The 69841-nt window shown below is 42.3% G+C and overlaps 7 protein-coding genes across 7 annotated transcripts in view; 1 reads left to right on the top strand and 6 right to left on the bottom strand.

The window, feature by feature from the left end:
- The window catches only part of LRRC38 (leucine rich repeat containing 38), a 14663-nt gene extending 12071 nt beyond the window's left edge, over positions 1 to 2592 (top strand). The window contains exon 2 of the mRNA XM_054291999.1: positions 808 to 2592. Coding sequence (XP_054147974.1) covers positions 808 to 1061 — 254 coding nt within the window. The 3' untranslated portion in view covers positions 1062 to 2592. The remainder of the gene's footprint in view (positions 1 to 807) is intronic.
- A 25205-nt stretch (positions 2593 to 27797) lies between these two features.
- On the bottom strand, positions 27798 to 31783 carry LOC128947651 (arylacetamide deacetylase-like 4). Its single transcript, XM_054291998.1, has 4 exons — positions 31622 to 31783; positions 29887 to 30103; positions 29649 to 29712; positions 27798 to 28972 (listed from the first exon to the last, which is right to left on the bottom strand). The coding sequence occupies exons 1-4, from the start codon at positions 31781 to 31783 to the stop codon at positions 28198 to 28200; spliced, it is 1218 nt and encodes a 405-aa protein (XP_054147973.1). The 3' UTR covers positions 27798 to 28197.
- Positions 31784 to 33326: 1543 nt separating this feature from the next.
- On the bottom strand, positions 33327 to 39196 carry LOC128947551 (arylacetamide deacetylase-like 4). The gene is made up of 5 exons (XM_054291853.1): positions 39112 to 39196; positions 38093 to 38205; positions 36680 to 36896; positions 35481 to 35544; positions 33327 to 34101 (listed from the first exon to the last, which is right to left on the bottom strand). The coding sequence occupies exons 1-5, from the start codon at positions 39194 to 39196 to the stop codon at positions 33327 to 33329; spliced, it is 1254 nt and encodes a 417-aa protein (XP_054147828.1).
- A 383-nt stretch (positions 39197 to 39579) lies between these two features.
- Positions 39580 to 44041, bottom strand: LOC128947685 (arylacetamide deacetylase-like 3). Its single transcript, XM_054292070.1, has 4 exons — positions 43865 to 44041; positions 41516 to 41732; positions 41072 to 41135; positions 39580 to 40354 (listed from the first exon to the last, which is right to left on the bottom strand). The coding sequence occupies exons 1-4, from the start codon at positions 44039 to 44041 to the stop codon at positions 39580 to 39582; spliced, it is 1233 nt and encodes a 410-aa protein (XP_054148045.1).
- A 2275-nt stretch (positions 44042 to 46316) lies between these two features.
- Positions 46317 to 51144, bottom strand: LOC128947684 (arylacetamide deacetylase-like 4). Its single transcript, XM_054292069.1, has 4 exons — positions 50962 to 51144; positions 50384 to 50600; positions 47410 to 47473; positions 46317 to 47091 (listed from the first exon to the last, which is right to left on the bottom strand). The coding sequence occupies exons 1-4, from the start codon at positions 51142 to 51144 to the stop codon at positions 46317 to 46319; spliced, it is 1239 nt and encodes a 412-aa protein (XP_054148044.1).
- Positions 51145 to 58498: 7354 nt separating this feature from the next.
- On the bottom strand, positions 58499 to 63946 carry LOC128947721 (arylacetamide deacetylase-like 4). The gene is made up of 4 exons (XM_054292125.1): positions 63791 to 63946; positions 61338 to 61554; positions 60364 to 60427; positions 58499 to 59276 (listed from the first exon to the last, which is right to left on the bottom strand). The coding sequence occupies exons 1-4, from the start codon at positions 63944 to 63946 to the stop codon at positions 58499 to 58501; spliced, it is 1215 nt and encodes a 404-aa protein (XP_054148100.1).
- Positions 63947 to 68793: 4847 nt separating this feature from the next.
- Positions 68794 to 69841, bottom strand: part of LOC128947724 (arylacetamide deacetylase-like 4) — a 5295-nt gene continuing 4247 nt past the window's right edge. The window contains exon 4 of the mRNA XM_054292132.1: positions 68794 to 69565. Within this exon, the coding sequence (XP_054148107.1) occupies positions 68794 to 69565 (772 nt within the window). The remainder of the gene's footprint in view (positions 69566 to 69841) is intronic.

Below are 69841 nucleotides of genomic sequence, written 5' to 3'. Positions count from 1 at the left end.
ATTCGTGCATTTCCCTTCATGTTCATGTCCTTAACAGTGAGACAAAAGCTGTCTTGCCTTAATTCACTCCATTCCAGCCCTGGATTCCCTCTCCTGATGTTCTCCTTGAAGAGGGAGATGGGCACATGCAGTGACCTGTGTGCTTTTACCATCCAGGACCCAAATGTGTTCTCATCACTTCTTAAATCTGGGGGTTTTTGCTCTCACTACAAAGAGCCCAGCTCTTGGCACTCTCCAGTAATGCAGGGAGGAACAATATCTGTCACTCTGCACGGCCTCAGGGCAGCCAGAGAGAAAAGCAGGAGGCAGGTCACAGACAAACAAGCATCCATTAAACACAAACTCTTGTTTGACCAGGAAAACAACCCCAAAACTCTAGTTTGGAACTACATGGAAAAAAAGTAATGCAGAAGGGTGCGAAAGGAACTTCAGTTTCCTTCTTACCCTGTTTTGGAGGCAGAGTTTGTGTTCAGATGGAGTAGCTGGGAATTGCTATCACTCTCCAGGTTTAGATGCATCCAGGGTTCAACATTCACCTTTTAAATTCCTCCAAATCATGATCTTAAATCACACCTGATCCCTGGAAGGCTGCAGATGAAATAACTTAATTTCCAGGAGCTGCTCAAAGGGGCTGTGTAATGGCTTTTGGATAGTGACAGGTTTTGTTCCATTTTCCCCTGAACATTGTACAATTTCATAAACCTGGAATTAACCCTAAAACTTTTCTCCAGCCATTCAATCTCTGACCCAGAATAGAAGAATTAATCAATACTCTGCTGATTTGTTTCCCTTTCCTCCTCCTTGCAGGTCTCCATGAAATCCAGTGCTCCCTGCCCGTGGAGAACAGAAGGATCTTCCTGAATGAGTTATCTGAGGTCAGCTTCAGTGAATGCAAATTCAGTTTGTCCTTGACAGACCTTTTCATCATCATCTTCTCTGGGGTGGCTGTGTCCATTGCTGCCATCCTCTCCAGCTTCTTCCTGGCCACCCTGGTGCACTGCTTCCAAAGGTGTGCTCCCAGCAAGGATGATGATGAAGATGAAGACGACTCTGAGGACTGAACTCAATCAAAATCCTTAATTTTCCTTGGTTTATCAGTTACCAGATCATCAGCCAAAGTCTAGGAGGTTAAAAAAGCAGAGTGAAAGCTTTAAACATGATTTAAACTCACAATGTGTAAGGATCTCTTCTGCTGGTCACAGGCAGGAATGGCAGACCTGGGACTGTCACCTCCTCTTGCACATGTGCTGCAATCACACCAGGCTGGTTTCCATGGTCCTTAACCAAACACTGCATTTAAGCTTGAAGATTGAAGGAAAAGAGGGGGGAAAAGCCAAAAAAAAAAAAAAAAGTTCCAATATTTTAAAAGATGAGTTTCCAGATTGTCCTGTTGAAATGCAGATTTTCATCAGTGCTTGAAGCTTGTTCTAGATACACCTTGGAAATGACTGCATGAATGGACCTGGCTCAGGTTGAAAATACAGAAGCAATTCAAAATAGTATCCTTTCTAGATCTAATACTGGGAGATTCTATTAAACCTCCCACAAAATGCAATTAAAATGATTCCTAGAATTGTAGAAAGCACGACAGGAAGGTTGGCATTTTCCCCCTACAAAAGTTCTCCAGAAACATTCATCCTCCATTTAATGACAGCAATTGCAGGCACCATTCAGCAAAAAAAAGTAAATTATTTCTGTAAGTGAATATGATTGTGGATTTGAGTCATCCACTGCAGATGCCTGGCACTTCTTCGGTCATGGCACAAATCCTAAATTTAACATTCTCTTGCATTTTTAGATGCAGTGAAGTAAAGGATTTCCCTCCCCAGTAGCTGTTGCAGCATCCAGTCCATTTAGCTATTTTAAAGCACTAAGGGCTATATTCTGCTCCTGGTTATACTGGAATAACCCAAATGAGATGAACACCATGATCCAAATTGGCAACTCTATAAACAAAAGTGAAATCTGGCCCAACATATTTCTGACTGTATTATAGATTTGTCAAAACTTGAGCTCTTCTATATGATGGTAGATATTTTTGTTAACATTTAAAAAGACATTTATTACAAGAGATTTTTGGAATAGTGCTGGACAGCTTTTTAGGATAAGTATATTTTTAAAACATTTGAAATGGAAATATTTTTTTAAAGCTCTGTGTATTTAAATTGTTATCTAGAGTAGCTGTGAGGGCTTGAAGTAATGAACAATAGTGATAAGCAAGCTAAGGACTTTGTGCTATTATAAAATAATTAGAGCTGATAAAAAGTAGCATTTATTTAATGACTGCAAATGCTATTATTTCTTTTAAAAAGCACTCTTTGTTCAAAATACTGCCTTGCTCAGAAGGAGGGAGCCACCCTGCGTGCTCAGGGGTGCCAGGGTCCATCAGCACTCCTGGGGATCCCCCCAGCAGGGATCAGCTGGAAAACCTTCAGAGAACCACAGTCTGTCTGTCTGTCTGTCTGTCCGTCTCTCTGTCCGTGCCTCAGCTCCAGGACCTGACCAGCACAGCAACGCTGATCCCTCTGAGGAGACTGGGGGCTGCAGGGGGAGAGCTCTGCCCTGGGGGTGTGCTGGGGTCTGCCCTGTCTGTCTGTCCTGGGGGCTGTGCCTGGGATCAGCCCTGTCCATCTATCCTGGCATCTGCCCTGTCTGTCTGTCCTGGGATCTGCCCTGGTCCGTCTGCCCTGGGACTGTGCCCTGTCCGGTTGTCCTGGGGATCAGCCCTGTCTGTCTGTCCTGGGGGCTGTCCCAGGGATCAGCTTTGTCTGTCTGTCCTGGGATCTGCCCTGTTTGTCCTGTGGATCTACCCTATCTGTCCCTGGGATCAGCTCTGTCCATCTGTCCTGGGGATCTGCCCTGTCTGTCTGTCCTGGAGGCTGTCTCTGGGATCAGCCCAGTCTGTCTGTCCTGGGGATCAGCCCTGTCCAGCTGTCCTGGGAATCCGGCCTGTCCATCTGTCCTGGGATCTGCCCTGTCTGTCTGTCCTGGGGGCTGTGCCTGGGATCTGCCCTGTCCCTTTGTCCTGTGGATCTGCCCTGTCCAGCTGTCCTGGGATCTGCCCTGTCCATTTGTCCTGGAATCAGCCCTGTCCGTCTGTCCTGGCGATCAGCTGTGCCCGTTTGTCCTGGAGATCATCCCTGTCCAGCTGTCCTGGGAATCTGCCCTGTCCGTCTGTCCCGGGGGCTGTCCTGGGATCAGCCCGGTCTGTCTGTCCCTGGGATCAGCCCTGTCCATCTGTCCTGGCACGGTGGGGCTGCCCCAGAGCTCTGCAGTTGCCCCTTGGCTGCCAGGGCTGCTCTGGGTGTGCTCCACGCTGGGGTCACAGCCAGGAGAGAGTCTCAGTTCATTCAATGCTCTCCTCTTCCCCTGGTTTATAGGATTATTACTTCTGAAAAAAACACCGAGACAGAATTAAGCAGGACAGTGAGAGGCTATTCGGTATCAATGCTGTCTTATTCTAATACAATTCCTTCAAGAAAAAATGGAATTACATGATTTTCACTGTGTAGTGCCATGATTATTAACAACACAAATATATTTATAATTTCAACCTGGGATTTGATGTTCATTTGTACGTGGGAATGAAAAAGGACAAAAAATGAATGGAAAAGGACAAAAGGGAATGATAAAGGACAAAAACTGTGCCTGATTCACCTTTTCTAAGGGAGGTTTTGAGGGGTGGTTGGGAGCACAAGTTGCCCAGTGCAGCTCCTCAGCCTATCCCACAAACACAGATCTGTTACCGACAGTTTTATATTTAGAGCTGTGCAAATTGTTCAGTCATGGAAAAGGAAACTGGGTCACACTTTTTATGGACTCAAAACTCACAACCCCTCAGCAAAATGATTTGTCCTACCGAACTTGCCAGGGAGTCCCCAGTGGATGTTCCAGCAAACATCTGCCCTTGGTCATGAATTCCTGGCTTTGTGTCACCAGTAATTTACAGAGGTCATGGATCAAACTCAGCAATTTTGGCTGGGCTCTGCTCTCATTTGCAGGTTCACCTCACCCTGCTGTGGCGCCTCAGAAGGAAATGTAAATTTGTTTATGGTTTGTAGCTTTTTGTTGAATCCAACACAAAGCCCTGCAAGCTCTGGTTCTGTTTGGGATGCCAGCACACCAAGCTGACACCCACACAACTCAGCACAAGCTGGAGAGCAGGGCTTGGCAAAGCTTTATTTGGGAAGCTGCTATTCTGGATACTCCATCACACCAAAGGGATTTTGCAGTGTAGGGTTTTTTCTGGATCAGAAACTTTGATGGTATTTTTAAATTTTCCCGTAAGTAATCTACATTTCAGAGCTATTGAACACCTCCAGTTTGTAATATTGATTCGTTATAAGCACTAGTAGTTGCCAACTATTAATATTGATTTTGTTTAATTCTAATTGCTAATAAGTGAGACAGAACTTGGATTTAGTTCTAACTGGGATTTTTCTAATTTTATGGAATCTTGAGAGCAAAACCCTCTCCTGTTGGAATATTTCCAGAACTGGTGATCACCACGATGATCCCCTACAAAACCTTGAAATCCAGTTTGATCAACAGAGAGTGGCCTGAGGGCTGTACTGCACTTGCAGATTTAGCTCCACAAAGGTGTAACACAAATCCCTATTGTATTTGCAGGGTGCCTTGGAGAAGGAAGGAATGATGAATCTGACTCCATGTTGTTAGAAGGCTAATTTATTATTTTATGATACTATAAATGCTATACTATACTATACTTTAGTATAGTATAGTATAGCATTCTTCATATTATATTGAAGAATGCTATACTATACTATACTAAAGAATACAGAATGGGTACTTACAGTAGGCTAAAAAGAATAATGAAAAAAGAATACTAATAAAAACTTGTGACTCTTTCCAGAGCCCTGACACAGCTTGGCCCCAACTGGCCATTGAGTCAAAACAATTCACATGAAACCAATGGAACAATCACCTGTGGGTAAACAATCTCCAAACACATTCCACATGTGAGCACAACACAGGAGAAGCAAATGAGATAAGAATTGTTTTCCTTTTTTTTGAGGCTTCTCAGATTCCCAGGAGGAAATCTTGGGTGAAGGGATTTTTCCAGACAATGTGAATGCCACAGATCCCCACTCCAGGTTTTGGGGCATGGGGAGTTCCTGTGCAGAGATATTTCTGTGATGGGGATGTGGTGAGGCTGCACTCCCTGCCTGGGCTGCAGTGACCCACATTAGATCAGAGGAGTTTCACTGGTGCCAAGTGAGAGCTGAATTTAGCTTTCCCTCACTCCAGCAGCACTGCCTGTAGGTGATTAGAAATGTTCTGTGCAAAGCTCTTCATTTACAATTTCCCTTCTAAAATAGCTTCACCACTTTCCTGGTGCTCTCTCTCACTGTCAGATGCAAGCAGACATTTTACCTGCTTCAAGGGGAAGCAAAGATGCTCTGCATGACCCAAATAAAGCCTTGCAGCTCCAGGAGCCAGGGAGCAGCTGCCACATTGCCTGCAGACACGTCTCCTTGATGAAATGCTGGAGCTTGGTACGTGTGAGCATCCAAAACCTGGGCAAAAAAAGCAAATCTGCATGATGTCATTGAAACAGTCTGACTTTTAGAAGTGTGGACAGGGGTTTTAAAAAGCCCTAATCCACAAAACTTGTTAAAATTTTATTTAATTTTTTATTATTCCTACTTTATTATTATTTCTAATTAATATTAAATTATTATTAATTTAATTTTAATTAAATTAAAAATTTAAACATTTTATTAATTTTTTCTTATTTCTACTTTATTATTATTTTGTGATTAATATTAAATTATTATTTTTATTTTAATTATTATTTTATTATTCATGTTTTTATTATTTTATTTTCTAGTATTATATTTTTATATTTATTATATTATATTTTTAATATGTCTTATTATAAAACAGAATATATTATTATTTAATATATTTAGCAATATTTATATTATTATTTTTATATTATTATATTATTATTTATATTTTATTATTTTATTTTCTATTATTATATATCATATTTATTATATTATATTATATGTATTATTATAAAATAGCCTATATTATTATTTATTATATTCAATAATATCTACATTATTATATTTTATTATTATTATTATACATTATTATTTTATTATTTATTAATATTATTAAATATTAATATTTTATTATTTTATTATATAAATGTATTAGAATTCTATTATTATTTTATTAAATTATTATTATTTAATTATTATTTTTATTTTAATTATTTTACTTATTATTTTTATTTTTAAATTTTTAAATTAAAATAAAGATCACCTAAAGCAACTGTCCAAACCCAGCATTTCATCCTTGGTGAGCCACCATCTTTCTGAGGCAGCGCCTCTCAGATATGAACATGCATGGCTCAGGTTTTACAGCATAGAAATGCACTGGGATGTGTCAAAGGGTGGCTCTGGAAGGTTCTACATGGGACCACAGTGCTTCTCTTCCTCAGCCAAGGAGCAGAGAGTGACCCACTGCACTCTGACAGCTAAAATTCAGAGAAATACAAAATACAGGGAAATGGCAAAAACTGGGCTTGCCCTTCCGCTGTGGGAAGAAGAGTGTGTCTGTCTTCATAGGAAAAATTAATGTTCTGTTAATAGTTTCACTGATTTCTTCCTATGACAATTCCTAAATGTCATTATATTTACTCACCTCAGGAGTTTAGTAAAAGGTGACAGGAGAGTGTTAGAAATACATAGAAATATTTGAAATGCATAATGTATAGAAAATGTAGAAATAATATAGAAAAATATAGAAATGTATCATGTATAGAAATACATTATCAGGTATTTCTTTCCAACTTGAGGTAGGAAATCCTCAAAATCCCATTCTAAATCATGATTCTGAGAGTGGTATCATGTTGTGCGTGCAAATTGTTCCCATCTCCAAAAAAAACAAGTTCTCTTTAAAACAAAAATTGGAAGAAAAAGCTGCTTTAGGGATTTTCCAGTCCAGAATGGCTTTTTTAAACAATCAAATTAATATAAACCCCACAATGTAGGGTTATAAATGAAAGCAGAAAGTGTTTGAGCCATAAATTCAATAATATTACACTGCATGGCAGGGAAGTGACTACAGACTTAATATTTAATTTTTACTTTTCCTTGAGGGAACAGAAGTCATCAGGCTGAGAAGCAGGGTATTGTTTTTGAGGGAAGTGTCCCATGCAGGCTCAGATTTGGGGTCTGGGATGCAGATTATCCACCACAGAGCACCAGGGTGGGGTGGGACTGTGAGTGCGTCAGAGTCTGATCAAAAATGGATCAGATATTAATTGCAACTACTTTCTGTTTGACCTGAGTTTGTTGTGACAAAAGAAATTGCAGCTGGCTTCTATCCTGATTTCACTGTTAAATGATTTTGGATCCCATCTGGTAATGAGTGGTTGGTGCAGCTCCATCCCCTCCACTGCTGCTCCACCCTGGTTTACCTGATGAGGAAAATGGGAGCTCTGCAGTCTTGGGCTGGGGGTGTTTATTCTCCACATTCTCACACAAAAAGAAGGAAAATAACTCTGTTAAAAAGAGCCATCTCTTTTGTCCTGGTGATCTGAGTGCATGGGAGTTACCTGGGTTTGTGGAGTCTGCACTGGGGGGTGAATCCTAATTTTATTTAGATGGTAAGCAGTGTTTTTTAGAGACTGCAGGATCCATACAGCTTTTCCAGCTGTGGTCTGGATCCAGGGCTCTCTGTGAAAGAATCTGTGAAAGGATCCAGGGCTCTCTGCCCTGTGAAAGAGTCTGAACAACTCCCCAAAACTGCACTGCAGCCCTGCGAGGCACAGAAGGTGTCACTGGCTGTAATCGCTGTCCATCCCTGGCCTAGTTTGATGATGGATTTATAATGAACATCTTTAACCTCAGCCTAGCCCAGCCATCTGCTCTGGGAAGCAAGCTGGCACTCCAGAGCCATTTTCTGCTTCAAGGTGTCTCCTTGCAGCCTCACAGAACAAACAGTGACTCATCTCCTCCCACCAGGCTCCAGCAGCATTGTAGCCCAGCTCAGGGAGTGAGGGAAGCTCCTGGTGCTGCTGGCTCCAGAGCTGGGTGTGACGGAGCACAGGCACCAAACCCAAACATTTCTGCTTCCACTAAATCACAGAGGGGTGGCACAGTGATCAAAAACCAAACCCAAACATTTCTGCTTCCCATTGCATCACAGAGGGGCGGCACAGTGATCAAAAACCAAACCTAAACATTTCTGTGATCAAAAACCAAACCTAAATATTTCTGCTTCCCTCTGACTCACAGAGACGTGGCCCAGTGATCTCCTGAGGGATGTGGATGCAGGGAAGCCTGTGGCCCACACCTACAGACAACAGGGAAAACCCAGCACTTTCTCAACCTCCCCAATCTTTTCTTTGCAGTTCCTGGTGAAATTCTCTCCCTGCCTGCTCTGTTTCCATCATCTTTAACTCCTGAGACTTCATTCCTAAACTTACATGGCAATTGTCCATTTTTCTATTAACAGGATGGCTCAGAAAGGGAGAGTGTCAGTGAGGGCAGAGTGAGGAAGATTTTCCTGTTTCTCCTCCTCCCTTCCTCCCTAATTGAGGAACAGCTTTAATATTGGTTGAAAAACATCTGCTTGCTGTAAGTGTGGGTACAAAATCCAAAAGCCCCTGAAGTTCAGGCAGAAGCCCTTTGGTTTGTGCGAGGTTTTTGAACAGCAAAATTAAAAAAGCCCCCAAACACCTGCAATTTGCTCATCTTAGCACATTTTTAAGCTTTTCATTAGTGGAAATAATTTTTGGGTTATGAAATTGCTCTGCACCTGCCTTCTGTTAGCAAAAAGGAGCCTTTGTCAAGGCTCCAGGATTTTGGTCTGCCTTCCACTGCAGCACTAGAAAATTAGGGACATCCAATCTTAAATGGAAAAGTTTAAGAAGCTTTGTCTCCTAAAGTGACGTGTAAGACTTGTGTGTCTTTAATTCCATGTTCTTTCCCAGATGATCCCCCCTGCTGCACCCTCCGAACGAAGCGATTTCAAATGGATCAGATATTAAAGCTTGCAGATCGGATTTTGAAAGAAATGAAACGCTACCAGGGCTGTAATAGCAGCAGCTGCTGTGTCTGCCAGCTGCACTGCAGACTTAATCACTCCATCAAATCCCACCTCCCACAGCCCTGTGCTTGTGTTCCTGCCTCCCTGCCCTCTCTCCAAGCTCCCGGCACACAGCACAGAGGGATGCACACTGGACAGGGGGATGCTCACTGCACACAGAGGGGTGCTCCCTGCACAGAGGGATCCTCAGAGGGATGCACAGTGTCCAGAGGGGTGCACAGTGCACCCAGGGATGCACAGAAGGATGCACACCCCACACACAGTGCACACAGAGATGCACAGAGGGATGCTCCCTGCACAGAGGGATGCACAGAGGGATGCAAAGAAGGATGCACACTGGACAGGGGGATGCTCACTGAATAGAGAGGATGCACAGAGGGATGCACAGTGTCCAGAGGGATGCTCAGAGGGATGCTCCCTGTGCAGGGGGATGCTCCCCACACAGAGGGATGCACACTGGGATGCTCCCCACATGGAGGGATGCACACTGCACAGAGAGATGCTCAGAGGGATGCACACTGGACAGGGGGATGCTCCCCACACAGGAGGATGCTCCTTGCCCAGAGGGATGCACACTGCACTGAGGGATGCTCAGAGGGATGCACAGTGTCCAGAGGGATGAACACCCCACAGAGGGATGCACACTGCACAGGGGGATGCTCAGAAGAATGCACATTTCACACAGGGATGCTCCCCACACAAAGGGATGCTCCCCATGGAGAGAGGTGCTCCCCACACAGAGGGATGCACAGAGGGATGCTCTTCACATAGAGGGATGCTCCCTGCTCAAAGAGATGTTCCCCACACACAAGGATGCACAGAGCGATGCACAGTGTCCAGAGGGGTGCACACTGCACAGAGGGATGCACAGAGGGATGAAGACCACACAGAGGGATGCCCATTGCACAGAGAGATAGATGCTCACTGCACAGAGGGATGCTTCCCACACAGGGGGATGCACACCCCACAGAGGGATGCTCCCTGCACAGAAGGATGCTCCCTGCTCAGAGGGATTCACAGAGGGATGGACACTGTACAGAGGGATGCTCTCCACACAAAGGGGTGCTCCTTGTACAGAGGGATGCTCCCCACACAGAGGGATGCACAGAGGGATGCACACTGCACACAGGGATGCTCTCCACACAGAGCAATGCTCCCTGCACAGAGGGCTGAACACTGCACAGAGGGATGCTCAGAGGGATGCACACTGCACAGGGGGATGCTTCCACACAGAGCAATGCTCAGAAGGATGCACACTTTACACAGGGATGCTCCCCATGCAGAGGGATGCTCACAGCACAGAGGGGTGCACACTGCACAGAAGGATGTTCCCCACACAGAGCGATGCTCTTCACACAGAGGGATGCACACTGCACAAAGGCATGGACAGAGGGATGCACACTGCACACAGGGATGCACAGAGAGATGCACACTGCACAGGGGGATGTTCCCCACACACAGAGATACACAGGGGGATGCTCCCTGCACACAGGGATGCTCACAGGGTTGCACACTGCACACAGGGATGCTCCCCACACAGAGGGATGCACACTGTACAGAGAGATGCTCTCTACACAGAGGGATGGTCCTCACACAGAGGGATGCACACTGGGATGGTCACTGCACAGGGGGATGCTCCCCACAGAGAGGTATGGTCCCCACACAGACGGATGGACAGAGGGATGCACACTGCACAGAGGGATGCTCAGACGGATGCACAGTGTCCAGAGGGGTGCACACTGCACACAGGGATGCACACCACACAAAGGGATGCTCAAAGGGATGCACACCGCACAGAGGGGTGCACACGGGGATGCACAGTGTCCAGAGGGATGTTCCCCACACAGGGGTATGCTCCCCACACAATGGGATGCTCCCTGCACAGAGGGATGCACACAGGGATGATCCCCACACAGGGGGATGCTCCCCACACAGGGGGATGCTCCCTGCACAGAGGGATGCACACAGGGATGATCCCCACACAGGGGGATGCTCCCCACACAGGGGGATGCTCCCCACGGGTCACAGCCAGAGCTGGGCAGGGAGGGATCTCTCCCCCTGGGCTGTCAGCACAGCACAGACCCTGCACTGGGCCTGGAATGTGCCTCCTGAAGGCCCAAAAGCAGGAAGGAGCAGGAGCTCAGGCTTCAACCTCTCTCCTGCAGCAGCCCAAGGAGGAAGGAGCAGAGCTGCCCTGCCTAGTGCCCCAGCAGGGTTTGGGGAGTCTGGTGCTGCAGGAGCTGGAAAAGAACTCCACAGGCAGAGATCCTCTGCTCAGCTGCTGCTTGTCCTCCTGCATCCCTGTGGATTGAATATGAACCGTGTCAAATGCAGTTCATGGATGGCACCTTGGAGCAGAAGCTGTCCCTGCTCACCCTGAGCTCAGCACTGCAGGTCAGAGCACTGCAGGTACCAGCCAGGTCACCAGTGAAACCGATTATTTCCAGCTGAGCCACCTCAGAAAGCAACTTGTGGTTTCAAAATGTCACATTTCTCCCTGATCTTAGCTCTGCATAAAGTTTACCAGAAGAGTTCAATGTGATTTCCTTTTACATGAAATTGAATTTTTTGGCTGACCAAAGTTTATGTGTCTCTCATTTGCTAAAAGAAAACTGTTATTGGTGAAACTGCAAAGACCATTTCTCTGATTTGTGCATCAGCTGCCCAATGAAGAGCTGATGGTTTATTTAGGTCTGGGCTCTCACTGCCAGCAGAGCAGGTAACACAGTGAGCAGCCATAGCAGTTAACCTCTCTATTGTGTGTTTAACCATCTGTAAAATGGATATGATCCTACTTACCTGCCTGACACAGCTGGACAGAGGCTTAATTTTTAATTAAGCTCTGTTGAAACACTTGGAGCTCGTTGTATAAAAGATGCACCAAGAAGCAAAATACTTTTATTAGGTATTAATGCTTGTATAGCTTACATGATGCTCCAAGAGTGATAAACAATGAATTATACCAATTTAGAAATTACATAAAAAAGGAAAGAAAGTATCAAGAAGGAAAAGAGAAGTGCTGGGATGGAGAACAGACTTTGTGACAGTCTAGGGTTCCTTCATCCCTATTAATTATACATGTGGAGCAACTTGTTAATGCATTTCTAAAGAGATGCTGACACAGGCCCAGCCCTCTCTGCTGGCCACAGGCTTTGGATAAATTTAACCCCAGGAGCAGAAGAGCTGGACAATGCAGCTGAAGGCATTTCTATAACAACCAAAGTGGTGACACACCAGATTTCCTGGGCCTGAGAGAGGCAGTAATGGAACACCTGTGTGGGAGCTGGGTATGAATAATTTCTGTACAGGGCTCTGGAGTTACATTTCAGGCTGATTGTCCATGGAATATGACCAGGTATTATACTCCATGTTATTTTTCTATCCCTCTATGCCCTCTAACACTTCCAAAAATAGTGGTAAAAATATTAGTTTTTACTAATAAAGTCCTTCAGAAGTTATGTTAATGGTAAAATATAACTGTGTGTATTTAATAGCCAACAAAAATGGAAACAAACAATTCTATTTTAAATGTAACCCTGGAGTTACATTTCAGGCTGATTGTCCATGGAATATGACCAGGTATTATTCTCCATATTATTTCTCTATCCCTCTAAGCCCTCCAACACATCCAAAAATAGTGATAAAAATACAATTTTACTAATAAAGTCCTTCAGAAGTTATGTTAATGGTAAAATATAACTGTGTGTATTCAACAGCCAACAGAAATGGAAACAAACCATTAATTCTATTTCAACAGATTGCCTAATATAAGCTACAGTATTCAAATCTTCCCATCTTGCCATCTCAGAGCCTCAAACCATATCTGTGCCCTTTCCAAAACAAAAGGAAACAGCTTGGGACTTCCAGAGACCAAGCTGTGATGATTTTTCTGTCTGTAAATAAATAAGGTGATGATAATAATAAATTATAAAGTCTGTAAATAATAAGGCACACCTTGATGGTCTATGCAGCTGTTCCAGGAGATGCAATCATTAGCTGACACAATCTTTATTGTCTCTTTTTCAGAGTCACTTAGGAGATTAGAACTTTCCAGATGAAAGCCTGGAGAGGTTGAAATTAAACAAAAAGTGTTCCTCATTACTGAATGAGCCATCCCCACTGAGTGTCAGAGCCATGACATGAATTTGATCATTTCAAATTGCTGATTCAGTCACAGGCGAGTCCTCCCAAAGCATCAGTGCCTCAGACAATCTAAAAAAATCAATTTTTAAAGCAACCAAAAGACTTAAGCAAACACTTTCTAAAGTAATGACACATTCTGAGTGTGCAGACATGCTGAGGAACAGGAACTGAATGTGCTGAGCCCCTGATCCCTGGAAAATGCTAAAAACTGGAGGCACCCAAATCCCTTTGGTTTGTTTAAAGATCCTAAATCTTAAGTTTAACATTGCCTCTTGTTCTGAAGGCCAGATCTCACGCACAATATGAGTTCCTGTGGAGAAAAGTGGTTAAAAACATAACCAGAGACATGAGACCATTAGCAGTATAATGGATTTGTGTTGGTTTAGTGAGTCTTTTTTCCTCTTCCTTTCCCTCCCCATGCTCTGCAGAAATATCTTAAACTACTATGGGGATTAAATCTTTATCCACCAAGACAGATCCTCTTCAGGCCCCATCCATCCAATCCAGAGTCTGAGCAATCCTCCAGATTTAAACTGGAACTTTATGATTATTGCTAGAATTTATAGAATGATCAGACTAATATTTTTTATCTCTTAAATCCATAAAAACTGGCTTCTGGGCAATCTTTTAGATCCATCACTTGAATAAGGAACACATGTCACTGTAAAAATTCACTCATGTTTCTATCATACCAAAGTTGCTTTGGTCAATCTAAGCTGCAATAATAATTTTTTTCACTGATTCAGTGGCACAACCACAGAAATGACTGAAAGGTTTGCTGAGTGTGTGGCTTCACAGGAGAAAGTTTTGAGAAGAGCAGAGTTTCAGCTGTGTGAGTACAGGTGAGAACCCCTCACAAAGAATGTTACCTATTGCTTCATTAAATAAAGATCTGTTTGGGAATTCCAAATCTCCAACACTTTTAAGAGGAAAAGCTTAATAAATTACTTACAGGAACATCTGTGAAATGGCAAAAAAAGATGGAAATATATTTTAAAAAATCTGAATAATCAGCCAAGTCTGCTGAGAGCTTGGGGGCATTAGGAAAAATGTGCCTTGTGGTGCTGCAATCAGTAATTGCCACATTCTGTAGAATGAGAGAAAACAGGAGCAGAGATTTCAGGCAATGAGAGGAAACAGGAGCAGAGATTTCAGGCAAACTGGAAATTTTTTTTCAGAGATTTTCAGGCAAACTGGAAAAAATTTTTCAGAGATCTCAGGCAAACTGGAAAAAAAAAATACAACTACTCTACCCAGGTAATATTACTTAGGTTTAAGGAGGTACCCACAGCACAGACAGGATCTCTCTGCTCCCCTCCTCAGCCAGGAGTTAATATTGTGGACTTTAAGGAGTTATTTTTCCCTTCCTCTTGCCTTTTTCCCCCTTTTCCTGTGCCCTGGGTGTCTCAGGGCTGGCTCCCATCTGAAGGGCACAGACACTCAGCGAGGTTCACATGACACCACTGCCAGCAGCATGAGAAACCTATTTCTGACAGTGTGGCAAATTGCTATTATGAAATCCCAGCACATTTGATTGCAGAGTGACTTTCAGAGGGGATCACACTCAGCAAGGTTATGAAGGGCTCAGTGTTTACTGCAGTAATGCTGACTTACTGGAAAAGAATACCAACAGCTCTTTAAATAAAAATTTAAAAAAAAGTTGGGAGAATCCCAATTCAGAAAGCATTTGGCTGAGTAGATCCAACCAGGCATTATGTTTCTCTAAAATGAAAGGGAAAAAATGATCAGCAGGAATTCTTAGGTTGGTTTTTTTTCTCGCTGATGGATGATTCAGTGAAATGTTCACTCAAAAGGGATCATGAACTTGAGGTTGTCCTTCCCCTCCAGCATTTCTCCCTTCAGCAGGTTCCAGGTTTTCTGCCTCCCCATTCCAGCCAAAGGTCAGGATTTCTGCCCAGATTAAAAGGACAACAAAATTCAAACAAAAAATGAAGACAAAATGAGACGTGGGAGGAGAAACAGGCATTCTCTGGGCTCAGAAAGAGCGGAATTTGTCAATAAAATATCTGCAAAACACAAAATAGCACTGACCCACCTGCTGAATGACCATCAGCACCCAAGGGGGTGTTACAACATTGAGATGAACTGTCCCTGCCCTAAATACCTTCCTCCTTGTGGGGTGACTCAAGCAAGAAAATCAAAAAGAACAGGTATAAAGGGCCCCATTTATAGCAGGAATTTTATCACACCTGTGGACAGCTAGGTATTCTCACAGTGAAATAAGGCTTATTCCATTATCTGCTAAATAAATGTGATTATTACTTTGTTTTTCTAGACTTTGATAATAAAATTATTGGTTATGATAACACAGGTAAAGCTCTAATTGGTTTTCTTGGTTTTATTGATTGTAATATCAGAAGCTGCCTCTGCTCAGGCAAACACTGTTGCCCTGGCAGGTAAAATGAGGTGTGTGGCAAATTCAGATTTTCCTCTTTCTCCTCCTCCCTTCTTCCTCACTAACTAAGGAACAACTTCAATATTGGTTGAAAAACATCTGCTTGTTGTAAGTGTGGGTACAAAATCCAAAAGCCCCTGAAGTTCAGGCAGAAGCCTTTTGGTTTGTGTGAGGTTTTTGAACAGCAAAAGTAAAAAAGCTCCCAAACACCTGCAATTTGCTCATCTTAGCACATTTTTAAGCTAGGGCAGAACATATTAATCAATAGATCAATACAAAAAAGATTCCCCTTCCTAATTATCTCCATGTTCTTGGCCAGGTAGAGCATCCACATGATTTTATTTCGGGATGCACACACAATACAATCTGATCTGTGACTATTCCAGATTCCTTTGGGCACTTCTCCCAGATGAGTTTGGGGGCTGATCCCTTTGGTTATTAAGTGCAGACCTGCAGGTTTTTCTGTATTCTGCTCCCCTGTGATATGAATATATTTGGGTGATGATGAAAGCAGCTGCCACAAGTAGGTGGCTGGAGCTGTCACAGTTTAACCTCCCTGACCAATGTCTGGGGGTGGATGTGGAGCATCCACAGCTGCCTTTCCATAAAGGCTATTTTTTCCAAGGCATTTGTTTCTGGAATTGGTTTCCCAGGTGGCACAAGTGTTCAAATAACCCCTGCAAACATGGATTTTGCACTGTAAGGCCCAAAGGTGACTGTCTCTGAAATCCAACTCCTGGTGGCAAAAGCTTTGTTGTAACCCAAAATGGATAGATAGGTGTGCACCCTAAATGGATAGATAGGTGTGTACCTTAAATGGACAGTTACTGCCTTTCCCTGTCTGTGAAAGGGGAAGAAATTCCAAATTTCTTTCTTACAAATTACAAATTTCAGAGATCTTTTTGCATCTCTAGCAGATTTTGAGGGTACCACCTGTGAGCTTTGGAGGGCGAGGGGCTGATGCTGAGGTGGGAAATGCTGCTCTGCTGGCTGTGAGCTGGCAAGGAGGGCACTGCTCCTGCTTCCAGAGCCCAGGCATGAGGCTGTGGGAATTGTGAGCCAGCCTGGAGGCACAGAAACTCTCTAATTTCAGCTGCTGGGTTTGTGGCTCCTGCTGCAAAACCCACCAGAAGGGTTGAGCACCGTGCTCTGCAGCAGGGAATTGAACACTTGGTTTAGGAAGTGGAGACTTTCAGGGGTTTTTTTTGTAAAAAAACTCCTTAAAAGCCACTGTGTTCTTGATGCTGAGCTCATGTCAGTGATCTCTCTGGAGAGCCATCCCTTTTGGGGATACTTAAACACAGTTGGTAATTTTGGGTAAAACTTCTTGTGATGATTTAGAGGAAGGAGGAGAGGAGAGCACAGGGAGCATCCAGCTCTCAACCAAGGGCCTCTTCCTCTGAAACCAAAGGAAAAACTCCTTAAAAGTCACTGTTTTCATGATGCTGAGCTCATATCAGTGACCCCTCTGGAGAGCCATCCCTTTTGGGGATACTTAAACAGGGTTGGTAATTTTGGGTAAAACTTCTTGTGATGATTTACAAGAAGAGGGAGAGGAGGGCACAGGAAGCATCCAGCTTCTAACCAAGGGCCTCTTCCTCTGAAATAAAAGTAAAAACTCCTTAAAAGTCACTGTGTTCCTGGTGCTGAGCTCATATCTGTGACCTCTTTGGAGAGCCATCCCTTCTGGGGATACTTACACACAGTTGGTAACTTTGGGTAAAATTTCTTGTGATGATTTACAGGAAAGAGGAGGGCACAGGGAGCATCCAGCTCTCAACCAAGGGATTCTTCCTCTGAAATAAAAGGAGAAACACTGGATGGTGCTGCACAGAGATCTGCACCAAAATCTGCTGATGGCAGGTCTTGGTTTCAAGGTGGGGATGGCAGAATTGGGCAGAGTGGGATTTAATCTACATAGAAAAGTGGGGTGATGGCAAAATTCTGCTTCCCAGAATTTTGAAGCACAAATGGGGAATTGAATAGAAGAAAAGACTTCTTGGGAATCATCATGGTCTAAAAATAGAATTATTTTTATCTGCAGGAGTTGCAGTTCTAAGGTTCTAAGAACAGTGTGGTAATAGCCTGACCATAAGTTTTACAGTCAGTTGAAAGATTTCCACTGTTTTCCATTTACTTTGAACCATATTGTATGCAATTCATCCCACGATGTAGAATTTCTGATTTTCCCCTGGAAATGTCCCTGCTGTGTTATGTATTTTATGATGCCACTTCCAGCAGAGTACAAAGACAATGACAAATGCTGGTTTCAGAGGAAATCTTTCCTCAGGTATTTCAGCTTAGTCATAGCCTGGCTGATCCTACAGTAAATCTGCATGTCAATATTTATCTTTTATAGGCCATCTGCTGTGCTCCTGACACAGGAATTCCAAAGGATATGGGAAAAATAAAGACATAATTTCTACAGAATTCTAAAAAAAGACAGTAATTTTCAATAGTGGGTCTCCTTAAAATAAGTCTGGAAGTTTTGCTATGACTCAATGTGTTTTAAGGAAAGAAAAATGTTATTTTAACGACGAAGCCAGCAAATTCTACCCTCTAGATTCCACAGCAGTAATCTCTGTAAAACCCATGATTTAAAAGCTGCTATTTCTCACCATCTCAAGCTAAGTACACTTTTTTATTCTAACAAATCTGAATAAAATTAGAGCACTCTGCATAAATTCTCCCTGCCTCTGCGCCTGCTGTCTTAGCTCGAGGCAGAAGCAGATGCCTGTGATTTCTAAGACTGTCAAACCAGCACCATAAGCCAAAGTTACAGTCACCTCAAAAAACCACAAAAATTTATTCCAGCTTGGCAATAAGCTGGTCCATTATTTCAGCTTTTTGGTGCCAGTGTTCTGCTTTTTAAAGGCCATCTGAAACCTCACAGGCATTTTTGACATTTTCCCATTAACAGGGTTGATATTTGGGGAATTGAGACTGCTTTGTGCTCAGATTTAAACTTTTAATACCTTGGATCTGTCACTGGTTCAGTGGGAGATGCTATTTTTATTTTCTTTAAGATGGATCAATTCTTTAAAAAAATAAACAAACCCCCTCACCCAAAAAAAAAAAAAGAAAAAAAGATAATAAACCAAACCCCACATTGCTCATTTAATATTAACTGGAACATATTTTTCCCTGTAGCAGTTTGCTGATTATGAATTTCAATGCCACAGAGGTGGCATTGCAAATAGAGCCTATAAATAGAAAATAAATTTTTTCTGTGAAATGCCCAGCCAGAGCAAAGGCTCATTAATCAGGGAACAGGTAGAGCTGCAGAGCCCAGCCTGACTCTGCTCATGGAAACCCAGGCTGACAGAGCTGTCTGAATGATCAACCACAGCACTCTGCTCTGTGCACAGGGAGAAAGTTTAGTCAAGTGTTTAAAATATGGAAATAGGAGTGAAAATGCCTGTGCTGTTTCTCTCCTGCTGACTGGCTGCAGGCTCGTCCCCTCATCAGAACTGAGGGCAGCATTGCTTGGATTTAGCAAAAACAGTAAAAAATTACATTATGGTGTGTGGAAGGTGGAATGGGATGTGTGTGACAATCAAATATTTGATGTTAAAATGTAGCATTTAAAATGCTGGCTGCATCCTTGGGTTGTCTTCCATATATTCTGCAGTGAGGGCATTGAGTATAGCACATGAGGACTGAGGGCAGCATTGCTTGGATTTAGCAAAAACAGTAAAAAATTACATTATAGAGTGTGGAAAGTGGAAGTGGCCAGTGTGTAAACCACAGGGATGTGTGTGGCAATCAAAGTTGATTGTTAAAACATCAAGTTGATGTTAAAATGTAGCATTTTAAATGCTGGCTGCATCCTCGGATTGTCTTCCATATATTCTGCAGTGAGAACATTGCGTATAGCACATGAGGACTGAGGGCAACATTGCTTGGATTTAGCAAAACCAGTAAAAAATTACGTTATAGAGTGTGGAAGGTGGAAGTGGCCAGTGTGTAAATCACAGGTATTTGTGTGACAATTAAACATTTGATGTTAAAATGTAGCATTTTCAATGCTGGCTGCATCCTTGAGTTGTGTTCCATGTATCCTGCAGTGAGGGCATTGAGTATAGCTAGAAAAAATGGATTAATGGAGGGCAGTGAGTCCTCCTGTTGCCTTGTCTGTCAGCCATGGACCAGGGAACATTGGGGGATGCTACACAGGGATCTGCCACCAAAATCTAACCAAGACAGCTCTTGGTTTCCAGGCTGGCTAATTGTGTGATTTAATCTGTAAAGAAAAGAGTTGCTTTTGTGCTGGTTGCAGAAAATCAAGCCCAGCTTACTTTCCAACCTGCTTTGACCTCATTTCTACTCTTAATAGAAATAAAAATAGTGACATTGGCATCTTTCACACCCAGGGATTTCAAAACATTGGGAAGCTGCATCCTCTGAGCAGAGATGTGGCAAGAAGGAATATGTAGGAATAGATTTGAAGGAATATGTAGGAATTCCTTCTCCTTAAGAGGGGAAATCATTTCCTTGACATCAGAGGGGGCTCTGACCCACCGGGACCTCTGCAGAGCCTGAGCTGAGCCAGGGGCATGGGCATTGTCAGTGCAGGATCAGGAGCACTAAAGCAGATCCAATCCTGCCACCTGCTGCTCCCCTCCATGCCTACAGCACCCCTGGGTCACTCTGGACCTGTTGGAACCCAGGACATTCCTCTGGAGAAGTTGGAACCCAGGACATTCCTCTGGCTGCCCTGGAGAGCTCCAGACCCTGGCAGGGGGCTCAGAAACCTTGGCACAGCACCAAAAACACCTGTGCCTTTGATTTCAACCCATGGAAACAATTACAAACTTTGTGCCAGGAGTTACAAGCCACAAGAGTTCGAGTAGAATGATAGTGAATTTGTCACAGGCCCATCTCCAGCAGCCCTGGAGCTGCAGAGGAAAACTCCCCCCTTGTGCAGGATCCCTGCTGCAGCAGAGCCACAGCTGGCACTGCAGGAGGGCTGAGCCCCCATGGGATGGGGCTGGGACACCGCCCTGACACACAGGGGGGCAGGTCTATTCTGACTCTGCCAGTGGTTTTGATTGTATTTTGTTTGCACTATTGCATTTGTATTTTTAATTTTCCCAGTAAAGAACCCTTATTCCTATTCCCATATCTTTGCCTGAGATAATTTCAAAATTATTATTCAAAATATAATAATTGGGAGGGAGGGGGTTTACATTTTCCATTCCAACAGAGGCTCCTGCCTTCCTTAGCAGACACCTGTCTGTTCAAACCAAAACACTTGTTCACACAGCTCATCCAGGTTGACACTCGTCTCCTTCGAGGCAAGAAATTTGCTGGCTCTGAGAGATGTGCCTCAATTCCAGCCTCCATGCTGCCTCTTTAATGTCACAGATTTTAAACACAAGGCTGATCTCCTGCAATCAAGACTGTCTGGAACATTTTCATAACAGAGAAATTGAAGAGCCTGGTGGTCTCTTGCTGTTGAGACATGAGTGACCCTGAGACAAGACCCTGAGACTAAAATAAAAAGTTCTCAAAACAAGCTTGGATAAATCTGACACATCCTCAAAATATCACCCGTTGCATATTATAATGATTCTCAGGAGCTGTGTTTTTTTGTATGTTAACAAATTAATTACAACATCAGAGTGGGCCAGAATAAACATGACCATTTACTTGTTTTCGAGAAACATATTTAAGTTCCAAACTTCATCCGTATTTAAGACATCTCCAAATTCAAGAGGTTTTATCCCCAGGTCTATGTGTCAAATTGTCTCTTTTCTTTATAAGGTTATACTACTTTCTTCATTAATATCTTCTCTTCCTGAAAAATGAACATATTACAGTAGAGCCCAGAATTTCTGTTGTACATTTTCATGACTTGGCTGAATTTTTTATTTACTAATAAATGGATTTCTGAGTTATTGCAGAATTGCAATGATGAAATTTCACATTTTCTCACTTTTTTCTGTGGTGGCTGCAAACATCTTAATTCTTTCAGATTTATGTGTTCTTGAAGCAGAGGCAAAAGAACCTCTATTTCAGTGGGTTTATTGTGAATAAAAGTCCTTGTAATTTCTGAAGATTAGAGTGAGTTGGGAAATGTTGTGTTAGACACAAAAAGGGTCTTTATTATTTTGGGAGCCTCTAGCATAGCATTCTTGCCCCTGATTAAACAGAACTGTTTCCCTCAGCAAGAATTAGTGTCTCTAAGCTATGGGAGTAGGAATCTTTCAGTTTTATTTGCCATTCCTACCTCCACTGACTTCTGCCAAATGCAGTGCAGAACTTGGGAACAATCATGTTTATATTTACCTCTGCCAATGGGCACAAACCAGACGTGCAGGCCCAGAACCTGGGATTGTGACCCATTCACAATGGTCAGAAAGGAAATATAAATGAGATATTCTTGGTGCAGCTGTGTTTGCAGCATTGCTTTCAGCTATGGCTCAGGGGGTTTGGGGAGTTCTGTCTGGAGTAATTTAGGACAGCTACATTTTGTAGGGGAAAAAAAGAAGGGGAAAACCTTAATTATCAGAGATATTCTGTGTGAAATGTTGTTGTGTGGAATATTTGAGATAAAGATACATTCAGGGCTTGTTGTTTTGGGCTGGTTTGCATTTGGTTCCACCATCACTGAGCTCAGGCCTGCACTCATCCTGCCAGGAGTTCAGCTGGAGCTGGGCTCACCACAAAGCTGGCTGTGTGGAATATTTGAGATAAAGATACATTCCGGGTTTGTTGTTTTGGGCTGGTTTGTGTTTGGTTCCACCATCACTGAGCTCAGGCCTGCACTCATCCTGCCAGGAGTTCAACTGGAGCTGGGCTCACCACAAAGCTGGCTGGGCTTTGGAGGAAGGCCTAAATTTGCAGGTGGAAACAGCTGATGAGTTAAACAGATCAGAGGAGATATTTTGGTGCTTTGGGTATCACTAATCCCATCTGACCTGTCTGGTGGAGCAGTGCATGCTCCTGTTTAAGAAGCTCTGCACCAGAACACATTTCACCAGGTTACCTTGGGCTCCCCTAAGGTGTTCTGGTTGTAGATTTAATTCTAAAAGGCTCAACAAAAACAGATCAGATTGTGGCTGGGGAGCTCTCAGGCTTTGGAATTAATGTTTTCATACAAATTTCATAGGTGGTTCTTGTGCATCTCAGTAATTCCCTGTACATCAAGCCAGTAATTTTTTCCATATATGAGCTTTGCTTTTAAAAGCACTGTAGATGATAAACATAAATGTTTCATTTGTTATAAATATTTAATATTTATGAATAATTGATGAGCAGATTTTAAAGCAAACTGATTAGAGTTGTGTGGAATTAAGGCTACCTTTGTATAATTTTCTAAGCTGTATTCTAAATATTATCTGGGCTCTGTTGTGCTATAGAGATGCAGGCCTGATTGGTACTGTCACAAAAACTATCAGCACATGGGAACAAACAGAGAAATACACTTTTAATAGCTATATTAGCAATAAAATAAATATGGAAGACTTCCTTGTGGATAGAAGAATTTCTGTACCCACCAATTTTCATTCCATTATAATTCACTCTTTATGGATTATCTCAGAGATGTTTTTCCAAGAGAATGTGTTTAATAGCACAGCACTAATAGCTAACTGTGATTCAGTGACTTTCACCTATTTTGCTTTCAATTTTTTTCTAATTGCCTTTGATGTCCCTGGGGCTTTGAAGCCTAAAAAAACCCCATACAATGCTTATCCAATTAGCAGGGTTCTTGCATCTCTGACAGATTTCATCAAGGACGCTGTTTTCTGGTTTAGCATTCAGCAGAGGGGCTGTCCCCAGCTGATTTTGGGTGTCTCACACAGCCACAGCCCCTTTGCCAATAGGTGCCACTGTTGCTCTGCACGTCTGAGTCGTCAGCGTCCTTCCCTTGAAAACTCAACCTTGAAAACACAAACCTAAATCACAGCAAAATATTGCAGAGCTAAAACTCCATCCAGACCATGGCCAGCGGCTTGTCCATGCCAAGACTGTGGTGTATGCTTTTTCTGTTCCTAAAAATAATTATAATATTGCTAATCTTGAGCAAAAATGAATTGCATAGAATTAATTCCAGATATATTGAATGTAAGCCTCAGACTTGCTGCAGGTTCATTGCTGACCCTCAGACCACGAGCAGCTGAGCTTTGCAGATCTCTGCTCTGGACCAAATGGGATTTAAATGCAGAAGCTGCATCTTGGAGCAATAAGAATTTGGATTTGTTAGCAGCACTTCCTACATGGGAGCAAAGTCTCAGGGTGGCCTATCCAGCAGTGGAAAGGGCTCCCAGAGCTATTTCCTTTGCAATCTGGTAATGCAAGGTCAGCTAATGCAGTTTGCTCTGCAGCTTATCTGCCATTAACTGCTTTCCCTGTGTAAAGCCAAGGGTAATCAAGGTCTGGCTGCCTCCTGCATGGGGATGAACCTTGCTTCACCTTGTCCTTGGATGTGCAGCTATTTCTACATTTGCTTTATTCTTACATGCTTCAGATATATATGGAATAACACAAGGCTTTTTTCTCTTCTTTCTTCAAAGAAACACATAGCAAGCTGTGTAAAAATAATAATTAAAAAAAACCAACAGAGGGCAAAGCAATTAAGAGTTTTATGTCCTTTCAAGTTCCATCCCACTTGTTTTGGCTTGGTTGTTTTTTATGCTGCAACTATTCATTGACTAAAAACCAAGAGATGAAAAATTTGTTTTCAGTGATTAAATAGCTTCTGAAATAGCCACCTGCAGGTCAGGATGGAAGCCAGCAGCTTGTTCTAACTGGTCTAAAGCCGTGTGCCTGTCTAACCTAATTCTCCCTCCTGCATGGAGCAGCTCCCACAAGCAACAAGCTATATTAAGCAGGGCTTAAGATCACCCTAAGCAGTTTACACAGGGGCATCCCCAGCTTCTCTGCCTCTCACCAGTTGCCCAACAATTTGCAGATATTCTGCCCCTCTTCAAAGTCCAGGATTCTACAACATTTTGGGGAAGATATCCCTGGTTGGGAGGTCCTGAGTTTTGGTTGGTTGTGTCAGCTGAAAAGTGGCAAAAGCAGAAATTGTTGGCATTTCACAGGAAATGGGGCAGACATTGGATATCACTCAACTTCTTTCTAGTGCAGTTTTTCATCAGGTCTTCAAGATGGCCATAGAGAGTGGGATAATCTGAGACAAGATTAAATGTTAGAAATTATTTAATTAAATTTTTCATCTGGGTGTTTTTACTCTACAGTTGTCATAAGGAATGTTTGTACTATTTTGACAGCAGATTAAGGACAAAATGGATCTTTTTGTTCTCAGGACATATGTGTCCACCCTCTGGCTGGAAGAGGAAATCACTGTTACACACTGACAGATGAGTCATGTTATCAATCAGGAGTCCTCACTCTTCAGAGCCTCTCTGGCAGATATTTGCAAAGTTAGCACAGGTAACCTTTTACTTAAAAATTCAGAAAGGTAATAATACTTCATTAATTCTCCTGATAGTTGTATCCCATAGTTCTCCTTGTTTTCAACTGATATTGGATAGGGTAGAGAAATCTGTTCATTGACACTTTCCTTCAGTGCTTCCTGTGGTGAATAAGGATTGTTGTGTATGAGTAACATTTGCACTTTATTAATCCAAAAAATAAGGCACTGACTGCGTAAGAAAGTAGCCAAAAGTCACCACAAGATCCATTTCCAGAATTTAAACAGAAGGAGGTTCCTATCTTTAAATCTATAAATTGACCAGTGCACCATGTTCCATTCCATTGAATTAACAATGCCAAGAATGGGGAAATCTGATTTCTGAGGAATCCAGGCCAATTTGCACTCCAGCTGCAGAGGGGAGGCAGCACAGGTTGTGGCTGTGCCCACTGCAGTTCTCAGCACTCTCTGACACTAAATTTTGGCTTCTTGCTTCCTTGTGATGGAGGAAAAGTGCTGCAGTGGCAGGCCCCAAAATGAGATGCACACGATGCTGCTGTGCACAGCATTCAGATGGCTCAGTGTGGTTTGAGTCACTCTGCATTTTTGCCACTGATATCACAAACCTTTGTCAGCCTTTGTGTTACGTATCATTTAATCCCTGAAAATAAAGGCATTTGCATTTCAAGTGGATTCCCACTCAACTTAAGCAACTGCATCTGTATGTCATGAGATCTGATCAGTCTGATTTCAACACTTGCATCATGGATTTGCAGACACATTTAAGAAGGCTGAAAATGAAAAGCTGATTGCTTTGTGCTGCTTAAGGGTTTTGTGCAGCAGCATTGCACATCCAACCTTCCAGCTGCCTGTCTAAAGAGAATGATAACAATACCTGGGGGTGGAGAGGCTTGTTGGAAGGGACATTCTAGCAGATGATGCTTGTGGGAAAAGTATTGTAAAAGATCTGGGCCTTATTTAAGTGCAGCTTGTTTATATGAATTGGAGGTGTGCTGATTAAAATAATCCTATTTTACCAGCAAGCTGCTATTAGAACCCAGGGAATGCCCTGAAGACTCAATACCCAGTCCTAGGTGGGAGTAATACACTGGTTTTCTTCATGTGCCTGGTCACCCCCAAGGCACAGACTGGGAAACATCCACAAGCAACACGTGCTGGGTGCCTGCCTGGGGAAGGATTCCCACTGGAATCCAGCCCTGGAATGGCCACAGAGCTACAGTGCCTTCCTTCACACATACAGTTGTTTAAGGATATATAAAATAGGATTTAAGTATTAGTGACAGCTCACCGCTGCCTGGAATGTACAGGCACCACAGCCCCACACCGGAATTTTCTGTTCCTTACCTCAAATTTCCCCATCATGGTTGTCCTTAGTGCTTGGTCTGTGAGCTGGCAAGCAGATGAGGCTGTTCTGTATGAGATGCTGCTGAGTTTATAAATGTGAGAGATACTCAACACTCAGAACTGCTGAGGCAGCCCAGTAATCACAGCAGCTCTGTCCCAGTGCTCCTTTCTTCATCTACACAAGTGCTTTTTTGGAAAGAAGTCTATGTTCTTTGCTGATAAAAGTCAACTGGTAAAATCAGCCACTGTAAAATTTTGGATTGGTTCCATAGTGTATTGCACTTGAAAAATTGTCTGTGCTTTGGTTAATTTGGTTAAATATCTTCACCTGCCATGGGAACTAGCATCTGAAAAGGATGAATGAACCATTTACTCCTCTCCCTTTGTTCTATTTCTGCTGCTGCAGACTGCAACACAGTCTGGCATTTGGTTCCATGGAAAAAAAATCTAAAGGAAGCAATTTCAGCAGAGTCAGGAGGATCTGCTTGAACAGCTCTAATATTGAACCTAACTGGCATGTTTTGACAAAGTTAAAAGTCTAATGACAAAATTTTGCTGAGCCTCTTAAGCAAGGCATGAAATCTATCTAGCAGCTCTGCTAGAAAAGATGCTCATGTTTCTACAAGCAAATGAGACCAATATCCAGATTATTAAAGATCCTCCAAGTATTAATAAGTATTAATTTCTGGGAAGATTAGTGAAGTCTCTCCTGCATGATGTTGGTAAATATTATTGTCCATATTGATATATAGTTGTGTTTAAGTGGTACAGCAGCCTCAAGTGACTGCCCTAAGTGCCATTTTTAACTGGCCAATATTATATCCAGTGTGAACCCCTCAATGCACTCTGTGTTTGGGCATTGCTTCTGCCCTGGCTTAAGGAGAGGAAAGGCAGGTCATAAACAGAATGAATTAATAATACAGAATGAATAAGGCCAAGAAAGATGCTTGTCCTTCTCCCTCTTATTACTCTTGTGAGCTGAGGCTGGACTCCAGCTGACAGCTACAGCCCTGTACTACCCCCACAGCACAGGAACCTGCTCTGTTCCTGCCCTCACCTTCCTGACCTTCCCCTTCTTTCTCTCCTGATCTTTCCTTTGTCCTCTTCTTCAGTCAGTTTCCAATGATAGCTATAGTTGAATATTTGGGCCCAATTTCCCACCAATCCTGCTCATCTTTTTGTGATGCAATCATATTTTTTTGTGCCACCAGCACTCCTGTCCCTGGTTGATGGAACTGTCCTTTAAGTTATGTGGGTGAAACATTACCCAGTAATCCAGTGCTAAAACTGGGGCAGAAAGGGGCTCCAGTCCTGCTTGTGTGCTGAGAAACAAGGGTGATATTGGCCAAGGAACCGTGTGTTTGTTGTGCCCACAGTGACAGAGACCACGCTTGACACAGCATCATTATTTCCTAATTGTCATCATATTTATTATTTTATTGTCAGTGGCTCATAACCCACTAATGTCAGCTGGGTTTTACTCTCACACCACACATGCCTGCTAACACACAGCTTCTCTTCACACAGATATTTTTTTTAATAACTGGAACAAACCAGGATACCCATTCAAAGAACTGTTCTTTATAGCAGAGCTAAAGATAAGGGCTTGCAGCATGGTACGAGCTTGTGTAAGGTTTGCATATTCCATGTTCCACCTAACAGCTGGAATGAGGTTCTGATGAGCCTTGTTTATCATTGTTAATGGCTGCCCCTGATTCACTACCCATAACCTGATATTTCATATCCTAAAAAGATATTTCCCTAGGTTGAGGCATGAACAGACTCATGGAATCTAAGATGTTTACTATAAGCTTTTTAAGAAGTTAACAACCCTGTCCAATCCTCTTTTCCCAGATGGAAATGAGAAGCCACAATAATCATAGAGGCTGATGATCCCATGGAATCCATCCTCAAGGTGGTACCAGGTCACTCGAACCCCATTGTCCTCCAGCCTCTTCTTGTACAACAAGCCATCGTCCCTCAGCACGTCGTACTCGCAGGTCAGGATGAAAGATTCTGGCAGCTGGTGAACAACAGAGTCTTCAGCCAGCAGTGGGCACAGGTTGGGTTCACAGAATCTCTTCACTGTCTCATAAACTTCAGCTATAAAATCAGTGGGCCTAAGTGGCTTCACGCCTCTGACCTTAAATTGCTCGGGGATGTTGTCTGGACTCACCCACTTCCTATACTTCAGCCTCATGTCTGGGGGAATATGAGAGCCCTCCAGGACCTCTTGCATGTGCAGTGCATCCCCATTGAGGTACAGCAAAGCAAAGAAAGCAGCTCGTTCCCGGAAGAGCAGAGGGACTCCCCGGTTCTGTTGGTAGGACGGTAAATTGAAGTCCAGGGCCTGCAGGCCTGGGTAGATGAGGATCTGAGCACGGAGCCTGGGCAGGTCTGACCTGCCTGCCAGGGTCTGGCTGACAGCAGCTGCCAGGTTGCCCCCAGCACTGTCCCCACAGACAGTGACGCGGGCAGGATCCACGCCGTAGTGCTGCAGGTGCTGCAGGAAGTGCTGGCTGGCGTTCAGACAGTCTTCGTAGGCAGCGGGGTATTTGTGCTCAGGGGCCAAACGGTACCTGGGACACACAGACAAGGAGGAAATGTCAGTAGCAGTAACCAGGAAATGGTCTCATATGCTGTTCTTCAGCCCTACCATTTTGGGGTGGCTTGGCTCTAGGTTAGGATCTTCAGTGCCTCCAAACAGCTGCTCCTCTGTTTGGGATTGCAGACAAACTGTAAATGGGGAGTTCAGTCACAAGGACTCACTGAAGTAGGATTGTCTCTGATTAATGATCTGAACAAAGAACTGAACAGTTCTTATTGATGGTGAAAACTCCCTCTGTACTTCTGACAAGATTATTTAATAATTTTTTGCCTCTGCTTCCTATGTGTAAAATGGGAGGATTTTAGTGTGATTATTCTCTTTTCCCATAGCTCCCAATTGCTTGGAGCATCTTATTACCATATGTTCAGCACAAGGAAGACTTTTTTTCACCTAAGTTTTTAATTGGCTTTTATAGACTTACTTAGTGTGCCAAATATTTCCATTTGTATCTTTTCAGAGTATCTCTGGGCATGAATAGTTAAGGGCTGCGAAATATTCTTTATCACTATTTTTCTCTTTATGAACTTGAATAAATCCCATAGAAATTCCTGTGCCAAAAAAGAACATCTCCAACACCAGCACAGCTCTGCTGTGGTCCCACAGCAACAATAATTTCCTAAATACAAAACTGGGTAGTGTTCACTTACTGCACAGACACAACTACTGAGTCACTCTCCCTGGAGAGGTAGCGACACACCTTTTCATAGGTATCTGCAAAAGAAATATTGTTGTTAGTCAGCTTTGAGACAGCCTAAGAAATGTCTGTTCCACACAGGCTTCAGACTTCATCTCAAATCACACACTGAAACCACATCTTATTTCAATCTTATAAAAAGATGAGAAAATTCTTTCTACACCACACAGTTCCTCCAGGAAGTTTCTTACCAAGGCTTCCAAACACCCAGCCTCCTCCATGGAAGAAGAGGATGCCTCTCCTTGGCCCATCTGAGGTAGCTTTAGGTTGATAAACCCTCACAGGTACTTCATTAAACTGCAGATCCTGGATAAAGAGCTTTGGATCCAACCCTAGTTTCCGCCCCTGTCGCACGTATCGGCCAAAAGTGATTTGGCTGCAAAGCCCAGTCTTCTCCAAAATTCTTCCCTGTTAAAGGTAAAAGACATTAAGGCATTTTTAAAATTCTGGAGTTAGCCAGGGTATAAAAACTCTGCATTGTACTTACATCAAAGTCATTTGGAGGAAATTTTAAAGAAACACAGAACTCTGATTTGGTAATGAAACAATTTTCCCAAGTTCTCACATCCTGCAGTCAGTAGAAAAATTTACTTGCACTACTCCTATCCAATGTCATTGTAATGTCACATCAGAAATTTTTATAAAGATCAGCCAAAGTGATTGTCTTTGAGTACATATTGTAATCATCAGCATTTCCTGCACACATTTGTGGCCATTCTTGTTTCATTTATACTTGATAACAACAACAAAATGCCTTATGTAGAAAGAGTTCTTCATTGCTGAAACTAATATTCAGGAATTTGACCATAAAACTTAGTGAATTCACAAATCTAAAGTGCTGAGCTGTATTGTGTGAGTTAGTTACAGCTTTTTATTTGTTACTGAGCAAAATGAAGTTCCTTCCTTTCCCAATGCTCTTGCAAGCTAGAATATAAATCTGATGTAGTAAGTGAAACAAGAAGCTGGGAATCAAACAGTTACCAGTCACTGGCTGAACAATATCCCTGTTTTTAATACCCAGTGAGTCTGTCTTGTCACCTGCTAGTGGGGTTCAGGATTGCTGGGCAGCTTTGTCAGTAAATTTAGTTTAAAGAGGATGTAAATGGCTTAAGAATCTGTGTGGAGGAAAACAAAGTCTGTGTGATAGCAGGGATGATGTTTGTGGCTAACGAAATGACAAAACTGAAGATTTTAAGAAATTCAAAGACAGCAAGTAAGAGATGCAGAGCTGAGGAGGGCTCTAATGCCGTTTATGCAACGCTGCCAAAGAGTCCAGGGATTAAATAAAGCAGCCCTAACCGGATTGTGTGCCATAAATGTCAGCCGCGACAGGAGCAGCTGAAAGGCTGCAGCTCGTTTTGTGCAAGGTGATTTCCCCTGAAGGTGCGGGCAGTTATCACGCAAAGCCCCAGCCCAGCCCTGAATTCGAGGCTGCCATCAGCCGCTCGCAATCTCCGCTAGCCCGCCCCAGGCCCGGGTCTGAACCGGGAACGGCGTTTGCCCGCGACAGGGGCAGTATGCCCGCGGCAGCCGGACCGGGGGTGCCCGGGGCAGCATCCTCGACCGGGGGTGCTCGGGACAGCATCATCGACCGGGGGGTGACCGGGACAGCATCCCCGGCCGGGGGATGACCGGGACAGCATCCTCGACCGGGGAGTGACCGGGACAGCATCCCAGACCGGGGGGTATCGGGTGGAGGCGCCCGGATCGCGGGTGCCCTTGCAGTGTCCGGATCGGGGGATACCCCGGGGCAGAACCCGGGTGGGCTCCCCGCATCCCCTCCTCACGATGCAGCACCGCCAGCATCCCACGGGGAGAGCGGGGACACGCGGATCCTGCCCCGACTCCCCGTGTTTGTGCAACCACTGCCGCCCCCAGCCCGCGGGCCGCCCCGAACGCCCCCTCGCCCCCCGGCCGGCCACTCACCAGCGCGGCGGTGCCGAGCAGCAGGGTCAGCACCAGGCGCAGCTTGGCCGGCTGGTTCACCCCGGGCGGGATGTTGTAGCTGGGCAGGCCGAGCAGCACCGCGGCCGCCGCCAGCGCCGCCAGGGGCAGGAGCAGCAGCAGCAGCGCGGGCAGCAGCGCCATGGCCCGGCCGCGGCCCTGCGGGGCTCCCCCGGCAGCGCTGGGCAGAGCCGCGGCCCCGTCACGGGCCGAGTGCGGCCGCTCCGCAAAGCCGGCGCAGGGGTCATGGTGCGGGCGGCCGGGGGGAGCCGCGCGGAGCGGCCGGAGGCGCCGGCCGGGTAATCTCGGTTCAAGGAGGCCCGGCGTGACCTGCCCTGCGCGCGGTACCGGCGAACGGACGGGCCCGGCGCCGCCTCCCGCCGCCCCGGGCCGGCTCGGCCCCCGCGCCCCCGGCCGGCTCGCCCGCAGCTCCGCCGTGCTCTGCCCGGGGACGTGAGAGGAGCAAGGGCTGGCTGCCCGTGCTCAGTAATTGCTGCCCTTGCGCAGGGAAATCTAAGGGAAGTCAGTATTTGTTTTTGTGAATAGTTCTGTTTTCTCAGCACTGTAGGATTTTTTCCCTCTGGAAACATTCGAAGCACACCTGGATGTGTTCCTGCAGCACCTGCTCCAGGTGACCCTGCCTTGGTGGGGCATTGCACTGGATGATCACCAGAGATCATTCCCAACCCTAGCAATTCTGTGATTTTCATGTCCTCAGTCTGGCCATCCTGAGTGTGCTCACTGCTGTTCTTCCTTGCTTTCATCAGCAGGGTGTAATGAAGCATCATGTCAGGGAAAACATTGTCTCATCCTGTAAATAAAACTCAACCCATGGAGTAAGCACAAATTCACAGATTCCAGCACAGAATCACAGTACAGATTCTGCGAAAGTTAATACTGGGGGACGCCCTTTGGAAGAACATGAGAACATTTTCCTTTATATTCTGTCTTTAATTTTTAACTTCCAGTACACACAGACCAAGAGTTCACTGATCCTTCCTGCCTTTCCAAATCCTGATGTCAGCATTTCATCTCAACACTATATCCTACCCTCTGTGGGCATGCTGGAGATTTTCCAAAATTAAAAAGGATTTTGTTTCAAAATCAGAGCAGCTCTTACTTGCCTTCAGCTAGGTGTGCCCCATCAACTCTGACCTTGCCCTGCTACTTTTGCAGCCATGGAATATTTGCTCAATCTCCTCACTGAGATCTTGATCCTTGCCTATTTGTCCAGAGTTTTCCCTCCCTCACTATCTACCCAGCTTATACTTTTTAGATAAATTAAGTCATGCTTTGGAGCTTATCAAATGGACATCACAAATAAGCTGGCTGTAGTGAATGACATTTAATCCAAATCATTTCCCATAGATTATTTGTATAGAAGTAAATAATTTAGTAATTAAAGACAAGGAATCAATCAGATGCCAATTTGAAAAAAAAAACCAGCATATAGGAAAATTGTACTGTCAAAAGATTGAACTGTCAGAAGTCTCACAAGGAAAAGATCTGTGTTAATTTGAAGTTCATGGATCTTAGAAATAGTATTTTACACATCAAAAGGTGTCACTTTCATGCAGTGCAGCACTACCTGAAGTGTGGTGTCACTTTCATGCAGTGCAGCACTACCTGAAGTGTGCGAGCCTAAGCAGAGTCATTAGTGGGAGAAGCATAATGAGGGAGAGTTCTTTTACAGGCCTTTTATAAATTCAACAACCCTGTCCAATCCCCTTTTCCCAGATGGAAATGACAAACCACAATAATCATAGAGGCTGATGATCCCATGGAATCCATCCTCAAGGTGGTACCAGGTCACTGGAACCCCATTGTCCTCCAGCCTCTTTTTGTACAACAAGCCATCGTCCCTCAGCACGTCGTACTCGCAGGTCAGGATGAAAGATTCTGGCAGCTGCTGGATAATTGTGTCTTCAGCCAGAAGTGGGCACAGCGTGGGCTCACGGAGTCTTTTCACTTTCTCAAAAAGTCCGGGCTTGAATTCAGAGGGCTTGTGTGGTTTGTAGCCTCTGACCTTAAATTCCTCAGGGATGATGTCTGGACTCACCCACTTTTGATACTGCAGCCTCATGTCTGGAGGAATATGAGAGCCCTCCAAGACCTCTTCCAGATTTGATGTGTCCCCTTGTACGTACTGCAAAGAATAGTAAACAGCTCGTTCCCGGAAGAGCAGAGGGACTCCCCGGTTCTGTTGGTAGGACGGTAAATTGAAGTCCAGGGCCTGCAGGCCTGGGTAGATGAGGATCTGAGCACGGAGCCTGGGCAGGTCTGACCTGCCTGCCAGGGTCTGGCTGACAGCAGCTGCCAGGTTGCCCCCAGCACTGTCCCCACAGACAGTGACGCGGGCAGGATCCACGCCGTAGTGCTGCAGGTGCTGCAGGAAGTGCTGGCTGGCGTTCAGACAGTCTTCGTAGGCAGCGGGGTATTTGTGCTCAGGGGCTAAACGGTACCTGGGACACAGACAGAGACAGCAAAAGGGTCATGGACATATTTCATGAAAAGTCCTTTTGCTAAGATCTTTTCTCCTGAGAAGCTGAGAAGCCTCAGAAATGAAATGCAAACAATAATTATCTGCTGCTGTGGAGTGCAACAGGTGCATCTTTGATTGGTCTCATGTAGTTGTTTTTAATTACTGGCCAATCACAGTCCAGCTGTATCAGACTCTCTGGTCAGTGACAAGATTTTATTATCATTCTATTTCTTTCCTTACTAGTCTTCTGATTAAATCCTCTCTTCTATTCTTTAAGTATAGTTTTAGTATATAATTTTCTTTTAATATAATATATATCATAAAACAATACGTAATAAGTAGTAAGTAGTAAGTAGTAAGTAGTAAGTAATAAGTAATAAGTAATAAACAATAAATAATAAAAATAAAATAATAAACCAGCCTTCTGAAACATAAAGTCGAGATTCTCATCTCTTCCCTCATCCTGAGACCCCTGTGAGCACCACCACACCAAAGTAACAGAAGGAAATGTCGTAAGTGTAAATACAAAATTTCTACAGCATCCTGGTTCTCCCTGTGTTGGACTAATTTTTCCCTCTGAAAAAAATCTCTTGAAGGTATTTTTATCTACTAAACATGTATTTGTCCAATGAGTAATCACAGAGAAGTGAGAGCCATGGGATGGGGCTGCAAGAACATAGCACGGTTAGGATATTCCCAGAGCAGCTCTGATCACAAATGAAGTGATGTACCTTCATTTTTTTCTTCTACTGTAGACTGCTTCTGGTTTGTGTAATAACTAATTTAATCAATTTAATCTCACTGTTACTTAGGATATTTCATTTCTATAATTATTTTTTCTTTATTTAAACAACTGGGACAGTTATATTTTTCAGTACTACTGGTATTGATAGTACTAATTAGTAGTATTATTACTTACTAGCATTTGATTCTCACTGTTAGAAAGCTCCTTGAAGTTCACAAGGTAATTACACCTATTTAAATGGTTCATCACCTTCCGAGTCAGTTTATTAGTCATTTCTCAACACACTGGAACTCTCTTCTGGAAAGCATTCCTTGGTTTTGTGTGCTGCCAGCATAGCTCTATGCTGGAACACACATGGACCTTACTGTGAGCTGTGTCTGCGCTGTTAGCTGATGGAGCAGGGACAGAAATGAAAAACAAGCAGCCCCCTTGAAATTCTGTCTGGACACCTGGGGTGCTGAGAAAATCATAGAAAATGCTGAGTTGCAAGGGACCCATGAGGATCATGGTGTCCATGTCCTGATGAGGAGCATTCTCACCACGTGCACATCCCTGCAGTGCTAGGGGTAACAAGAGGCAAAAAGGCTTCTCTGGGGCAGCTGGCTGTAACTCACCCCACAGACACCACCAGTGCGCCGCTTTCCTTGGCAATGTACTGGCAGATCCTTTCATGGGAATCTGAAACACATCAAAGGACGTTTTACTGCCCACAAATGGTCCAGCTCCCCTCATCCCTCTCCCCTCTCCCCCTGCTGCCTCCTCCCTTTGCAGGGCTGGATGGGAAAGCCCAGCCAGAGTTCAGCCTTCCAGCAGCTGGAGGTTATATAACTTTTCTATTACATTTTTAATTATTGTTTTAATTAATCATAACCAGCATATTAATTATAAGCAGTGTGCCAGTCTTAAGTCACTTTCAGGCAGCATGTAGCTAACTTTCTTTACACAGAACATTATTGTTGACTTGACTGGGAAAATCACTGAAACTTTTAAAAGTTTTGCCAAACTAACCCTGATATGCTTCAAAGAATAAAGCCTGGGAGAGAGTGTATTGCTGAAATTGGATACAAGAAGGGCAGAATTTATGGACGACAAGGACATTTCCTAGAAACCAGAATATAAAGCAGCAGCGAACAAAAGTGTGTTGGAAAGTCCCCACCAGAGGAAAAATACACTACAAAGACGAAAGAGGATAGAATACCAGTTAATGAAAGAGAATTAAGTAATTTATGATAAAGCAACGCCCGCCTGGCTAACAGGGACAGTGCCGGGGCGCTGAGGCAGCGGAGCCGAGCCCGGGCCGTGCCAAGCTGCAGCAGATCCAGACGAAGCAGCAGCTAACAAAAATATGTTGAAAAATCCCTGCCAGAGGAAAAATACACCAAGAAGACTAAGGAGGACAGAATACCAATTCATGAAAGAGAATTAAGTAATTTATGCTAAAGCAACGCCTGCCTGACTAACAGGAACAGCGCCGGGGTGCTGAGGCGGCGAGCCGGGCCCGGGGCCATACCTTGGCTGCAGCAGACCCAGCCGAAGAAGCAGCTAGCAAAAAATCCCTACCAGAGGAAATATACACTAAAAAGACTAAAGAGGATAAAATACCAATTCATGAAAGCGAATTAAGTAATTTAGAACAAACGAGCATCAATGTCTTTGCTTGCTAAAAGTATATAAACAGGTGGAAAAGTTCTGCATCAACGTCTGTGTGAAGGCCGGAATTCTGTCCGCCACAAACACGCGGTGTACGCTAAAGCAACGCCCGCCTGGCTAACAGGGACAGTGGGCCGGCAGCAGAGCGGGGCTGGGGCCGTACCGAGGCTGCAGCAGATCCAGCCGCCGCCGTGGAACAGCAGCACGGCGGGCCGAGGGTGCGCGGAGGGCCCGCGGGCCCGGTACAGCCGCACGGGCACCCGCCCGAGCCGCGCCTCCTCCTGCCGCACCCCCGGGGCCGGGGCCGGCCGCCGCCCGGAGAACACGAGGCGCTTGATGGCCAGGCTGCTGCACAGCTCTATCTTCTCAAAAATCCTGCCCTGTTGGGAGAAGGAGGACAGCCAGGGTGAGATGAGGGGAGACTGCACACGGACAGCCCTGAGGTGGCAGCCGGTGAGGGGGCACCAGGAGAAGGAAGAACCGTGTGAGGGGCAGCTGGTGAGGGGCAGCCGGTGAGGGGGCACCAGGAGAAGGAAGAACCGTGTGAGGGGCAGCTGGTGAGGGGCAGCCGGTGAGGGGGCACCAGGAGAAGGGAGAACCGTGTGAGGGGCAGCTGGTGAGGGGCACCTGGAGAAGGGCAGTTGGAAAGTCGCAACTGGTGAGGGGCAGATGGTGAGGGGCAGATGGTGAGGGGCACCAGGAGAAGGGAGAATGGTGTGAGAAGCAGCTGGTGAGGGGCACCAAGAGAAGGGAGAACGGTAAAAGGAGCAGCTGGTGAGGGGCACTGGGAGAAGGGCAGTTGGAGAGTGGCAACTGGTGAGGGGCAAATGGTGAAGGGCAAATGGTGAGGGGCACCAGGAGAAGAGAGAATGGTGTGAGGAGCAGCTGGTGAGGGGTAGCTGGTGAGGGGGCACCTGGAGAAGGGCAGTTGGTGAGGGACACTCATTGAAGGGACACCTAGTGAGGGGAATTGGTGATGGGGCTCCTGGAGAATGAAGGGAATTGGTGACGGGGCTCCTGGAGAGTGATGGGAATTGGTGAAGGGGCTCCTGCTGAGAGAGGCCTTGCCAGTGCTCCCAAGTGTCTCTCATCCCTCTAAGGATTCTGGGGTTTCTGTTTTTGTCTCCTTTAAAAGCATCCAGTCTCCCATTACTGCTGCTTCCATTGCCCAGCCTCCCATGTTGCTGGAAAGCCCCAAGAATGGCCTAAAAACATCATGTGTGCTTAGCTAAAGTGGAAATCAAAGCAATCTCACTTTTTATAAATATTTAATTTCAAATTTAATTAGGGAAGCTCAGCTGATAAAGCTTGGGCTCTAATGGTTGACTTAATCCTTATGTAATAGGGAAAATCTGACTGAGGTCTAATAGAAATGATTTTCCAAACACTCTGCTCTCAAGTCAGCCTCCCAGAAGAGAAAAGCCATCCTTTAAGCCTTGATAGAGCTGGCAGGATTCTGATATTTACATGTAGAGTGAAATTAACATCTAACAACATCTAACAACTAATTTCATTCACGTAGAATGAAATTAACATCTAACAACTTTCTCGCAGAAGTTGCAGCAGAGTTACTCACCAGAGTAGATGTAAAAATCAAAACAGCAACAATAAGTCGAAGTTTTCCGGGATTGTTCACTCCAGGAGGGATGCTGCAATTGGCATACTCAGTTTGAATTGTTCTTATGATTGCTGATATGAATGAAGCAACAAGAATCACCAGCAGTATCACTGGCACCAGATAAAAAAATGCCATTTCAAGAATCCAGAGGTGAAGTGTCTTCACACCGATCTTTGGCTTTTTCAGGTAACAGCAAGGCCTGGAGCAGTCCCAGTTGCAAGAGATCTCTCAGGTGTTGCTCACTTTAAAGTCCTTGGAAATGTTTTGCAATGTGCCAGCAGGTATCACATTGGAGAAGAGTCAATGTGTTTAATTTCCTGTTTATCTTTATGGTAATTGTGGGACTGATAAAGGGTCTGGTATTAAATACGGAACTATTGGATTGCGGAAGATAACAGTGAGTGCTCAGAGGCCGCAGCTGATTCCTGAATGAAGTTCTAGTCTATGACAGAGAGGCAGTGAATGTGGGGATTAAAATATCCCTTGCAGCTGATCTGCAGCCAGGACATTTGCTTCCTGCATCATGGGCATGCTTTACATGGTTTGGAATATGTTCCTTTAACAGGGACTTCTAGAAAAGAAAATGGGAAGAAGGGAGGGTTGGGGGCCAAAAGGTAAGTAACAGGCTCTGCAAAAGTGAATGCATCACTCCTATTTTGTTGTTAGATTATTTGGGGCTTGAAGCAGCCTTGGCTAGAGCAGGTGTCCCTTTGGAATGAGATGGGTTTAAAGTTCCTTCCTACCCAAACCATTATGTGATTCTAGGAATCTATTCAAGCACAAGTTTTTCAGCATACACAAGAACAATTTTTTCAGCTGGTGATTTTTGTATGTTTGATAAACACAAGAAAACACTTAAAGCATTTTCCCCATTGTAATTTAAACAAAGCTGTCAATAGAGTATTTCTGTTGGGAACAGTTACATTTCTAAAAGTCAAGTTAACTAATGTGACTTCATTTTTTTGAGTATAAAATACCGATTACATAGCCAACAGACATCTTCTTCAAATTTGGCCTGTTAAACTCAGGTGCTACGAGTAGCAGAGAGTACAGGCTGGGCATTATAGCACTGTAGTGTCAGTGTCTTTCTCCTTTGCCAAAACACACACTTCTAGGAAGTATGAAATCATTGACTGTAATTGAATAAAACAGGTCAGAGCAGATGTTGGCTTAAAAGATTTTACTGCATCTTTTATATGTACTGAGAGAGCAGCTCTTGTACTGGACAAGTGTCTAGTCCAAACAGATGATTAAAATAGGCAGACTGCACATGGACTACTTCAAACAGCACTAAAAGAAATTATTCTTGAAATGTCTTTTATGGTGATCACACTGTCGTAAATGCCTATTAAAAAATTGTCATATATGAACATCTTATATGGAATTTAGAAGCATAAAAGACCACAGAAATTTGGCGGTTCTTGCAGAAATAAAGAAAAATGTTGCTATAAGCTTCTTAGAAAATTCACAATGCTGTCAAGGCCCCTTTTTCTAGCTGGAAATGACAACCAGCCACTATTAAATGAGTTTATTATCCCATGGAATCCATCCTCAAGGTGGTACCAGGTCACTGGAACCCCATTGTCCTCCAGCCTCTTCTTGTACAACAAGCCATCGTCCCTCAGCACGTCGTACTCGCAGGTCAGGATGAAAGATTCTGGCAGCTGCTGGATAATTGTGTCTTCAGCCAGAAGTGGGCACAGCGTGGGCTCACAGAATCTCTTCACTGTCTCATAAACTTCAGTTGTGCAGTCAAGTAGCACACGTGGTTTGTAGCCTCTGACCTTAAATTCCTCAGGGATGTTGTCTGGACTCACCCACTTTTGATACTTTAATTTAATATCTGGAGGAATATGGGAACCCTCCAAGACCTCTTCCAGTTTTGTTGCACTTCCATTCAGATACTGCAACATGTAGAAAGCAGCTCGCTCCCGGAAGAGCAGAGGGACTCCCCGGTTCTGTTGGTAGGACGGTAAATTGAAGTCCAGGGCCTGCAGGCCTGGGTAGATGAGGATCTGAGCACGGAGCCTGGGCAGGTCTGACCTGCCTGCCAGGGTCTGGCTGACAGCAGCTGCCAGGTTGCCCCCAGCACTGTCCCCACAGACAGTGACGCGGGCAGGATCCACGCCGTAGTGCTGCAGGTGCTGCAGGAAGTGCTGGCTGGCGCTCAGACAGTCTTCGTAGGCAGCGGGGTATTTGTGCTCAGGGGCCAAACGGTACCTGGGACACACAGACAAGTGTAACAGAAAGAAATATGACTTTTAAATGTATTGCTAAAGTCCTGGTTCCTGCAACCAGGAACACTGTGATTTCTACAGGGTTTTACTTGTCTCCTCTCCATAGGATTACCATCAATAAGATGAGGTGGTGCAGATTATTTTTTTATGATATAATCTGTTTATGATGTCTCTTAGGTCTTTAACAACAAATGTAGGTTTTATTGACAATCATTTAGTTACTTTCTGCTTCAGTTTTTCATGGGTTGGACACAAATGACTTCTGATTTGTATCTTTGTTACATATCCTATTATTCCGAACCATTATGCCAGTATTTTGATCATGTATTAGAATGTCATTCACACTGTGCTTCTCTAAGCATCAAGCAAGCCTTCCTTGAATAAGTGTTAAGCAGATCACATAGCTTACAATCTATTCACAATCAGTTTTGAGTTTGGAACTTGAAAATATTCATTCAAAACTTCATTTTCCAGCTAGATATCCCAAAGTGTAATTTGTGATGTAATCAGACAGTGAAAACAGCACAAGTTGAGTCTTCAGTGTCTCCAAGCAACAGCAAATGAAGTTGTAAATCACATACTTGAGAAGTCCCACAAAGACATTTCTCTGAGTAAGATTGTTGCTGTGACTGAGGGGACAGGAGGTGATATTTACACTATAGGAAATCATCTCTCAGAATCAGCATGTGCAAAGACTCACCCCACAGATACAACCACAGACTCACTTTCTCTGGCAATAAAGCGGCACAGCTCTTCGTGGGTCTCTGAAAGAGATTTGGTGGGGTTGGGGTTTGGGTTTTTGTTGGGGTGCATTTTCTCTCCAGAGAAGAGATGTTATCTATTGGAGAAATCAAAGAATTGCAAGAAGGAAATGGTCTCTACTTTTCCCTGCTGCTTCCTGCAAAGGTCCTCAGTTCTTTTGTACCTCCTCATCTTCCTATTTCAGTATTTTTTCCCCTTATGTCATTGTCCTGTAAGAAAAATGTGATCCACAGCAGATGCCTTCTTCTGGCAGCAAGAATTATGAGTTTGAACCTATGGTTACATTCAAAGTTTGCAACTGCTACAGATCAAGAAACAACCAACTTTACTTTTTATGAAGTATGTATTTCTTTAACTGAAATATTTCTGGTAGATATCTTACCAAGACTTCCAAATACCCATCCTCCTCCATGAAAAAATATAACTCCTCTCCTTTGGCTGGCAGATGGAGCCTTAGGCTGGTAAATCCTTACAGGCACTTTGTCAAACCACAGATCCTTGATGAAGAGCTTTGGGTCTGCCCTCAGAGTTTTTCTTCCTTGCATGTACCTCACAAAGCTCACCTGAGTGCAGATGCCAAAGTTTTCCAGAATCTTTCCCTGTTCAAAGGCAAAGAGAACAGAGAGCTCACTCAGGAAACCCTGTGATTTCCAAAGGAAAGGAACTGTGTGGACAGTGAACTCACAGTGCCTAAGTCATGTGTTTTTAGGGCAGTAGTAAACTAATGGAGTAGTTGTACAGGTATAGGAGAAAACTGAACAAGTAACAGCAGCATCAGGAGGTGTTAAGAGAGAGTTACATGAATGAAAAGCAGAACCTCAAACAATGCAACATTAACAGACTGGGGAGATAGGATCCTCTGCTTCCTCAGCAGGTCCTTTACCTAACATTGAAAGCAAGTTTGGTTTTCTATCCTCCCCCCTCCAAATGATGTGGAAACACAGCAAAAGATGATAATTCTGGTGCTGATTTTCATGGTACAGACACTTGCCCGAAGTAGAGTTGACTAAGTTAAGAGTATGTTTGATAATTGCTTTTTCCTAAGCCTCACTGATGTGTGCCATGCATTGACAAGAAGATCCTGACATATTTAGTAGGGATGAACTTCTGTTAATTCTCTGTGCCACAGGGATACTCATGCCAGGTACCAGAAAATGAATACAAATCAGAGCTAGTGCTCCAACAGAACTTTGCATAAATAAAAGAAAAGGCATATCCTCTGTTTCAACATGCATTGTTCGGCCATGCCAGTCAGTACTTTGGTCCTTAGGAATATCTGGATCAAGTTCATATTACTCAAGATTCTGTTATGAATGTTTCTTATTAGCCAGCTACACTTGCATGAATTGTCAGTAGTGTCATAACTCTCAATATATTTATCTACAAAAGGCCTTATTTTTCAGTGATTCCAGGTATTTTTAATATTCTCCATGCCTGATCTTGAGGAAAGATTTAACGAACAAACTTAAGACATTTTGCAATGTATTGATTTTAATTTTTTACAGAAACTAGTCTTAGTGTCTCCAGCTGTATGATAAAATGATCTATTCTTTTGTATTTGCTATTTTCCAAGCAGGAATGGAACAATACCAAGGATATTTTAACTTTTATATTCAACTTGTTTGTTTTCTTTCACCCTGTGATGCTTACATTGCAGCATTCAGTGCTGGTTTATGGTGGGCAGTGGATTGATGATTAAAAGAGAACTGGCTTTTCCAGCTGCCTAAGTGATATAATCTCTTTCTAATTACAAGTTCTGTGCAGCCAAAACATTAGAATATATACATCTAGAATTATTTACTATGATTGACCATAATCTAGAATATTTATGACAGAGAAATTTTTCCTCTTTGTTTTCCTTTTTAAATTTTAAATAGCTTGTATCTCTTTGCAGATATTCCATTACATTAATTTAGTAAATATATGCACAACCTCTGTTACCTCCTGTCTGATGCCATGTCTCATCAGAGCATCACCAATCATTACACAGAAGTACCTGTGATTCAGTGAGCTCCTCTGTCAGCAGAGCTCACCAGATGTTGAGTGCTGCTCTTGGAGACTGATTACCTTCCCACACATTTTACAAGCTGATTCACCTGGAGAAGCTGGGCTGGTCAGAGCCCCTCATTCCCATCAGATAATCCTGCTTAGTTGCTGCAGGAGTTATATAAATGTGCTTTGGGCAGAAGAATTCCTTCAGCTCCTCTTGGGCAATGTTACCTAATTTTGTCACTTGTGTGACAGAAACTTTTCCTTCCCAAGGCCAATTCTGAAATGTTCAGCTTCTCACTTCATATTCAAAATTAATACAGAATTCTCATCCTCATGCCCACGAAAAGCTTGAAAGCACAGTCCAGAGACATCTGGTATAGTCTTAGCCAAGAATGGAAATACAAATGATCCAACACAGATAAACATTATAAATCAAATGATTGCTAGGTCAGCTGGAGTCAGGGCAGAAGCACAGTGAGATTTTCACACACTTGTGTTAGGGCAGCATTTAGGTACCGCCTCAGATAGAGCTGGGCAGGACTGGATTACAGCAGTGCAGTGTCAGAAGTCTGGCAAAAGTTTCTTTAGCAACACTCAGCTCAATAAAACATGCAGCATGACAGCAGTGCCCTGCTCTGCTCTCCAGAACATAATTCCATGCAGGTTTCTAGCACAGTAGTAAGTTTAAAATCTACGGGTTCTCTGTTTTTCCCCCAAAAATCACCCCAGGTTCACTTACCACCACAGCTGTGCATATTAAACTTATATGAATGATCCGGAGCTTTGCAGGCTGAGTCACTCCAGGAGGAATTTCTGAGTTGGAAAAATCAAAATTAATTGCCCCTATGACCAACAATATAAATGCAGCAAGAAAACCAGCTAAGAATAACACCAGCACTGTGAGTACAACTGCCATTATGCTGAACTGCAGGGATCTGAGATGTCTTTGATTTGACTTTCCAATATATATTTGTCTTGTTACTTCCTGATTCTTTCTTAATCTTCCTGATTCTTTGTTTGCTCCAGTAAAAACCTTTCTCCTCCCTTTCACAAATACATTAGCAGGTTATCTTTCCCTCTCCCACTTTCTTTCCCCCCCCCCCTGTTATCTCACAAAAGATAAGTTGGCCAAAGTCCTTGATTTGTCAGTAGATCTATGCCAGCAGCGTTTTGGATTTTTTTCAAGAAACCAGTGCTTAACTGGGAGAAAAGTGTTAGGAATGAACGCATTAGTATTAAATTAGTTGGAGGTGGAAAATGGACAGAGGTAATTTGTGTACTTTGAGATTGTGGCACTATAAAACACCCATCTGGAGAGTTTCCTCATGAGTGGGAACCTGCATGGGATGATTGTCCCTCAAAAGGGCCAAAGGGGTTGTCACCAGTGCTCTTTGGAAAGATGCATTAGAAAATTCTGTCAATACCCAAATCTCAGTTCTTTTTAGTATTTGTGCTTTCTTCTAACAGAAGAATATTCTTTTAAAAAGCCACAGGAGGTTGACTTTAGCTTCATAATTAGGTGACCCTCCTGCAGGTAACTTTCAGTAACTCTACATGCAACAAATACAGCTGAGAACGACTTAAGATAACCAGTGATTAAAGAGTTCTGAATCAAACTGCTTTATCTTGCTCTTGCTGAGGAGTAGGATTGTGCTAATGTGGAGGAGGTGTATTTTAAATGATGCAAATAAATTAATCGTGAATCTAAGCCTGCAACTCTTCAAACAACTAGGTTGTCAGAACATTTAAATTGCAAATTCATGGGAAAAGAAAAGAGGTAAAAAATCTAAACTTATTAGGTAGCAATGTGGGAACTTGGGTGTTTTTTTTATTTGTTGTTGTAAAGTCAAATTATAAGTGATGGGGGAAAGTACCATGTTATTTTAGTTACAAAACTTTATAAAAATTTAGTTTCATATTGTTTCTCTAGTGGGAAGGTGAGTGTTTTTAATAGGGCGCATGGTTATCATAAAATAAATAAAATATTCTGAAGTAGAAGAAAATCTTGTTTCAAAAATCAGCAAAAGCCCAAATTTGAAAAAAAAACCCCAGTCCATCCAGCAGTGTCTGTGGATTTTCAGTTTGTATTGTGTTTTCACAGTGGTGTGGTTATGTCCAGTTTTTTGGTAGGTTAATTACTGACCACATCATAGATGTGACCAGGTAAAAGCAGCAGGATTGTGGTCTCTGCCTGTCTGTGTTGTGTTCTTCCTTTCACCACAGGAGGGGTGTTTCAATTGTGTTCATCAGTCAGTATGTGTTTAGCAAATGGAACTCTCACTCTTACAACAGAAATATTTGCAGTCCAGGTTTTTTATTTTGTTGTTGTTGAAAGCATCACAGAATCACCATAACATTACAGTGATAATATAGATAAAATTGTGCTTCTCTGCCTTCTTTACGTGATTTTCAGATTTTTTTCAACACAGCAGAATAGGTAGCCTTGAGCATAAGATAATCTTGAAAGAAAAAAAGGATTATGGAAAAGTCTCATCTCTGCACTTCTCTGACATCCACACACTCATTGAAGTTCAGAGATTCCAGTTTGAGAATGAAGTTCCAAAATGAAACATCATTTCTCAGATCCCAAACAAAATCAAACTCATGCTAGTGGCAGTTTAGGATTTCTGCTCCAGACAGGAGCCTTCCTTTTTGACTTCCCTATTTCTGGAGCAGTGTAGTTTTTGTAGAAACTAAACCTGGAAATTAAATTCATGGCTGCAATTTCAGTGTCTGCTGTAAGACTTCATAGTAGCTGAGTTCTCCATCTGATACCATCAACACCTCTGTCTGTCACAGGGCCAAAGCAGACCTCAGTTGTTGTCTTCAGCATTTCTGGGCTGTTGAAGTATCTTCATGGAGATTCTTGTCTCTTGCCTTCAGTGTGTGCCAGCCATGCAAAGATACTGGAATTGCTGTAGTTTTAGTCAAACAGGATGCATTGACCTTTTCATGTTGGTCTTATTGGTGTGTTTTTACAAGAATATTTTCTAGAATGCTTATTATTATTATTTGAACTAGAAAATTCAAATAATCTTAACATTTGTTTGAGAGTTACTACAGAAGCAGAAATCAGAAACTACAAAATGCAGTCAAAATCCAAACCATAAATGAAAGGTGTTTATATCCCTTGCCAAGTATAAATTCATAGAGATACTGCATGGCTTGCATCTTTCTTCTGAAAAATACTTCTATAAACTGTTTATATAATTCACAATACTGTCCATTATCTTATTTGCAGATAAAAAGGAAAAAATCCCATAGCCAAAAAAGGCTAAAATTCCATGGAAGCCATTCTCACAATGATACCAGGTCACTCGAACACCATTTTCCTCTAGTCTCCTCTTGTATAACAGACCATCATCCCTCAAGACATCAAACTCACAGGTCACAATCAAGGACTCAGGGAGCTGGCAAATAATGGAATCTTCAGCTAATAGTGGGGAAAATGTCATTGCTAAAATTTCTTTGATAGCTTCATGGACTTCAGGTTTATATGATGCAGGTTTGGTTGGTACATAGCCTCTAACCTTAAATTCATCAGGAATAAGGTCAGCACTTACCCATTTCTTATACTGGTGTCTCATACTATCAGGAACATGGCTGTTTTGTAGAACCTCTTTCCAAAATGTGGGTTTTTTGTTAAGGTAACGAAAACAGAAGTAGATGATCATCTTCCGTGACAATATGGGGACAAAAGCATTCTGCTGGTAGGAGGGCAAGTGGAAATCCAGCCCCTGGAGGCCTGGGTAAAGCAGCACCTGAGCACGTACTTTTGGCAGATCTCTGTCATTCAGCAGTATTTGGCAAATAACTGTGGCAAAATTAGCCCCACAGCTGTCACCACTAAGGATGATGAGACCAGGATCCACGTGGTACTCTTCCAAATTCCTCATGAAGTATAAGGTGGCATTGAGACAGTCAAAATATTGCCCTGGGTAGGGATGTTCAGGAGCCAAACGGTACCTGCAATGGCAAAGTGGGGTTACTAACATTCAATTTGTGTTGTTTGCAGTTGCTGTGGTAATTATACAGACTTTTTTTTGTTTTTAATTTTAAAGATTATATTTGGGTTTAACTAATATGGATTGGAAGGCCAAACTAATGATGCTACAGCTATTTTAGAATACTTTGCCTACAAGCACATTTCTAAATTAAATGAAAGGTTTAAGTGAAAAATAGGGATATGATCTAAAGCAGTAAATATTTTCAGCATATTTTTCAGAAGATTTTCAACTGAGAGCTGTATTCCCATAAATACTTCTATGGCAAAATTGCACTTACCCAACAGACACAACCACTGAGTTGCATTTTTTGGCCATATAGCGGCATACTCTTTCAAAGGCTCCTAGAGAGAAAGTTCAGCAGAAATGATGATTTGAAAATCAAATATCCTTTAGAAAAGAAAATACAGATCCCTGAACATGTGCTATGTGGAAGGCACTGCAAGATGATAAGGAGCTCATGCTATGGAACGTGATCTTTACACATTAATACAGTTTCTGTTGGCCAGTGGCTCTCAGGGCATCACACAAGCTTGTAAGGATGCTGATACTGAGGAAACCCAGAAATCTGTCTGGTATGGTCTCACATCTCACTTAGTGGTCAACAAAAGGAGAGTGTAAGCTGAGGACAAACAGGAATAAGGAGCATACAGGAATTTGAGGCTCAGGGTGCTCCTTTGAGACCCAATGCCCTTGATAAGTATTTATTCTGTGAATTACCCAAACCACTTGTTAAGCCCATGATTTTAACCTTAACTATAACAGCTTTGTGCAAGAAGGAGCTCTCTCACTTGCTTACAAAGGTGTGAGGAGCCATTTCTAGTTGCTCCTTTTGTACCTGGCACTCACTGCTTCCACATGGTGGAATTCTTGTACTGTAAGAAATGGTGGATAAATCCTTCCCTGTTTAACTTCTCTTGCTTCTCATGATTTTGTAGTCACTTCATGTATCTGTCTTTATGCACCTTTTGCAGCCTGAAGAGTCATAATTCATTCACATATTCTCTGCCCAGAAGCACTTTCCTCACCTAGGCAGCCTCTCCAAGTCCTTCCAGTACTTCTTTATCATTTTTGAGGAGTGGGAAGCAGAACTGTAAGCTCTATACTGTATTTAGATATACCATGGATTTATTACAGTGGCATAAAAAAGTTTCCTGTTTTGTCTTTCCTTTCCTACTAATAATTGCTAGCATTTTGTTTGCTTTTTGGCTGCTACTGTGCACTATGTCAACAATATCAGGTAACTTCCTACCATAACTACCAAGAGCTCCTTCCTGCTCCTGCTTGGAGTCTGTTGCTTCATTTATAAGATCAGAATGCTCTGTTCATCTGCTTGACTTTTCTACATGCCATTTCTCCTGTCATTTTATTCTCTGATCCTCTGCTGTCATAAAGACATTCTGCAGTTTTTCAGCCATCCATTTATGACCCTCAGAGGATTTAATACCACATCACCCTGTTTGAATAAATCGATTGAATACATTGATTATCACTGCTCCCAGTACAGATCTCCTTATGGGAATCTCACAGGAACTTCCCATAACCCATCTTTTTTCTGTCTTTCAATCAGCTGTAATCCAAATTAAAGACCTTCCCTCTTGTGTCATGGGTGTGTAGCCTCTTTAGGAGACTCTTCTGGAAATCAAAGTGGGTTTTAGTAACTCAGTCTCCTTTATTCATGTATTTGCTGACTTAAAAAAAACTTAAATTGATGAAACTGATTAAGAGTGGGTTTAGATTAGAAATTAGGAAGAAATTCTTCACTGTGAGGGTTGTGAGGCCCTGGCACAGGATGCCCAGAGCAGCTGTGGCTGCCCCATCCCTGGAAATGTTCAAGGCCAGGTAGGACAGGGCTTGGAGCAGCCTGGGATAGCAGGTGTCCCTGCCCATGGTGGGGACCTGGAATGAGACTTAAGGTCCCTTCCACCCAAACTATTCAACAATTCTAGGATTTGAGAAGTATGACATGCATTTGAGGAATAAGCCGTAGTTATCTGTCCACTGATTCTTTTCAGTGTAGCATCTTAATTTGCTGGTTGCAGACTTCAGGCTTGCTAGGCTGGGGATTCCCAAAGGCCTTCTGAAAGCTTGTCATCATTGTTGTTTTCCTGTTATCAAACACCAAAAGGAATTGAAGCCAAAGGTCAGGTCCCACTCTCTGTGTACAGCTATGGCTGTTACATCAAGCCATGCCACGTGAGCAGGGACTCACTGTGCAACTTGTGGTGTGTTTTATCCTTCCAGTGAGAGGAATTCACCTGCCGCTGAGATCACAGAGAGCCTGCCATCCCTGGAGTCCTCACTGCCACCCAGACTAGCTCTAGACACGAGCCTGGCATTCCCCCCAGGCTCCTGTGCCCTGAGTACAGCAGGGTGGGTTATCTGTGCAGAGGGGAACCCATGGCACAGGAGTTATGTTGTGATTCCTAAATGGGGCTGAAGGATGCCAGGAAATTCAAGTCTGCCCAGTATAGTGCAGACCTAGCCTTGGAAACAATAAAGGATTCAAACCCCTCAAATTGCACTGCCTGACCCCTGGAATGAAGTTCAGATTTCGATGTTAGGTGCCTTGGCTTGCAGAGAAGGCACTTGGAGCCTTAGCAGCTCAGAAGGAGATGCAGAGCACTCAGGGAGCTGAACTCCCAGCTGCTGAGACAAAGGCTGTCTCCCTTTCTGGAAAAGAAATCAAGTATCCTGTGCCATGTCACCACAAAAATCAAACTTCCCCAAATTGCTCCTTCGTTATTTATATTTTCCTTCATTTGGATTCCTTCTTTGCATGAATGGAAATTTATTTACAGATTTTTTAAAATTTATTTAAATCTTTCCTTGGACCCATATAATATATTTTGTGTAAGATAGGGTAGTCTTAGTAGAGCAGCATCCCTCACTGAGAGCTGAGAGCAGGGTGAGGGAGGAAATTCTTCAGATGGGTGTTTCATTGTGCCACAAACTCAAAGCACACAAATGCCCTCTGTCCATTTTCCACCTCCAACTAATTTAATACTAATGCTGTTCATTCATAACACTCTTCTCTCAGCTAAGCACTGGTTTCTGGATCTCTTCCCCAAAGGAAGCAGAGATGGGACTCTCTTTAACACAATACTATTCATTCCACAAATACTTTCCAGTTTGTGCTGAGCAAAGACTGATGACACTGAGAAGGACAGGGCAGACATTGACTGACACATGCCTGAAGCAAAAATGTAAAGGTTTGGATTTGACTTGAAAAATAAAACTTGCCCATTTCTTACTAATACTCCCAAATGTGCCAGCGCCTCCATGAAAATAGAGAATTCCTCTTCTTTTGCCAGTGGGTGGGCTTTTGGGCTGATAAATCCTCAAGGGTACCTCATCTACTGTGAGATCTTTGATAAGCAGTTTGGAATCTCTCCATGGAGGAATCCCATTGACCGCTGCTCGCAGTATGGTTAAATCATTGCAGATCCCCAGCTTCTCCAAAATCTTTCCCTGTTGAAAAGAAAGAATTTGGAAGAAGAGGAGTAACGTGCTCTGAGCAGTACATTATTCTATGTACATGCAGTTCAATATGTACAGGGTACATCTAGGTATTTGTTTTAAATTTCATATAAAACAGCAGAAAGTGGCTGCAGTTTGACTGAAAAATCTAAAGAAGCTTTTAAGATTAGTAATATTAATTTTATGAGATAATTTACCATGTTTTGGATTCATATATCAATGCTTACAGGCTTCAGGAATATGAATTATTTGGTTTTTTTTTTTTTTCCCCTCAAGTAATACATTTTCCTCCTGCTCCCAAATATCCTACCTAAGCAAAAGTGAAATCCCTAGGTTAAGAAATTCAACTTACCGTGACCATGGTCGTGATCATCAAGGAGTGGAAAACTCGAAGCTTTAGAGGTTGCTCAATTCCAGGTGGCACTTCTGTGTTGAAAAAATCATATAATACAACTCCCCAAAACAGTGCTGGTACTAAAACAGGAGAAATAAAAAACATTCCTATAATTGCCAAAGTTGTATAAACAGATGCCATTTCACTTCAAAACAGGAGTGAATGCTATGAAACTGGGTTAAGCCCTGTTTTCAAGTACATCTAAGGTGTCTTCACAGAAGACTGAGTGCTCACTTCATATGCAGAAATTAAATGTTTATTAATGTTGCAATGCAATGTAATGCAATTTTCTCCACCCTTCTTTTGCTAATGATATTATTCACAACACTTGGGTACTTTCTTTATACCCTTTTCAAAAGGTAGGATTCAAACTGTATGGAAGTGATTAATATGATGAGCTTTTCACTAATAAGGAGAAATTATTATTCAGAGGGGCCTTGATTTGGAGATGGTCTTTTTGGTTTGTAGTGGATTCATTTTGGATGGACATTGTTAAATTTTAGTGATGTGGGGCTACCTGGATTTGTCATCAAAGCATATATACACTTCTCTGAGAAGAAAAATACTCAAATACAAATACAAAAAGTTTTAAAAAAACTTTTTCATAGGGGAATGACACACTCATGGTTTAATTTTTGTTTAAATAAGAGTATATTTGCTCTGTGTTCAAAATCAGTGCAAGCCTGAATGTACACAAAGGTCTCTCCAGACACTTGAGAGTCTGTTTGTGGATTGAAGCCACTGTTGCTGCTGGTAAAAGCTTTTTAGCAATTAATCCTCAGAGTTTCATGTTCACTGTAATTCTTGTTTGCAGTTCAGTGTAGAGGCATTATGAATACATATGTATTGGTGAGGGATTGGTAACAGTTGGTGGCACTTGTTTGGTGAAGTAATTTTTCTGGTTTGTGTTTTTCTTATTAGAATTATGTTTTCTACACAATTTAAAATTTACAGCTGCCAAACATTTTGTGTCCTTGGCTTTTAAAGTGGAATTTCAGTCTGAAAACTGAATTAGTCTTTAGTTTCATTAGCACAATATTTAAATCAAAGCAACACTGACAGCTGATTTGCACAACATTGGCTTGTGAAGGTAAGGATGTGTGGGATGAAGCAATGTCATAAATTTGTGCCAAGGTTTGTGAAATAGGGAGATCATTAGAGCCTTTTCTGGGCTGAGATTGGCTGATTTGGAGCATTTTCCTTCTACATAGCACAAATTTAGGATACAAGTAGTTAAAATGTTAGACTGCAGAGTATTGAAGCCAAAGCCAGATGCCCATGGCCAGTGCTCAGCTTGTCCTGAGCTCATCAGATGTTCTCCACAGGGCTCTGCAGCACAGCTGGGGCAGCCCAGTGGTGTTTGTGGTCGTTAGTTCTAGAAATGTTTCCCTGTAGTGTGATATTATGGCACAGCCTCTGGGGATTGGGCTTTGTTTTGCCATATATTCCTGTAAGAACAGCACGGTTTACCTAAGTGCTTATTTCTGATGTCTGTGCCATCAGTCAGAATATCCTGAAGTAAATTCTCACATGGATATCAGCTCTGAATCTTGTATTTCAGCATTCTTGATGATTTCTTATATTTGAATCCTCAGAGGAAGCAATTTCTGTGCTTTCTAAAGAACCTTTAATCAAGAATAAAATAATTCTTAAAGGTACTTAGTACTTCAGTGGCAGTAAATGAAACTTGTAAAGGTGACAAAAGGCAATTAAACACCTGCTATTTAAGTGATCAGATTATGAAAGCCTTATACCAAAGAGCACATGTCTGTCTGCTGTTACCTCTATGAGCTCTTGCTGACACTGTTTTGACACAAGATTTCTTCTCCTATTCAGTGAGTCAGTAATTAATCAGCTTTAATCAAAACCAAAACACCTCACACATGCCACCTCTGTTTTGAAACCTTGATGGACCTGATAGAGTAGGAGGAAAAATTGCTTTACTGTCTTTTTACTTAAAAATAAATTTACAAAGGGACAGTTTGGAGTTTTTTGTTCATTTGGTTTTTGTTGTTAGGCCCTGGCAGTTATTTACAGAATCTCTTGTACAATTATGACAATCTGAGCAAAAATCTTTCAGTTCTGCATTACAGCCTTTCTGTTGTTAAAGAAATGTTGGTGAACCAATGTTTCAAAATAATATCCTAATGTTTTAATCTCTTAATATATTATAATATTAGAGTATACTCAGCATGTGAACTTAGAGCATGTTCTATCTCTGTGCTGTTTGCACCTCCAGTCCTCCTTGCCCTGTTAACTCAATGTCCAGGTTTTTTCCAGAATCAAGCAAATCCCATGGTCTGAGAGCAGCTTGGTCCTTCTGGGAATGTTTATGTTGACAAGTGTGTGATCACACTTGGTGCTTTATATTCCATATATATCATCTATTTCCAGTCTGGCCAGCCATTCCTGTACCCACAGGATGGGTAGGAAATCTATGGTCAGTGTCAGATTCTCAAGTTGTTACAAAACAGTCAGTGAGGTTTTCGGTGGGTTTTTTTCCCAGTTGTTTTTGAGGTGGTAAATATCCAAAGAATGTTTTTATTTTATTTGAATCCACTGCATTAAATGAGTACCTTGTATCTTCACAAATAAAAAGGCTTCTTCTCTATCTGGCAGTAGAGAGGTTGTTCTTTAAATGGTGGATGTTTGATGTGTTTTGCTAGAGCCATATTTTTGTTTTTCAGCAAACTCATCCCCAAACCCCAACTTCCACAAAGTCTTTACCTATTGATGAGAACACACTTGCCCTAACTAAAGGTTGATGAGATTCCACTAAACCAGAGAAAATGAACACAGTGTGGAGTTTGACATTGTAATGAGAGTTGTGAGCCTCATGTGGTTCTTTATTGTTATTAAACAGCTACTCAGAGCTCACAAAATGATTCTTTATTCATTGAACTTGGTGTTGCTGGAATTTAATTGGTTAATGTAGTCCTTGATGAGTACAGAATTGACAATAGTTGGGTAAATGCTTCCCATTTTCTCATCAGCAAGTCTCCATTTATGCATTCTAAAATTCATTCTCTTTTTGATTTTTCAGCATATTTCTAATAGTTATAGTAATGATGGGAAGGGGAAGTACAATAATCATACCTACCCAAAGAAATGTGGTCTTTGCAGGTTTTCCCAAGATTCAGCTTTGTGGATTTTCTAAAGCTTCACACATAGCTTTGTAGGCTGAGAATGTGTAAAACTCATCAATTTCCCCTTAATTATTAGTGGAAGAGGCAGGGGCTGACAAACCCAACACCCTGCAAGGCAGGAGCACTCAGGGGAGTTGTGCCAATGAATTCTGTGATTGTCCTGAGTTATTGATTTTCTTGTGAAGTCTTTCTAAAACATTACAACACATTTCACTTGTGTTGCAGGCTGTTTCCAACACTGCTAACCTGCAGTCATTTGACTATTGCAGAGTTTCTCTGTGTAACACAGGAAATCCTATGATGAGTAACTGAAGCATTGTAAAGTAGTCAGCTGTGATGACTGAGTATTGATTCCAGCAGGTATAGCCAGGAAGCAGAAAACAGGAAAAAATAACATATCACAAAGCAAATTTAAACCCAGAAATAATAGCTTCTGATAGAGTTCTTTATTTTTTTAATGTTCATTTCAAAGTGAAACACTCTGGTAAATATAATTTGCCTTGCTTTTAAAAATGATTCTTATTTCCTCTAGGTAATTGAGCAGAGCAATTAGAATCTGTAGAGTACTTTAACTGACTTTGTTTTTATCACTTCAAGCATGGGAGGAACTTGCCATACTTCAGTTCACATTTCTTCATTTCACATTATGCAAACAACTGACTGAAGGCACTCAGAGCTTTTCATACCTGTAAGCCTGGGTCTTCTGATCTGTGAGATAGATTTAATATGCCCTTCACAGTGACAATAAAAAGCATTAAGAAATGACAGCTTAGTACATGCTGTACCATAGTGGTTTTTAAAGGTGCTGTGTATTTGCTTCGGCTGCCTCCTACCTACCTTTCAGTGTCCTCCCTTCTTGTTATCTCCATCTCCCCACCCAAATAAGTAGTTAGTTCCTGTATGCTTTGCTCTTACAACAGAAAGCCACTTTGCACTTGGCATAAATCTTTATTTTAGCCTTTTCTTTCTGCCTTCTCTTCTTTGAAGTCTGTCCCTTCCAAATAACTCCTAGGCTAAACAGCTGCTAACAAATTCTGGAGTAAAAAGCTGTACTGTATTAAAAAAAAAAAAAAAAAAAGACACATGTTATGTATTGGCATTCAATGATGGAAATTCAGATCTTGTGTTGTGCAGTTCAGAGCAGGTGCATTTTTGAAATGCTTATTTAACTGGAGGGGTTTGTAGAGCAGCACTGGGAAATGTGGATGGATTGTTGGGTGTCTGTGTCTCTGTTACTGTGCAGTTCTGTTCCTCAGAGTGAATGAAATCTGCTTCATACATATGGATTCCAAAAAGCTGCTCTGGAGCATCCACTTGGGATTTCATGGCAGGTCATCACATCAAAATGAATCTTATTAAATCAGAAGTTGCTTGAAGGTAAATATAACAGCTTCAACTGCCCTTCTTTGCCCATGGCCAGGTTTGTCTGAGTCTCAGTATCCCAGATATTCAGGCTAGCAGTGTCTGCACTCTCACAGGAATCAGCAAACACAGGGAATAACGGAGACAAGGAAAACAGCAATAAAAACAGCCAGAGTTTGCAGGATTCTGCCTGAGCAGTGCAGAGAATGGGTATCAAAGGCAGAGAATAGTGTTAAATAACTTTATTTATAAATAATAGAGCTAGTAAACTTGGAATGTTTTCTAATTTCCTGTTTATTTTAAAAATGCTATGGTATCTGAGTTGTAACTAGTGGGGTATAAAGAGGTAATGTGAAGACAATAAAGCAGAGAATAACTGAAGTTGTAAACTTCTATAATTCACCACTCCAAACTTGATTGGTTAGAACAGGTAATCTAAAGCTGTTATGGCTTAATATGTGCTCTGTTATTAAACAGAAAGCTTCAGGCTATGAAGGCATAAGAACAAGTTCAGTAAAATATTGAAATCAAACCACAGTTTGACCTTTGGTAATGTGTGTCAGGTACTCACATTGTGTGCCCAGAGCACAGAGAGGTTTTCCAGGTTATTACAGACTCAGCTGATGCTGACATCTGCTGATGAAATGATGCAGGGCAGTTTGCTTTCCCTTCCTTCATTTCCTTCAACATCTTCCTGTCACACAGAGCAGCTCAAAGAGTGTCAGGCCCTCCCAGCTGCACTGAGCTTCCCAGCATCTCACTGCTTTTCAGGTTTCTCACAGGTTTTCAGGTTTTGACAGTGTTCCAATCTACTCCTGGATCCTTTTATTTGTGTTACAATGCTCATGGGCAAACTCTAGAGACCAGTTAAAGAAATGTGGCTATGGCCACCTTCTCTGGGGTTAATAGCTCTGGATGGACCAGCCTTGTCCCCACCCTGTTCCTGTCTGGAGGGCAGCTTGGGCTGTCACTTCACTCAGGGTGCAAACTCAGGAGGGAATTATCACCTCAGGCACCCCACCCTCCTCCCTTGAGGAATGAATTAGTGGCTTTTGTCAAGATGGGAAGGAACTGCCACAGCTAAGGAAACTTACTTGTCAACATTGTGTTTTCCTAAGTTCTTCATAGGCAAAAACTCATCAATAACTCAGGAGCTCTCTGGGTTTTAAAAAAAATAAATCTGTAATATCTTCATCAGATGGTCTTTGGGGTGTAATACCCATCAGAGGTTTGACAGCTGTCAGCCTTTTTGTCAGTCTGACTCATTGTCTATTTTAATGTCAGGAATGTAGTGCTCTATCACTTTATGGACAAACTGCCACTGGTGTCATGTGAGCATTCGTGGCATGGGTTGCTCATGTGGAAAGCAGGAAAACAGGCATTCAACAATGTGCATTCAACAGCACAACAACAGTGTCAGTGTGTGCCTAGCAATCAGGAAAACATTGGAGATTTTCTGAGCTTTATGCTTATTGCATTGTATTCATTCAGAGATGCCATATGGAATATCCCTATAAAATTTCCCCTTTTTCCTGACTACTGTGTGAGTGTAACTAAATGTAATTCATATTGTTCTGGCAGGCTTTCTTTGCTCATATGCTGAGTGTAAATAGCCATGCAGAGCATTGCAGGAAAGCCCTTCCCTTGGTTGTAGGGTGTATTCTGTTGGATCATGTGTCTTACATAACTGTCTGCAGCAGCCTTGCTTTTGGTTATAGTTCAAATGAGCCAGTGGGGGGCAGAAAACACACAGAGTAATATCAGATACAGAGAATATTCTTGGAAAATTAAAGAGCTAGAAATTTCCCTGACAAGAATGGTGGTAATTTCATTGTGGGTGGTGTTCCAGGTGTTAATTTAGGCAAAGACAGTCAGAAGTTTTGGCTGTCAGTAAAACTGCATCCTCACCCTGGTTTTGATTCTTCATGGAAATGCATCCTGCCTCCAAGTAGAACTTACTGAAGAATTTGAGACAATGGAGTCTAGTGGCATCATAAGTTATTTTAATTCAGGACATAAGTTTATAACAAAAACTGAAACAATGACACTGTTCCACAATTATACATTCACCTCAGAATGGTGTAAATAAAACATTTACTGACATTTCTGGCAATACTTGAGGTCATTTCTGAGAAAATAGCTTTATATTTTTGTAATGCCATTTTATTTTGTGTTGGTTTCCTTGCTCTTGTAAACAGTTTAAGACTGACCTGAACTTTGATTTTTATTTTTTTTTTTAATTTTCTCAATCATTCTCCTTTCTCCCCAATGGCACTTGACACTGTCTCTCAAAGGGAGAGTCCTTCCTGCATCAGGCAGTGCTGGCCTACACTTTGTAAAGGAACTGATAATACTTTACATTCCCATGTATCTATTATCTATATATAAAATGTATATGCATTTTTTTTAATAGATGTTGTTTTCTTTAACCAATACTTGTTATAACATCTGTAGTTCCAGGTCTGCCATTTCCCTCTCTTCCTCTCCTTCTCTTCCCCTTCTTTCATTTCTGTCTTTGTTATCCTGCTACATTCAGTTCTTTTTAAGCTTGTCTCAAATTGAGCTCTCACCAGATACAGGCTTTCTTAAGTCTTCAACCATACTCTTTACATACTGATCCTGTAGATCCACCCTATTGCCTGCCCCAGCTTGTTTTCAAATGTGGTTTGTGTTCTGATAGTACCAGAACTTCACTGAACCAGACCACATTGCAAACCCCATGCTATAAGGATGAGATCTTTAATGGCTACAAGAGAGAACTGAAGAGCTGGCAGAGGAAAGAAATGTAAATTCACCTGATTTTGCCTCTCCTGAGAGAAAATTAAGCAAAGGCCATCATGCAATCAAATTAGTGGGTTGAAAGAAGACAGATGCAATGCAGAAATTTAAGGTGATGATTTAAGGAAAGGAAAATTGAGGATTTTAAAAAAATAAGTTTGTAAGCAGAAAGAGAAAGGAATCAGGAAAAGAAAGCAAGAAATGGAATTTTACAACAATCTTAGAAAACTTACAATCTTTTGCAGGCCTTTAGCTCCAGAGCGGAATCCTAGCACCTTACCAAAAAGTGCTAAGAACACTGTTCCATGGAACCCCTCCTGCAGATGGCACCAGGTCACTTTTATTCCATGGTCCTCTAATCTTTTCTTGTACAGCAGTCCATCATCTCTGAGCACATCAAATTCACAGGTCAAAATGAAAGTCTCGGGAAGCTGAGCAATCACACTGTCTTCAGCCAACAGTGGTGAAAAAACAGGGTCAAACATGGGCTCAGAGACTTCACAGACTTCTTTTGAGGGTAGATATGTTGGACTTGGTTTGTAACCTCTTGTTTTAAACTCATGAGGGATGTAGTCAGGACTCACCCACTTCTGATATTTCAGTCTCCTATCTTCTGAAACATGGCAGCCTTTAAATATTTCTTCAATGATGCCCAAGTCCCCATTAACATACTTCAAGCCAAGAACAAGGGTTCGTTCCTTTAGCAAAATGGGGACTCCCTTATTCTGCTGATAAGAAGGCAAATTTAAGTCCACACACTGCAGAAAAGGATATATTAGGATTTGTGCTCTCAGCTTTGGGAGATCTCTTCTGTTCACCAGTGCTTGGGCAACAGCAGCAGTGAGTGTCCCTCCACTGCTGTCCCCACAGATGGCAACACGGGAAGGGTCAACTCCATGGTCTTGTGCAGTCCTCAGAAAGTGGATGGTAGCAGTGAGACAGTCCTCAAACTGGGCTGGAAATGGGTGCTCAGGAGCCAAACGATACCTAAATAAGAGTGAAAGTGTTTTAGCACAGCCATTTCTAGTGAATGGCCCCAGTGGAATCTTGTAATTCATTTATTTCTCTCAAAAGACAGGAAAATACTCTGTGATTATAATTGCAGCAATAGGATTCATCCAAATTAGTGGTTTTGATGTATTATTTGCTACTGTTCATGTTTGGGAGAGTCAGTACACTGTTCTACCTTTGCAAAATAGTTCTTTACATATCCTGTAAGTGACTGAAGGCATATGACAGTTGTTTTGGAATTAGCTGGCAAGGCAGGTGTGTCAATCAGTTATCATTTATTCCAGTCAGAAAATGAACATTTAACAACAAATTGTTAGAGAATATGAACATAGGAAATATGAGCATAGAAAATCGATAATGAAAATCTGAAAGGTTTTCAGTGTTCTGGAAGCTGAATTCTTTAAACAGAATCAATGAGTTATTGGTTCTTCAAGTATTTTAGGATATAAATAGCAATTAGTGCAATTGTAATCAACTCTTTGCCTGGACTTTTAGACATTGTTTCTTTTAAAAAAGTATTACAACTCATCAGAGAAATATTTTTAATGGTCATCTGAGGTTGATTACAAGTTAAATGTGGATTTCCTTGTTCCATTTCTTCATGCAGATGCATCATGCCTGTGTGTATAATTTACTGAAAAATTTAAGACAATGGAGTCAAGTGTATAAATTCCTTTTGAGAGTAGATATGTCAAGCTTGGTTTGTAACCTCTTGTGTTAAACTCACGAGGTTCTTGGATTTTTCAGAACTTCTAAAATGAATTATTTGGTGTTCTAGGCAACTGTTCAAGAGAAACAGCCTAAGGTGGTTTGAATAGGGCTCTAGAAAACAAAAACATCCTCATGTCTATAATTTGCTTGCTACAAATTATAAAATCACTCTAATGGATTTCATTTGGAAATAAACAGTTGGGGATTAATTGACTAATTCTTCCTGAAAGGAATTAGTGCTGGTGAAAGGCATGGGATCATTAAGGATAGGTACTGATTGTACTTCAGAAGGAGCTTGACTGCAGTAAAGGCTTGCAAACCTAGGGTCAGAATCTGGGCTGGGTCCCCTTACCCAACAGACACCACCACGGAATTGGTCTTCCTGCAGAAATAGCGGCACTTTCTTTCATAGGCCCCTGTAAAACAGAAGAGTTCACTGGAATTGTTGCTTGCTTTAAAAATAAATGGAATGAAAATATTCTGAAATTATTCTCTCTCTTGCATGGCTAATGCTACAGAGCATGTGTGGCATATGGCATGGTCAGATCTGGGCATTGCTCACCCTCTCCTTACAGCTGTGAGAATCTTCTGGCTAGTAAGAAACATAGAATTTAAACCAATGCATTTGTTTTGGTTCCCTCTTTGAAAAGTTACAGACAGCACCACTGCTGCCACTTTTAAAGTGATTTTGAAGGGGAGAAATTGTTTTTTAAAAAGCAACAAAAAGTCTGCTAAATCCAGTACAAGAATATTTCTTGTGCATGAGGCACCATCTCATCTCTTTCCCATTCACATTCCAAAATGTGGTTTTTCCTTGTTTTTCCACTATAAAGACATACAGCATGATACACATATACAAGCTTGCACACACTTGTGAACAAAAAATGGCTGCTTTAGGTAAGAAATAAAATAATAAGGAGATTTTCAACTTTTATCCTAAGCATAAAGAGAAAGAAAATAGATATTAAAAAGTATCAGAGACCATTCTAGATATGCAATCTATATAAAGACAATTTAACATGATGCCTATTGCATGTAAGTAGATTGATTCTGCTGTCCTGATTTTTTTATTTATTTATAATGTTAAACCTACTAACTCTTGTAATTTAAGATATAGCAAATCAGATCAGGAGCTCTGTGGTGTGTGGTTGTGCAGTGCCCCTCACAGGGGATATTCTAGAGCTGTGTGGACACAATCCTGTGCCCTGTGCTGTGGGATGGCCCTGCTGGAGGAGAGAGGTGGGACCAGATGATGCCTGTGGTGCCTTCCCTGACCCACTCTGGATGCTGCATGCAGTTATAGCTCATATTATTTATGTTACTTACGGATACTTCCAAACCGGCCAACTCCTCCATGAAAATAAAGAACTCCCCTTCTTAGGTTTTTGCTTGATGTTTTTAGCTGGTAAATTCTCACTTTAACCCTTTCAAACCTTAAGTCCTTGATAAGAAGGCGACTGTCCTTTAATGGTGGTATTGTCTCCATTATAACCCTGAGGAGATGGACCTCTGAGATTACACCTACTTTGTCCAAAAATGTTGCCTGGTAATAAAAGAAACCACAAGAGACCAAATTAGTGTAAGTTTCTATCTAACCTGGAGATTGATAATGAAAAATTTTAAACTCCATGGTCAATTCAGTAGGAAAACAATCAAATTATCAATAGTAGATAAAGGGTGTCAAATACTTCACCTTGTCAGGTGTTTCAGTAACCATGTGCCTGAACAAAATACAGAGACAGTAGTTTACAGTATTTTAAACTTTAGCTTTGGATGAAGAAACATAGCCAAGACTTTTGTTTCCCAGACTTGCAGGGAAAAAAGATCCATACAATCTACCACATCTCTGTCCTTCTGACCAAGAACAGCTTTGAACCCAGGCTTGATCATCTCACAGCTCACTGATTCTTACTTAAACACTCAGCCTCAGGTTCTTATGTCACTGTGGGCTCATCTACTCCATTGCATCTGCATGGCTATAAGCTGTTTCACTTGTAGCCTACTCTAGTCTATTCCTGCTCAAAATGAAAAATATGAGACAGTATCACTGTATTTCCACAATATTGGATTCAATTTTGCACTATTTCCACAGCAGACATCTCTAATGGGTTTGTTGTGCTGCCATTATTCATGCATATGCATTTAAATGAGAATTATACATATAAAGGTCTGCACTGCTTAGATCCTAAAAACCTGCCCTTGTGGTTTTCACCTCATATTTCACAGACCTCATGTGGCTCAGTTAAATTTGATGTAGGTATCCTATTTTAGGTCATCTGCAGAGCTGATCCCATACACAGGAAGGATTGTCTGGTGGCAAAGTTACAGTCTCATATAGATTCCTTCTGTAGAACTCCTGGTCCTTATCCGTGGGAAAACAACTTTACTTATTTATTCTTCAATTTCCCTCTGGTGCTTTCTTTCCTCACAGTAATAATTTTGTAACAGTAAAGGTTAAACCTCCAATTAGCTATATCTGCATGGAATATAAAGAGATCATCTTTGTCTTGAAAATACTGAAAAAGGAGTCCTGGGAGACCTTATCAACCACAGTGTTTTGGTGTTGCCTTTTGTCCCAGCTAAACACTGGATATACTTGTACACTTTAATTTTTCATGCAGTTTTGACTTCATGGCTTGTCAGCCCTTGAAAGAATTTGGCACAAGTAATTTGCCCAACAGCCATAGCAGGAGTTGCTACATGACTTGAACTCTACTTGCATTTAAACTTTGCTTTAACCCTCCATTAATGTCCTTATCTCTCTGCTCCTTTCAGGCAGTATCTGACTGTGCTTGTGCTTGGCTCTCACTGGCCAGCAGAAAGCATGCAAAATTGTAAGATCAGAAGTTAAAAATTACATTTAAAAAGCAGTGTGGAGGCCTGGGTGTGGCATCAGAGACATGGTGTGAGTCACCTTCTTGGGAGCTCACTGACTTCAAACAAAACTTACCAAGCAATGGGGCAGGTAAAGAACGGAAGAATTAACAACATTAGAACATGGAATTGAAGTGAAATGTCATGCATGAGCCAAAAAGACTGAACAGGTTTTTTTCATACTTTAAACAACTAAAAGAAGCTTAGTCTAGGTATCACAGAAGGGTTTGTTTTCTAAATGACTGGGGCGACAGTTAATTCAGGATGATTGATGAAGCAGAAAGACAAGTGCATGTCATGTTTTAGTTTTGAAAAGAAACAAGGATGAAAAGCGAGGAAGGATCAAAAATGTGCCAAAAACAATGACATAGAAAGTCACTTTAGGTATTATGTGTACTGTCTCAAAGAAGAAAGTTGGTCAGGCATATTGAAAGGCAAATGATGATGAATGTGGCAGCTGTCTTCAGATGCCTCAGGAGGAGAATGACAGAGTTGCAGAGAAGAGCTGAGATCACAAACATCATTTAGCTGCTCACTCTGTAAGCAGGCACGGTGTTATACAGAGCAGAAATTCCACATACACAGGGCAAGCTACCTTCTAAGCCTTCCAGCAGTGCCTTGAGGCAGCAGGCATGAAAAGCTAAAACACAGACCTTCAGGAAAATACTAGGAATTGCACAGTCTGCCCAATTTTAGCTTTCACAAATACTGCCTTTGGTGCTGTATAGCAAAGAGGCGAGTCTGTTATGCCCAGCACAGCTGAAAGAATCTGCTTACATCACCTAATCAGTCCAATTGCATATTTGCAACTTATTTAAACATTGATTTTAAAAAACATCACCAAACCATTATCCCTCTAACAGAAACAGAATTAAAAACTCAAGCTTTAATTAAGGTTTACTTACCAGACCAAGCCCAAAGTTCATTAAGTAATGAAGAACATAAAGCTTTTGGCGCTCACTGATTCCATGAGGGATTTCTGCTTTGGGGTGTTCATAATAGAAAGCAATTGCCACAATACCAGTCAAAACAGCAAGAAAAATGGCCAGGAGAAGTTCCATCTTGCTGTGTTGGTAGGAGCCTGAGAAGGAACCAGCTGTGGCCTCTTCTCCCTTTTCCAGACTTCAAGACTTCTGCAGGTAAAAGTACAAGATTAGTTGTTTTCGTCATGGTTTATAATCCAGTTTCAAAAATGCCGATAGGAAGATAAAAACATGTGGTAACCAACCATACAATTAGACAGTAACAATTAGTTGTGGGAGAGGCTTGCGCAAGGGTTTTCACATTTGCAGGAACAAGGCTGTCCCATCACAGCAGAGCTATGACTTGTGTAGTGGCAGTTTATGGGAAGACAAAAGCTTGTTCTGTCTCTCTGGTTTTTGGTTACAGGCAAATGTTTATTATTTGTGAGTTCCTGCACAGCATTTCTTGGTAATCATCTTCTGAGCTGCCCAGATTCTTGCGTCGTTGTGCCTCCATGCCTCACTTTTTCAGACTTTTATTGAAATCGAGGCTCAGTGTCACAAACGTGTTTCATCACCTGTGTGGCAAATTTTGGATTCTGCTGACATTGTGTCTTTGAGTCCAGTGGAGCAAGAGGCAGCTGCAGCCTGGTCTGAGAGCTGTTCTTGCCTCATCCTCCTCAATGGCTCTTCTCCTGCAGCAGCAGATTTTTGTTTGGGTTTTTTTCCTGCCTCTTGGCAGTGCTGCAGTCTCTGTCTTCCAGGAAGATACTATGTACAGATGTCATTCCAGGTAGAAATATGATTCCAACTGCTGAAAACTAGACATGAACTTCACAGTGTCAGGGCTAGTAGCATTGACTAGGCATCAGCAGCCCACTCTTTTCTGTGGTGAGCTCTAGGATCTTCCTCTGGAGCTAACATATTTTCCCATACACAAATAATTAGTGAAAAGATTTAACTTGAAGCAAAAAATATCTGTAAAGGACAGCTCATGTGATGTCACCTTTGGGAACAGTGTTTTTAGCAGCCTGCTTAGCCTGTGAAGGCAGCACATTCTCATTCTGAAAAATCACAGTGTGGATACAATAAGTCTGTCATTTTTTTTTCTTAAATACTAATAAAATAATATAAGGGATGAGCTGTCCTTGAATTGTAGAATAAAATGAAACTAAAGACAGAGAACCCCAGGGCTTTAGCATGCATAGTCCATGACCTGCAAAGGAAATGGCTCAGACTTGATACCTGACTTCAGAAACTGTTTAGAATAAGCAGGTTGGAGTTCATTTTTGAGTCTGGTGTTACACTTTCTGAGAAGCAGCTGATTCCATGTTCTGCTCTCTCTTTCTTCCAAACTGTTTCTTCATTTTATTGAACAACTCTTTGTGGATTTTCATTTCCCAATGTCCCTGTGCCTTTCCCCCCCTTGCCAGAAGGTTATTCGTATGGTAAGTGTAAAATCACATCCCTTTTTGTTTATCCTTCTGGAGAATGGCATTTGATGTCCATGTTGATAAGGGATTTAGGTAAAAGGCACATTGCCTGGCAACTGGGACACTCTTGGGAAATGGCGGTGCACAAAGCATTCACCTTTCTTGCAACTCAGGCAAGAGCATTGGGAAATGTTGTTGCACAAAACACAACTCCCTTCTTCAGCATTTGATAGTGCAAGGCATTAATTGGCCTATGCTAAACTCTGTCCCAGTGGGTGAGCTGTGGTCTGAGTATACCCACCAGATTTGGCCCTTCTGGGGATCTAAGAATGCGCTTGACACCTGTGACAGATCCTTTGTACTGCAGTTCTTGCCACCTATGGTTCTTCTGTGATCTAAATCTTTTTGGTGCCAATTCACCCACAGCTGGTAGGTCTTAGACTCATTAGGGCACCTTTACAAGGTCTGGACTTCACAGCAGCCCCAGGGGCTCCACACAAAGACCTGATGTGCTGGAAGCTGTCAAAGAAACAAACTAGCTGATTTCTGAGTTAATAATGTGCTTTTTCCCTTTGGGCATTCCTGGTACAGAGTAGTACTTAATGCTGTGTAAGCTTAGTCTCCACAATTCACAAGCTTGAGGAAACCATTCCCTACATAATCTTTTAAATAAATGCTCTCTCTAGCTTCTGATAATTTTTTGACCTTGTCTCTGCTCCTGTGAGATAAAGCAGGGGATAGACCAGGCCAAGCCCTATTTTCTCCTACCAGGGACTCCCTTTCTTATTAATTTCCAGTGAAAAGCTTAATGTCCAGGCCTGAAATCTCATCATTCCTTGTTCTTTTTCTGTGATATGGCTGCACATGCAAGGAGAAATACTGAGCCAGGTGTAGCAGATGTAAAATATTCCCTGCCTCTGGATCATGGTGCTTGATTAGCTGGCAACAGAACTCACTGTAAATGGAAGTCTGCACTGGGATACTGGGAAACATTCCAGAGAAAGTGCTCTGTGACCCAAGAAGCTCCTTTTGGGTTCTGCAGAGCATGAGAACCCTCTGGTGCTGGAAGCCTGAAAGGGAGCTGGGCTTGCCAGTCCTCCCTCTCTGGCTGCATAATTCTTTGAGGAATGACTTTGGTGTCCAAAACTCCTGGATTGCAGAGCAAATTGTATTCAATTTGCCCTCTGGATGGCAGTTGTCTTCTGTTCAGTGGGCAGTTTTCCTTATCTCTTCCACAATCACTCCTCCCTCCAGGCAGACATCTGCTGATAACAGCTATGGAATGTCCCTCCATGGCTGATAAGAACTGCAGCATCCCACTGGGAGATGTGAGCCCAGAGGGAGGAGCCAAGCATTCCTACCTGGATATAATCTGGACATTCTGGAACACCAGCACAGCTTCTGCACTGGATTTCCCAGAGGAACAGCAGCTGCCTCTGCCCCTGGATCTTCAGAGGAAGAGACTGCACCTTTCTCCAGGATCCCTGCTCCAGCAGAACCAGCCCTGACACTGCAGGAGGGCTGAGCCACAATTCCAATGGGACTGCTGCCAACAGCCTGACCCACAGCGTGTCAGGTTGTGTTCTGACTCTGCCAGGGTTTGTTTAGTTTACTGCATTGTTTATTTTATCCTTTTATTTTCTTCCATATTAGAGACCTGTTATTCCTGCTCCCATATTTTTGCCTGAGAGCCCCTTAAGTTAAAATTCATAGCAATTCAGAGGGGGTTTACATTTTCCATTTCAGGGGATGCTCCTGCCTTCCTTAGCAGACACCTGGCTTTCCAAACCAAGACAGGGGACTATGTCTTCAAACATTCTATCTTAGCAATGCAAGACACATAGCTGATCTGTAATTAATTAAATTAATTAAAATAAAGTACAGGAAGTTCCATGGAGACAGTTAGATCATGTGATTTCTTAAGGTTTAGAAAATCTGGGAGTCATGATGAAAGAAAGAATACATTATTTCAGCATCTGCTGTACCCATCTGCACTCAATGGTTATAGCCCATCATTAAAGAGAAGTGCATGATCAAGAGAACTACTAATGCTGCTGACACACTACAAAGCTAAATTTGTTATTATTTGTAGTAAATTGAAGACCAATGGATAAAGGACCATGGAAAAATCTCAGGAGCAGATCAGTGTCAAGTTTGGACACTGACCTATAAATGAGGTGTAATTCCAGAGACTGATAAAGGAGAGAAAAGTACTGAGTAGCTGAACTGGCAAGGAGTGTAATGCTGCCCTGAACTGTATGTAAAATAGCATGAGATCATCTGTGACCATCTCATAATTTACAAAATACAAGGTGAAACTGTACAGACCTCCTTAGTTCTGGCACTTGCCAGGGACTGGAGAATGAGAACCTTCGAGTAGTGACTTGTTGCTGCAGAGATGTGAATCAGCTCACCTGTCACCAGCATTCTTTAACATGGTGACAACATGGAACATTAAGCCCACAGTCTTCTTCCTACTCACAGTTTGCCTGGCAGAGAGTAGACATGTCCTAACCTCTTTCCACAGTCATGTGTGCATGGATTTTATATAAAGGCAAGGTGGTTGCACAACAATTCAACATTTTACAATTCCTAGGCATTGTATGCCCAGCTATTTTGCTATGCATTGGCAATTATTTTTGGCATCTGTGTTTAGCAAGGGTGGATCTTTCCTAATAAACAATGCAACAATTACAGCAAGATAACAATTGACCTCAGGTTTTTCTTTGCCTTTGGATATCCACAGAAATTATTTGGCAGGTTCCATGCTGTTTACATCCTTTCTCCCCAAAAGCCAGGTAAGCTGAATACAATCAAATGCTGCTCTGAAAGGAACTTTATAGGATATAATTTAGAGGTTATTCAGTTATTTTTGAGCAGTTCTCCCTCACTTCATCCTGTTGCAATCTCAGGTACCTCCTGGTACCCATCTCATGCACCATATGGACTGTACCAACCTGCCTGTCCCCTTTTCCCTTGAAAATCAGGTTTGTAAGTACACCCAATTCCTTCCTTCAGATTTTAAACATAAATGCAAATCTATTGTTTGTCTGTACAGACACTCTGATGGTAATTACTACTCATCTCTAAAATAGGGAAGAAATCTCCACTCTCCAGAGGTATTGCCACACTGATTTTGGGTGTGCATGCATGTGCATATAGCTAATTATTCACACACTGTATGGGTTTTTAACTTACACATTTAGAATGTTTTTTGTTGTGATGAGTTTTTATTCTTTGACATATGAAGAGAACAAAAATTCTTACAATGCAAGAAGAGAGCATCAAAGCAAGCTTACAAAAAACCTCTAAACATCACATTATTCATAAGTAATAGCAAGTAAAAATCAGAATTCAGCAGACCATGCTAATGTCATCAGTTCTTGCCTTGATTCTAATGGGCAAATAGGTAGTAAATACTTAACTGAATAATTTAATTGAATAATTTAATTGAATAATTTAATTGAATCACACTCTTCCTAAATACCAGTGCACTGTATGCAAGAAAATTATTTAATAGCCTTTGATAAAGTCTACAGCATGATTAATTATAGTATTTGATGATGGGAAAGAGAAAATACCATATCCAAAAAATCCCACTGCAGCATGAAAGCCTTTTTCCACGTGGTGCCAGGTCACATGTACATTGTTGTCCTCTAAGCGTTTCTTGTACAACAGCCCATCATCCCTGAGCACATCATGCTCACAGGTGACAATACAGGTGTCAGGGAGACCACAAACAACAGCATCCTCTGCCAGCAGAGGGGACACCCGGGGTTCAAACAGCTCTTGCACTTCTTCATGGACTTGAGGCAAAAACAAAGTGGGCAGTGGTGGTTTATAGCCCAGTTTAAACTCATCTGGAATAAGATCTGGACTTATCCATTTCCTGTATTTCAAATTTATACTCTCAGGAACATGAGAACCAGCCAGAATTGGTTCCTTCAGGGAGCAATCCTTATTCAGGTATTTGAGAATAAAATGGACTGCGCGCTCCCGGAACAGGAAGGGAACGGCAGCATTTTTCTGGTGAGATGGCAGATTGAAGTTCAGGGCTTGGAGAAATGGATAGATCAGCACCTGGGCACGAATCTTGGGGATATCTGTCCTGTGCACAAGCTCTTGGCAAACACTGGTAGCAAATGTGCCCCCTACACTGTCCCCACAAACAATAATCCGAGCGGGGTCCGCCCCGTAGGTGTCTGCAGTCTTCAGGAAGTGCACGGTGGCACTGAGGCATTCCAGAGTCTGGGCTGGATACCTGTACTCAGGGGCTAAATGATACCTGGGGGTAGAAAAAGCAGCTGGTGTTACACATTCTGAGTGTCTCATCTGAAATACATCCCATGCAAAAACTCCCCCAAACCAATATTAATTACAGCATTAATTATATCTAGGTTAAAGTTTTTACATGCTGAAGCAAACCAGAACAACTTTTCCTTCCTTTCCTTCTCAAAACCAATTCATCCCAACTTAATAAAATCCCTTAATAGTAAAGTTTTTCATGGAAAAATTTGTTGGAAATTAAGGTTTCTTTATACCATCATGTATTTTCCATAAT

This window comes from Melozone crissalis, unplaced genomic scaffold (genome assembly GCF_028551555.1).
Source record: "Melozone crissalis strain CALT ecotype California unplaced genomic scaffold, PUWL_Pcris_2 ptg000107l_1, whole genome shotgun sequence".
In the NCBI taxonomy this organism is placed as follows: domain Eukaryota; kingdom Metazoa; phylum Chordata; class Aves; order Passeriformes; family Passerellidae; genus Melozone; species Melozone crissalis.
Note: the sequence above shows the minus strand (reverse complement) of the source record. Positions and strands in the feature narration are given on the sequence as shown.

Excerpts from the sequence above, each read along its gene's own strand:
- LOC128947685 (XM_054292070.1), bottom strand. The coding sequence starts at position 44,041 with ATGGCAGTTGTACTCACAGTGCTGGTGTTATTCTTAGCTGGTTTTCTT. Across the intron at positions 41,136-41,515 it reads ATGGGTATTTGGAAGTCTTG|AGACCCACGAAGAGCTGTGC; the intron begins GTAAGATATCTA and ends AATCTCTTTCAG. Across the intron at positions 40,355-41,071 it reads TCTGTGGTTGTATCTGTGGG|GTACCGTTTGGCCCCTGAGC; the intron begins GTGAGTCTTTGC and ends TGTGTGTCCCAG.
- LOC128947684 (XM_054292069.1), bottom strand. The coding sequence starts at position 51,144 with ATGGCATCTGTTTATACAACTTTGGCAATTATAGGAATGTTTTTTATT. Across the intron at positions 50,601-50,961 it reads TGATCACGACCATGGTCACG|GGAAAGATTTTGGAGAAGCT; the intron begins GTAAGTTGAATT and ends TCTTTTCAACAG. Across the intron at positions 47,474-50,383 it reads TGGCACATTTGGGAGTATTA|GAGCCTTTGAAAGAGTATGC; the intron begins GTAAGAAATGGG and ends CTTTCTCTCTAG.
- LOC128947551 (XM_054291853.1), bottom strand. The coding sequence starts at position 39,196 with ATGCCCAGCCTGTACTCTCTGCTACTCGTAGCACCTGAGTTTAACAGG. Across the intron at positions 35,545-36,679 it reads CTGGATCTGCTGCAGCCTCG|ATTCCCATGAAAGGATCTGC; the intron begins GTACGGCCCCAG and ends GATGTGTTTCAG. Across the intron at positions 34,102-35,480 it reads GCACTGGTGGTGTCTGTGGG|GTACCGTTTAGCCCCTGAGC; the intron begins GTGAGTTACAGC and ends TCTGTGTCCCAG.
- LOC128947651 (XM_054291998.1), bottom strand. The coding sequence starts at position 31,783 with ATGGCGCTGCTGCCCGCGCTGCTGCTGCTGCTCCTGCCCCTGGCGGCG. Across the intron at positions 29,713-29,886 it reads CTGGGTGTTTGGAAGCCTTG|ATACCTATGAAAAGGTGTGT; the intron begins GTAAGAAACTTC and ends TTTCTTTTGCAG. Across the intron at positions 28,973-29,648 it reads TCAGTAGTTGTGTCTGTGCA|GTACCGTTTGGCCCCTGAGC; the intron begins GTAAGTGAACAC and ends TGTGTGTCCCAG.
- LOC128947721 (XM_054292125.1), bottom strand. The coding sequence starts at position 63,946 with ATGGAACTTCTCCTGGCCATTTTTCTTGCTGTTTTGACTGGTATTGTG. Across the intron at positions 61,555-63,790 it reads TGAACTTTGGGCTTGGTCTG|GCAACATTTTTGGACAAAGT; the intron begins GTAAGTAAACCT and ends TTTTATTACCAG. Across the intron at positions 59,277-60,363 it reads TCCGTGGTGGTGTCTGTTGG|GTATCGTTTGGCTCCTGAGC; the intron begins GTAAGGGGACCC and ends ACTCTTATTTAG.